A 72089-nucleotide genomic window follows, 5' to 3' on the forward strand; every position below is an offset into this window, starting at 1 on the left:
AAACTGTTTTTTAATAAAGATTGTGACAAAAATCCTGAAAAAGGAGTTATGATTCTGATGTAGGTTTAAAAACAGTTGGAGTTAAGGTTAGATTTGATTAATGATGGGTGAAGAGTCGGGTAAACATTTATAATAATATTTTTATTTTGTAGATTTGAATGTATAATATTTGATCAAAGGGAGGATTGATAGAGGAAATTATAGTTGAAATGATTAATTATGTATACATTATTGATTAGAACCATTTATTCTAATATTATTATGTTATGGTATGAAAAGTATGGGTTCTTGGTTCTTGGCTGTTACTGAAAATGTAAGCAGAACGAATTAATTGTCTGTGCCTCTCGGGCGGTTTAAGTGGGAGAGATGCTATAGCTTTTCAGACAGATAAGAAATGTTTGGGTGGTGTTCCATTAGTGGAGAAAAGTATATCTTTTAGACAGTTTGGAATGTAGTTTTATGGGGGGAGTAGTAGGAGAGTCCAGACCTAAGAACAATGGGCTCTTGTGAGAATCGGAGAGAGGGTGGGAAACTGATGATGTCATGTTCAGTTTATAACCTGTGGAAAAATGTGTATGCAGGGAGTACTCTCTGGAATTAAACGCTCTTACCTGACTTTTAAGACTGGTCTCGATCTACTTCATGCATAATTAATGAACTTACACCTCATTAATGAATTAGAAACGAGTGCGAATTTGGTTTTGGCAACAAAATACATAGGAATCTAGAATTCCTCTATCACTCTGCAACTGGATCATGGACTTCCTGATGGGCCACCCCCAGGTGGTGAGGGTAGGTAGCAACATATCTGCCACGCTGATCCTCAACACTGGAGCTCCCCAGGCGTGTGTGCTCAGTCCACTCCTGTACTCCCTGTTCACCCACGACTGCATGACTAGGCATGACTCCAACACCATCATTAAGTTTGCAGACAACACAACAGTGGTAGGCCTGATCACCAACAACGACGAGACAGCCGCTAGGGAGGAGGTCAGAGACCTGGCCGGGTGGTGCCAGAATAACAACCTATCTCTCAACGTAACCAAGACTAAGGAGATGATTGTGGACTACAGGAAAAGGAGGACCGAGCACGTCCCCATTCTCATCGATGGGGCTGTAGTGGAGCATGTTGAGAGCTTCAAGTTCCTTGGTGTCCACATCAACAACAAACTAGAATGATCCAAACACACCAAGACAGTCGTGAAGAAGGCACGACAAAGATTTGGCATGGGTCCTGAGATCCTCAAAAGATTCTACAGCTGCAACATCGAGAGCATCACTGCCTGGAACGGCAATTGCTCGGCCTCTGACCGCAAGGCACTACAGAGGGTAGTGCGTACGGCCCACTGCATCACTGGGGCTAAGCTGCCTGCCATCCAAGACCTCACACCAAGCGGTGTCAGAGGAAGGTCCTAAAAAATGTCAAAGACCCCAGCCACCCCAGTCATAGACTGTTCTCTCTACTACCGCATGGCAAGCGGTACCGGAGTGGCAAGTCAAGGACAAAAAGGCCTAGACATCAGTTTTTACCCTCAAGCCATAAGACTATTTGCATTGTGTGCCCCCCCAACCCTTCTTTTTACGCTGCTGCTACTCTCTGTCTATCATATATAAATAGTCACTTTAACTATACATTCATGTACATACTACCTCAATTGGGCCGACCAACCAGTGCTCCCGCACATTGGCTAACCGGGCTATCTGCATTGTGTCCCACCACCCACCACCCCCTCTTTTACGCTACTGCTACTCTCTTTTCATCATATATGCATAGTCACTTTAACCATATCTACATGTACATACTACCTCAATCAGACCGACTAACCGGTGTCTGTATGTAACCTCGCTACTTTTACAGCCTCGCTACTGTATATAGCCTGTCTTTTTACTGTGGATTTATTTATTTACTTACCTATTGTTCACCTAATACCTTTTTTTGCACTATTGATTAGAGCCTGTAAGTAAGCATTTCACTGTAAGGTCTACTACACCTGTTGTATTCGGCGCACATGATAAACTTTGATTTGATTTGATTTCAAGACATATTTATTTTTTCATTGGACAGTGAACAATCTGTGTCCAGTTGTTTTAGGCCTGCCCAACTGGAATGTTCCCATTCCCTCCCCCACTCTGTGTACCCCATACATCTGCTTCTCTGGAGGTTCTGCCTTCACAGTGGGGGAAACAAGAGTCCCCCTCCTCCTTGTCTTTTTTAACTCAAGCATTCCACAGTTTCCCATTATCTGCATCTCCACCTTAAGGACCAACCGGAGTGTTGTTTGTGTCATGGTACTTGGTTGACTCAGAGGGAAGTCAACCCAATGTCACGCTCGTTGAAAAGAGTGGACCAAGGCACAGCGTGTGTATAGTTCTACATATTTATTTCGGTGAAACTTTTTTTTAAAGAAACCAACAACGAAACGTGAAAGTAGTGGTGCACATGCACAAACACAAAACAATATCCCACAAACACAGGTATGAAAAATTTGATCCCTAAATATGATCTAAATATGAACCTAAATATGATCCCCAATCAGAGGCAACGATCACCAGCTGCCTCTAATTGGGAATCATACAAAACACCAACATAGAAATATAGAACTAGAACACCCCCTAGTCACGCCCTGACCTACTACACCATAGAGAACCAAGGGCTCTCTATGGTCAGGGCGTGACAGTACCCCCCCCCCAAAGTTGTGGACTCCGGGCGCAAAAACTGAAACAAAATGGGGGGGTTAGGGGGGTGACTAGTGTCGGTGGCGGCTCCGGTGCGGGACGTAGCCCCCCCCCAGACTCCGGATCCGACCATGGCGCCGGGCTGAACGCCATGCCTGGACTGGGTACCGGCGCAGAGGAGGACTTCGGCCCTGGACCTGGGTTGGATGCCGTGCCTGGACTGGGCACCGACGCAGAGGAAGGCTCCGGCCATGGCGCCGGGCTGAACGCCGTGCCTGGACTGGGCACCGGCGCAGAGGAAGGCTCCGGCCTTGGAGCTGGGCTGGCCGCCATGCCTGGACTGGGCACTGGCGCAGAGGAAGGCTCCTGCCCTGGAGTGGGAATGGACACCGTGCCTGGACTGGGCACCGGGGCAGAGGAAGACTCCGGCCTTGGAGCTGGCACCGGAACTACCGGGCTGGAGAGACGCACTGGAGGCCTGGTGCGTGGAGCCGGCACAGGTGGCACCGGACTGGTGACACGCAATTCAGGGCTAGTGCGGGGAGCTGGCACAGGACGTACCGGACTGGGGAGGCGCACTGGAGGCCAGGTGCGTGGAGCCGGCACAGGTGGCACTGGACTGGTAACACGCACTTCAGGAAGGGTGCGGAGAGCTGACACAGAACTCAACCGGCCTGCTGACAGGCTCTTCAGGTCGGATGCCGTGTGGAACACACCTACATGACATTTCTCTCATCTCTCTCCCTCTCCCAACTTCTACATCGCCTCCCTGACGGTCTCTTGCTCTTCAGGGTGAGTACGGAGAGCTGGCACAGATGGCACCGGACTGATGACCCGCTCTTCCACTCTCCGCTGCTCCGCCGACCACTCCTCGTGCCACCCCCAAAAAAATCTTGGGGTTTCTGTGGCTGTGGTCCCCGGTGTCGTCACTGTCCTTCCACCTTCCTTGGTGTCTCCTTCCAAGGAATGATCTCACAACCTCCCATAATTCCTTCGCAGGTCCAAAACTCCTGCACCTCCGTCACACGCTGCTTGGTCCTTGCTTGGTGGGATATTCTGTCACGCTCGTTGAAATGAGTGGACCAAGGCGCAGCGTGTGTAGAGTTCCACATCTTTATTTCGGTGAAACTTCAAAACAAAAACAATAAACCAACAACGAAACGTGAAAGTAGTGGTGCACATGCACAAACACAAAACAATATCCCACAATCACAGGTGGGAAAATGGCTACCTAAATATGATCCCCAATCAGAGGCAACGATTCCCTAATTGGGAACCATACAAAACACCAACATAGAAATATAGAACTAGAACACCCCATAGTCACGCCCTGACCTACTACACCATAGAGAACCAAGGGCTCTCCTTGGTCAGGGCGTGACACCCAATGGGCCTGGTAAACAAAGAGAAGAAAAGGACTTGTTCCTTGTTCAGATAACCTAGTCTTCCCTTTGTCTGCTCAGTCGACTGGAATGTTTGCCTTGGCTTTGAGTTCTACTGTTTTTTTTTTGTTGTAACAGTTGGGATAGCCATTGAGATGGAAATGAAGTCAGAGGAGCATTGGGACGGATGAGGGTACTAGGGTAGGATTCAGGTCTCATGGTGCCAGTGAAGGTCAGGGCAGGTCAGGTCAGGTCAGCCCTCATAACAGACATAACACTTGATATAGTAGTAAGTTATGGGCTATCCTTATGCCACACAGCTAGTGGAGTTTTGGCAGCACTTTTACATGAAGGTGCCCTTACACCACACCTTTGTGACGTTTCTGTTGAAATGGATTTAGCTGAGAACAATAGCAATGCAAAGTTTGATCTTAGGGGATACTTTCACATAAGTAACAAGCATTGTAACAACCAGATTTGATATAGGTTAAAGATCCGTACTGTGGTCTTTTAGTTGAGTATGGCTGATATATTGTATCACCATATGTGAATGTATACAGTATCCGGTTTACATTTCATATTTATCTCATCTCTTTTTTTTTCAGGATGTGAGGATTGTGAGAGCTCTGATCCTGGGCCGGAGCGTGGCCAGAACCAATACCAGGTGCTGTGCTTCATCTCACGGCTCAATCACCACCAGATCACCCCCACTGAGTCCATGGCCCGCCTCAGACAGGTGAGCTGCTGTAACAAACCACCACCTTCCCTCATAATCTGGGCCATCATTCCCATATAGGGTATAGGAGGTAACAAGGGACAGGTTTTGGATGTGGAGAAACAGTACCAATGGTGTTATTATAAGAGACATTGTGTCACAATAACATGTTATACAGATGTCAGATCTTAACTTGATCCTTCTTTTGTCGCAGACAATTTCCCTGCTGCATCAGGAAATTGGAATGCACCTCGTGAGTCTTTGAGATCAGGGCAAATAATTGTCTCTCTTGTTTGCTCAAACGCTAGGCCTAAGTCCTATTACTGCAACATTCAAATGTACAAAAATGTATCTGAAATGCAGCCATACACATCAAAAACTGTTGTTTTATATAGCTTAATAACACAAGATCGATATTAGCAATACTAGGCTATGACATGCAAGTGTCCAGTGTATCCTAAGGTAAACATGTTGTTCAATTGTGGTCTAGTGGTTAGGGCCGCTGCCTTCAGAGCACACATATAGGCCTTCCGTATCGCTGTTGATTGGATTCTGGCCCACAACCTTCTGGCAAAAATAACTCAATCCCCCCGATTGACTTGATTTAGTTACACATTTCAAATATCTTGATAATAAATGACCATACTAGACACTTTTGAATGACATACATAGGAAACAAATAAAATAATAACAGTAGGCTACACCAATATTAGTTTCCATTCATACAAAGTGTCAGGTAATTGCCATAGAGTTGCCTTGTTAAACAATGTTCACGTTTTATAGTTAGGCTATGTATAATTTGTCAATATAGTTCTGGTCTTTGGAGTGGATTGAAAGCTTGTATAATGTGTCTTTAATATTTCATTTCGTAAAGTTGTCAAGATGTTTATGCATTTGAGCCTATCCATAGACAATCTCGTTGAGCTCAGATACTTTTCTTTGATGTGTAAATGATCAGAATATTAATTTTACTTCTTGAAAACATTGAAATAAATGCAACTAACTTGTGGAGCCGCAGTGTGCTGCTTAGACAAGCACTGAGAACACTAGGAAGAATACTGATGATGCATAGGCGAGTCGTTTTAATTATTTTCCTCAAACCATAGCCCTAACCTTAACCAATCGGAATTAACGCCTAAACTTTGAGTTGTTTCGGTTTTAACCTTGTAACCACATGGAATTAGCCGTGTAACCATGTGGAATGAATGTGTCGAAAATAAACATCCATGAGTCAAAGTGCAGTGGGCCGGATTCAAACTCATGACGACTCTGACATATGTGTGGCGGGGTCAGTGGCTGCAAACACTGGACCACATAGGCACTGAGGAAACCAATCATTTATTTTGCCTAGTGCTTGCCTTCAACAAATTATAAAACAATTGATAAAAATAAAAAAAATCCAGAATTAAAAATACAAATATGTAAATGTATAATAATCCAGATAAGAATTAATATGAGACGTGTTATAGCCTTCATAAGGTATAAAGTAGGTATGGTGTGTGTAACAATATAACTTTAATCCGCTCTGCACACATCAACAGTCACCCTCGAAGCATCGTTACCCATCGCTCCACACGTGTGCAGAGCGTCCCTGGTTTGCAGAGCAAGGGGAACCACTACTTCAAGGTCTCAGAGCAAGGGACGTCACCGATTGAAACGCCACTAGTGCGCACCACCGCTAACTAGCTAGCCATTTCACATCGGCTACATGTGCATTGTATACAAACACCGCTTCCAGTTGCCCCTTGGCGCCGAATCTAAATATTTCTTCATATATATAAATCCTATATTCAAATCCTCCTGCTGCGGGACTATTTTCCTCCTGCGACGAAAGGGGTCAAATTAAGATCTGACATCTGTTGGGTTAGTTTCCCTGACACAGATTAAGCCTCATCCTGGACTTTCAATAAAGTATCTTCGTTGAGCATGTTTCTTCGTTGAGGACTACCAACCCATCATGTAAAAATGTAATTGTAGTAGGCCATTCAAATGTTCCTTATTGCACAATGTTATCTGAATTGTACATGTTTCTTTCTTTCTTTTTTACATTTACCACCAATCTGTTTGAACCCTAACATAAAGGTCGTGGAGCTTACTTCCATTGGTCAATGTATTACACTATCACTACTAGTCCTTATTTATAATATGGAGCTGTTCTGTGTTGGGATTCTACAGAGGAACCCCAACTTGGTCCGCAGGGCTGAGGAGAGGTGTGGGGTGGAACAACTCCACATGGACATGGTGGTGAACATGAGTCGTGCAGGGCACCTCAACACACTCATCCACAACGTGTGTAAGGAGGCACACGAGGGGTTTTATACCCAGACAGTCGACACCAAGCATTGGCTGGATAAAGGTACGTTTGGCTTCCATTCAGATGCTCTATAAGTATTTGGGTGTTTAAAGAAAGGAACCTCTTCATTTTATCTATCATAGCTTTCATTTCCATTGTGTTGCATAAGGTTCCCTATGCTTTTGGATGTATGTCTGCACAGCCATAGAGTTCATTGCAATACATTTCAACAGACATTCCTTTATGGAAAGTCACAATTTAAAATATCTCTCTCTCTCCGGGAATAGAGGCCATTGAATTTGAGGCCCTGCCCCAAACAGCAGACGCCCCTGGTCTGCAGTGATGCCCCTCCACTCTGGATCTGTGACAGCCCTGTGTCTGCAGTTATTGCCTGTGTCTGGAGTGGCTCCCCTGCCTGCTCAAATACTGCCGCAGCCGGTTGGACGTGGCTGGAAGGTTCAACCCCTATAAGTGTGGCATCAGGAGCTGCAGCAAGGGCTACCACTTCGACTACTACGTCCCCCATAGAAAGCTCTGCCCATGGAACGAGGAGACCTAAAGCAGCCTGTTTGGCTCCTGTTTCTTTCTAGAAGGCGTTGGATTGAGGTCATGGCTTTGTGAAGGCCACTCCAATACCTTGACTTTGTTGTCCTTAAGCAATTTTGCCACAACTTTAGAAGTATGCTTGGGGTCATTGTCCATTTGGAAGACCCTTTTGCGACCAAGCTTTAACTTCCTGACTGATGTCTTGAGATGTTGCTTCAATATATTAACATAATTGTCCTACCTCATGAAGCCATCTATTTTGTGAAGTGCACCAGTCCCTCCTGTAGCAAAGAACCCCCACAACATGATGCTGCCACCCCCGTGCTTCACAGTTGGGATGGTGTTCCTCGGCTTGCAAGCCTCCCCATTTTTCCTCTAAACATAACGACGGTCATTATGGCCAAGCAGTTCTATTTTTTTTCCATCATACCAGAGGACATTTCTCCAAAAAGTACAATCTTTGTCCCCATGTGCAGTTGCAAACCGTTGCCTGGCTTTTTTATGGCGATTTTGGAGCATTGGCTTCTTCCTTGCTGAGCGACCTTTCAGGTTATGTCGATATAGGACTCATTTTGCTGTGGATATGCAGTAGATACTTGTACCTGTTTCCTCCAGCATCTTCACAAGGTCCTTTGCTGTTGTTCTGGGATTGATTCGCACTTTTCGCACCAAAGTACGTTTCATCTGTAGGAGACAGAACACGGTATGACGGCAGCGTGGTCCCATGGTGTTTATACTGGCGTACTATTGTTTGTACAGATGACCGTGGTACCTCCAGGTGTTTGGAAATTGCTCCCAAGGATGAACCAGACTTGTGGAGGTCTACAATTCTTAGATAATATCTTTTGATTTTCCCATGATGTCAATCAAAGAGGCACTGAGTTTGAAGGCAGGCCTTGAAATACATCCACAGATACACCTCCAATTGACTCAAATGATGTCCATAAGCTTATCAGAAGCTTCTAAAGCCATGACATCATTTTGGGAATTTTCCAAGCTGTTTAAAGGCACAGTCAACTTAGTGTATGTAAACCTCTGACCCACTGGAATTGTGATACAGTGAGTTATAAGTGAAATAATCTGTCTGTAAACAATTGTTGGAAAAATAACTTGTGTCATGCACAAAGTAGATGTCCTAAACGACTTGCCAAAACTATAATTTGTTTACAAGAAATTTGTGGAGCGGTTTAAAAACTAGTTTTAATGACTCCAAACGTAGTGTATGTAATCTTCCAACTTCAACTCTATGTGGCCTTAGAGTGAAGGAACAGACCTGCCTATTGCCGACATAAGTCTAACCGTGGAGTTAGACATTTTTCATTTACACAATTTCTTGTTGTGGGACAGAGGAGTGTCTCTTGACCTACCACCAAGGTGTTTGGATTCAACCAGACAGTAGAGCATGTACTTTAATCGTACAGCTATACAGGAGCCCAACCTAGAAGAAAGTGCCAATGCTAGCATGGATGAATGTTTTGACCTAAGATGGTGGATAAATTAATATGTCTTACTGAGGCAGTTTACCGTTGGAAAACAATGGTCACGGTTCCTGTCTGTGTAAGTGTGTGTTCCCTCTCTCACGTGAGCATGCTTTCCTGCGTGAAGCCAGTGGTTCTGGTCTACTTGTTGTCCTCTCCCCGCTCTCCCCAACCGCCCGACCAGAACATTTTTGCCAGTGAGATGTCTCTCCTCTGGGGCACCCCCCCTGCGGGTCAGGGGCAATAAGTAGAGTAGCCCCACCCGACCCGAAAAAAATGAGGGAGTGGGGTGTCTCGTTTTCTCTACTGTCTCTGTTTTGACTTGGTGCCATCTGTTAAAGTGCTGTTCAGTGCCACCTAAGGGTGAGACTGTGAATGGTGGATCTGCTTAGAGAAAACAGACACTCTTTTTATATAACACTTTGTTTTTACTTAACTGATGCAGTTTTAATTTAATTTAGGGATATTCTGTTAAAAAAACTAGGATATTGAAACAATCCAGTGTGTAACCAATATCCACTCATTCTTACCTTGAACTATACTCTCTTCGACTGTCCCCATAGCAGAACACCTTTTAGTTCCAGGTAGAACCCTTTTGGGTTGTGTGTAGAACCCTCTGTAGAAAGGGTTCTACATGGAACTCCAAAAGGTTTCTATTTGGAACAGAAAAGGGTTCTTCAAAAGGTACTGCTATGGGGACAGCCAAATAACTATTTTAGGTTCTAGATAGCACCTTTTTTTCTGAGTGGAATATTTGTCTGGCTGGGAGGCTTTTGCCATTGCTGTCAAATGCATCAGCATGTAGCCTAATCTCTGCCTTGCAACTTCAAATGCAGAAACTGACTTCAGTCGGGTTTATATTATAGGTATAAGGAATAAAGTAGAGTTCACAGATTAACTGTGAGTACTGTTCTCTCATATTCGTGGTGGTATGAGATATTCATCAGGCAGCTTACATTTTAATTTTTTATTTTACTAGGCAAGTCAGTTAAGAACAAATTCTTATTTTCAATGACGGCCTAGGAACAGTGGGTTAACTGCCTGTTCAGGGGCAGAACGACAGATTTGTACCTTGTCAGCTCGGGGATTTGAACTTGCAACCTTCCGGCTACTAGTCCAACGCTCTAACCACTACCCTGCTGCCACATGTGGGAACCTTTCACATCCAGTTCTTTTTAAGACTTTTTTTTTTATCCCTCTTTGATCAACAATATTTTCTCAGGTTTACCATCTTGTTGTGATAGACTGAAGAAAGAAACTAGTGGACTATCGTCCTTATATGTCCAAAGTGCCAGTGATTAAGCTTGTGCTGGATATTGCTGTTCCACATGTTATTATTACATTATGCTAATTATAGTCCATCTATCTCTGAGGGATTAGATTTTACAAACAAAAGTTACCTAATGCATACACACAGTAGCAAAACATGAAACTTTATTTTTGAAATATGTAAACCATTGGATGTAAGTGCCTTAACTTTTCACTGTGTTATTTGATTTTAAAGTAATTCTATGGTTTAAAATGTTTTATGAAAAAAAGAATGCATTGAAGCTGTTCTGGTGGCTCATGGTGGCCCAACACCCTATTGAGACATTTTATTTTGGCTTTTCCTTTATTTTGGCAGTTACCTGTATGTTCCATCCATATAATGCACAAACATCCATTGTGGAGTTTGACTGCCCTCTGGTGATGACTGGACTGAAGGTTGCCTGACTAAATAAATTTCGGAGAGTTTAACAGCTGTATAATAGCTTTAGCCTGTAGCTCAGTTAAATATAAATTATGCTGTTAAACTGTCTTAAACAAACATTTAATATCTAGCAGTTTGATTAAAAACACCATTTGACCAGATTTGCCGACAACCACATTTCGTGGTCCACATATAGAAGTAATTTTGTGGGGGGAAACTAATTCTGATTGGCTGGGTCTGGCTCCCCAGTGGGTGGGTCGGGCTCCCAAGTGCACTCCCAGGCCCACCCATGGCTGCGCCAGTGGTGTAAAAATACTTAGGTCATTTTTGGGGGTACATGTACTTTACTTTACTATTATTATATTTGACTACCTTTAACTTTACCTTGAAAATATTGTACTTTTTACTCCGTACATTGTCCATGACACCCAAAAGTACTCGTTATATTTTGAATGCTAAGCAGGACATGAAAATTTTAGTTATTGTAGGCTCAGGCTGGTCACTGGAGCCAAAGCGCGCTGCTTAGACAAGCACTGAGAAAACTAGGAAGAATACTGATGATACATATTGTAAGCAAGTCGTTTTGTATTATTTTCCCCAAACTATAGCCCTAACCTTAACCACTTGTAATTAATGCCTAAACTGTAAACCTTTGAGTTGTTTCTGTTTTAGCCCTATAACCACATAAAATTAATGCATCAAAAATAGACATCTGTGAGTCAAAGGGCAGTGGGCTGAATTCAAACCCATGTCGACTCTGACCTATGTGTGGCAGGGTCAGTGGCTGTAAAAACTGGACCACATAGGCACTGAGGAAACCAATCATTTATTCTGCCTAGTGCTTGCCTCCAAGACTTCAACATCCAGCTTCATCACGTGCGGGATCGTCTGCTACCAGCCACCCGGACAGCTAATGAAAAGCACCATTTGACCAGATTTACATTTTGTGGTGCACATATAGAAAAACACATTTCTTCCCCTCCCCAGTGGGTGGGCCTATGCTCTCCCAGGCCCACCCATGGCAGTGCCCCTTCCCAGTCATGTGAAATCCATAGATTAGGGCCTAATGAATTTATTTAAATTGACTGATTTCCTTATATCAACTGTAACTCGTTAAAATCGCTGAAATTGTTGCATGTTGCGTACTGTCTACCTGTGCCCTAAAAACTTACTTCCTGTTTCCTAACAATATTGTTGTTTGATCAGTGTCTATGAACTTGATGTGGACAACAATAATATATTAGTCTAAATAATACATTTTGCATCACTTGTCTTTCTATCATTGACTCACGGTTTTACTTTTCAATCGTAATTGGGTGTGCCGAAATAGGCTTTTATTTATTTATTTTATTTGGGAATTTACCATATATGGTAAATTCACCTATGGTATGTGCATACGCATGTGTGTGTTTGTCTTTCTGTAGGAACAAAGTGTGAAGGAGCGTATCCAATGGCATGAAAGACAGTTGAAGATGCTGTTTCAACAAGCCAACCAAAGAGAGGAGTAATCAGCTGTTTACTCAGTCATCTGTGCCATTCTCCCTCTGGACATAAATCTTATCTTTATGTGTCTTAAGTTTGATCAACTTCATTTGCATAAAGGTCTTTGTGTCCCATGCCTTCTTTTCTTTATGCTTAGATGTCATTCAGGCAGACTATGTCATTCAGGCAGACTATGTCATTCAGGCAGACTATGTCATTCAGGCAGACTATGTCATTCAGGCAGACTAAACCAGTATCTAAACTTTGGTTGTTGAATCATCTTTTCTTTATGTTTTGATGTCATTCAGGCAGACAGACCTGAGGTTGTTGCATCTCAAAACATGCTAGCACAATATAGAAACAGATGAGAATACACTTGAACCAAACCTGTCATCATGGTTTATACATTAATAAAATGTTATACATGCCTATGAATTGTAACGCTTGTAAATGCACATGTTTATAAATATTTACAAATAATGAAATATAAATGTATTTATTATTTAATAAAGCTGATTCATGAAAGGTACTATAATGTATTGTCCCCATTTTGGCGGTCTGCCCATTTTGTCTGCCCAATGGTAGATTTCAATCTTGTTCCACAGTAACAAATAACTATGATGTAAAGCTTATTATTCTCTCCACAAATTGTCCTGATTTGATGCTAAGTTATTATCGCAACATGCTGTCCGCTTATTCATCTCTTTATACAAACACATACACTGAAAAGCAACTTTTCTAAGTTCGCAGTCAACCCATTGTTGTTTTATGCAAAAATAAAACGAGACTGGATAGGACACACCGAGAGACTTATGCAAATGACTCTCTATCTGCCTGTGTGGGGTACTGAAAAAGGTGCATTTTCCTCCACTAACCCACTTAGGTAAATGCAGATGACCACTAGTAGATATTATACATTTCCATCCCAATACCAGCATCTTTTTAGAGACAAAAGAGACATATTCACATAGTGCTATCTAAACCAGTGAGTGGAACAATTGTTAAATCCAGGTAAGTAATTTATATATTTTTTTTTAAATAAAACATTTAGAAATTACCTGTTCACATTTTAAATTCTTATATTCAATGTAATATAAAGTAAAAAATGTCAAGCCATTTCACCATGCTTTGTGAGTGTCTGTTGACTTGATCCATTTGGTTTTGACTGAGTTCAGATAGGGAGGAGAGCTGGAGCAACTGTGCTGAATACTGAATGGGGATACCCTCCAACTTATGAATATTATAACAGCAATCACATGTGGGAGAAAATTTGAAAGTACGCCGCATTAGAATAACCTCAATATCATTTTACTGGTAGAGCTGAGTGCTGCATTGTCCCAGCGAAGTTACAGTCCTTTAGGAAAATCAGCAGTATTTATCATTTACAGATATTAAGATGAGCACAGACGGAGTGGAACACTCAGAGGCTCACCATGAACAAGCAGGTAAGGATGTTTCACCTTTCAATATCTACTTTTAATTTCTCAGTTTGTCGTTATCTCTTGTCAGGCATATCAGAAAAAAATTATGATGACATATATCTTGGGAAATTATGTTTACTTTTCTCCTCCTTCGCACCGCTAAATGTATTTCTTGGTGATAGTGGTGTTAAAAACAAAATAAACTTACAGAAAGACATTTCTGCTTATTCTTATGTTAAGATTACCCTACAAACATTTAATTTCAACATTTCTTTATTTGATAGCTTTCAGTAGCACAATATGTTTTTGTTATTATTTATTACTTTTTCATTACATAATATCTCTGAGGAATCATTGTGTGCTTAGTATCCCTGGATCTGTGGTACATACTTACATACAGATTTGTACTGAAAAATAAGCTAATTTTGCTTTTTTAATTGAAATGATTAATTGAAACGAACACATTTACTGAAACAGAACACCCCCAATAACATTGAATATTATACACTAATTGTTGACAGTAAATGTTTTAGTGTGTGCGATTTTCTTACTCAAATGTTGTCATGGATTTTGGATGCAAGAGTATGTGTAGCCTCCAGGCTGAGAATGAAAGTTTTACATTGCTATGGCTGTTTATTATTTTGGAAAACCTTATTTCGGAAGTTATGGTGTGTCTGGACATTTGTTTTGATAGCTATAGGCTGTGTTTATCAATAACAGTGTAAATGTGTCTCAACATTTCTTGTACAGTCCGTTGCTGATAAGTGGACCATTAGGGTGTGTTGATTACCTAAGTGTGAATAGTGAATTACTATTTCTCTGTATAATCTTTCTGATTGAAAGTACCTTATCAACAGCCAACATCTCCCCCCAACAACAACTGGAGTAAGTGTTTCTAAAATTGGATGTGTTGATTCTGTTGGTTGGCGGCTCTACCAGGATGTAATGTGTGTACCTCAAGCAGTTTGCAGAGAAGTTGTCACAGCCCCAGGCGACATGGACGAGGTGGTAAAATACAGAACAAACTAAATGAAAATGTGGAACTTGGATTCAGATAGAGCAGCATAGTGTATGGAAGTTTTTTAAACATTTTTTTTACAAAATCTGACAAAATAGGCTTTTAAAGTTCCATCATGCATTTTCCTCAGCTATCATTCAAGCAAATCACTGTAACACATACAACTTGGAAAAAGTCCAAATACGTTACATGTCCAAGTTGGCTGGACTTAAAATTGGGAGAATTTGAAAACATTCTGAATAAAACCTTTGGCGGCAGGGTAGCCTAGTGGTTAGAGTGTTGGACTAGTAACTGGAAGGTTGCAAGTTCAAATCCCCGAGCTGACAAGGTACAGATCTGTCTTTCTGCCCCAGAACAGGCAGTTAACCCACTGTTCCTAGGCCGTCATTGAAAATAAGAATTTGTTCTTAACTGACTTGCCTAGTTAAATAAAGGTTTTTAAAAAATGTAGGAATTAATGTTAGTGGAACTTTCTTGCCCCAGAGTTGAGTAAACTTGAAGTCATTGCAGCAGCAGCTGGGTGTCTTAACCTTTTATGTTGAATCAACTTCACCTCAAAGGATCCTACTAACGATCACACCAGATATGATTTCATATAATCTAACACTAATGGCCACAACACTATACAAGACCCTCAGGTCAGAGAGGATATTATTACAATAATTTTACCCTGATTGCAATGATATCATGCATCTTTTCACACAGCTTGCAGTTCATTGTTTTATTGTGTTATTCTTCAACACCATTTAACCAAAATTAAACTAACAACTAGACTCCCTAATTGAAAAGTAAATGAAAGGTCTGCATGAAATATAGGTCAGAAAGAGAGTTCTGTATATGTTCCCAAGTGGCACAGCGGTCTAAGTCACTGCATCTCAGTGCTAGGTCACATCTGACCGTGATTGGGAGTCCCATTGGGCGGTACACAATTGGCCCAGTGTCGTCCAGGTTTAGCTGTGGTAGGCCGTCATTGTAAATAAGAATTTGTTCTTAACTGACTTGCCTAGGTAAATTAAGGTTAAATAAAAAAATGTCCCTTTGAGAAGCTAATTGATATTGTATGATATATTACAACCTTTATATTTTGATGACATTCTTTCCCGAAACTGAATTAAGAGTCTATTTGCTGAGTTATCAATATATTTCTATTGTATAATTACAATGATTAATTGCAGAAAGTGGCTTTTCAGATAACGCTCTCAGAGGTGCATTTGATTTCCATAGCAGTGTATCCTGGATGGAAGGTGTTGACACGACTCAGAAACTGGCAGTCCCATGGCATGATCCGTTCAGTTTAGACTGAAAACCTGTCTGAGTAGTCATCAAGAGCATGCAACCAGACAGACTATTCTGAGTGTCAACTCCTTCCATTATCTAGAATATGCTGCTGTGCAAATCAAATGCACTTTTGAAAGCACTATCCAGAGAGCCACTAAAGGTTTATGGTCTCTTCGGGATAAAGGTTAGAATAATGCAGGCAGTGGCCTGGACTGGTCTAAGGGTCTAAAGGGCCTTACACACTTTATACAAATAGAGCGATGGAGCGCCATGTACGGTCCGTAAAAAAAATATATCCACACAAAAGTACATAGAACTAGATGAAATAAAAAAAAACCTAGCCTGTCTCCCGACCCTTTATACCAACGTGACAGAATAATCGACCATTAAGGAAAACAGCGTCTGACGACGCTGCTACTGGTCTGTCCGGCGCCGCCGCAACTTCGGCAGCTGCAACTGGGCCGTCCGACGTTGCCACAACGGGTCCGTTCGATGACGCAACTTCAGCAGCTGCAACTGGCCCGTCCGACGCCGCCACAACCGGTCCATCTGACGCCACTGCTACTGGTCCATCCGACGATCCCAAAACGTCGGCAGCTTCATCAGGTCCTGAACGACCCGCACTGCATTCCTGTGATCATCCTCGAGGCCTGTGTCATTGCGCTGCCAGTGCAGCGCGTCAGCGGGGGTACTGTCACGGATCCCTCCTAAACTTTCATTACGCACACCTGACCACTATTCCCAGTGATTAATAATTGTACAAGTGTGTCCTTGGTTTACCATTGTCCTGTCGATTATTGTTACAATGTCTGTTGGTTATTTATTCGAGGTACTCCTTGCGCTTTTGTTTGGGTTTCAACCCTGTGTTTTGTATAGTGTTTGTTTGGTCTTCGTCCCCGTGCCTTTACGTGACACGCAGTAATTTGGGTAAATAAAAAACCCTATTACGCATTCCTGCGTCTGTCTCCCGATCCTTCATACCGACGTCTTACTTGGCCTAATTTGTTTAGAAGTGAATCATTATCAACCATGGTACTGTATATTACGGGAAACAAAATCAGAAGACACTTTTTATCAAAGCTTTTAGAATCACAAGGGAATTAATTGTTGCGAAGTTGCGAAGGGACCGAATGCAGAACGTGATCAACTCCAGCCTTCCGATGTTAAAATGAGATTGAACTGACATAAGGGGACTTGGATGCTGCCAGACAATTCTGTATAATACGATAGTACAATAATAATAATACAGTATACATAGTGTTCAAAGTTTTGTTCTATCCTGTGTTGCCAATGCTATCCCAGTTCCATTATAGTTCTGGGTTTAGAGTTAGTAAACGTGTGTAGTGCACCTGGGGGTCTGTAAACATTACAATGGAAAGGCCTGAAAAGGTTGTCAAGGCTACGCAGCTGATTTGCATGGCACCATAATTTCCATACTGGAAGTTTGGCCTGGGGGTGGGGGGGGGGGGGGGGGGAGATTTCCATACTGTGGGTCGAGCAGGCACATCACTCGCCGCAAACTCCCAGAGGTCCTATTTGAAATTCAAATGAGGGAAGATTACCTGACACAGCAGACCTTTGAACTCTGTCTCGTATGGCATCGTTGTGTTGTAGGGAGGGTGCCAGTATCTTAAAAGGGTTAATGTGATCATAACCTTTGTAATCATTCACTCCATATGGTGATGAATCATCCATATGGCTGTGTTGGATTTTTTTACACTATAGCCCTGATGAGGATATATATGGTCAGTGCCAAGAAACTGTTGAAATAAACTACATCTTGTGTATTTTTATCCTACAAATTGAGGACACACTTGTGAGGCACAAGGGCTTCTCAGTTTCAGTGGGCATGGCGTCTCGATATGTGGTTTTCCTGTAACACTTTATAACACTTTTGTGAAATAAAATGCATAAACTATTTATAAACTATTATATAATTTGTAAACATGTATTAACAATTAAAAGTATTATGAGCATTACAATTTATAATAATTTATCAAATGTATGGTAATTTAGCAACTATTTATATATATTTACAAGCATTTATACCTTATTCATGAAAGTTATTATAAAGTGTTAGCAATTTGCCTATTATTGAATTTTGTATCTTAATTATCAAAAATCATCCATAATGTTATCCAGAGCGCTACTTCAGGTGTAGGCCTATTCTAATAAACAGAAAACCACAATGTGGCCATAATATTCTTGGGGTTAGGTATGACATTGTAATTTATGACGGTTTAATAATTAATATTTACTTTCTCCTGCAGACAATGAACAAAATGGAATTGACTTCACCAGACAAGTGAGTATAGAAAACACATCATTTTAACTTCAGATGATCATAAGTGGGAATGAATTGAACTGTGAGCAACTTTATATAAAAAAAGTAATCTTTATTTAATTAGGCAAGTCAGTTAAGAACAAATTCTTAGAGAGTACATAGTAGGACATTACAGGAAAACTATGTTTATCATTTATTTTATATTTAAAAATATATATTTTTACTTCATACCACATGGGCTCCCTTGTGGCACAGCGGTCTAAAGTGCTGCATCGCAGTGCTAGAGGCGTCCCTACAGACCCTGGTTCGATTGCAGGATGTGTCACAACCGGCCGTGATTGGGAGTCCCATAGGGCGGGACACAATTGGCCCGGTGACGTCCGGTTTAGGGTATGGCCGGGGGTAGGCCGTCATTGTAAATAAGATCGGTCTTGTAGATGTAACAGAAATATTGATTGTGATTGTCAATACTGAAGGTAATGTACTCTAGTCTGTGGAAATCATGTAATAAGAGCATCTAGTGTCATATTACATGAACTCAATACCACTTATTGTAAGTGTGCTGGACAGTTCCACTAAGATCATGACATTTTTTCACACCACTCTTTATATACCTCAAAATGTCCACCTCTTATTAAAACCTATTATCTTAGTTGAGTTATTCCTAAACTATGTCTATCCATTTGGCAATGGGAGATTGTTAAAGGGAGGTTTATTGTTTTAGTCCTGGGGGTTATTTGCATACTACACTGCCTGAGGGGAGGGTGTTTACCAGAGTTTGTATCTTGTTTAACAAGTCCTGCAGCCTAACCCAACCGGTCAAGGAGCACACATATACACACACACACACACACGCACACACACAGTTTCCCAACTTCAGTCCTCAAGTACCCCTAACAGTATGCATTTTTATTGTAGCGCCTGATTAAACTTGTCAACTAATCATCAAACCCTCAATTAATTAAATCTGGTGTGTTTGTCCGGGGCTACAACAAAAATGTGTGCTGTTGGAGGGACTGGAGGACTGGAGTTGGGCTGTTGAAGGGACTGGAGGACTGGAGTTGGGCTGTTGAAGGGACTGGAGGACTGGAGTTGGGCTGTTGAAGGGACTGGAGGACTGGAGTTGGGCTGTTGAAGGGACTGGAGGACTGGAGTTGGGCTGTTGAAGGGACTGGAGGACTGGAGTTGGGCTGTTGGAGGGACTGGAGGACTGGAGTTGGGCTGTTGGGGATACTGGAGGACTGGAGTTTGCTGTTGGGGTTAATGGAGGACTGGAGTTGGGCTGTAGGGGGTACTGGAGGACTGGAGATGGGCTGTTGGGGGTACTGGAGGACTGGAGTTGGGCTGTTGGGGGTACTGGAGGACTGGAGTTGGGCTGTTGGGGGTACTGGAGGACTGGAGTTGGGCTGTTGGGGGTACTGGAGGACTGGAGTTGGGCTGTAGGGGGTACTGGAGGACTGGAGTTGGGCTGTTGGGGGTACTGGAGGACTGGAGTTGGGCTGTTGGGGTTAATGGAGGACTGGAGTTGGGCTGTTGGGGGTACTGGAGGACTGGAGATGGGCTGTTGGGGGTACTGGAGGACTGGAGTTGGGCTGTTGGGGGTACTGGAGGACTGGAGTTGGGCTGTTGGGGGTACTGGAGGACTGGAGTTGGGCTGTTGGGGGTACTGGAGGATCGGAGTTGGAATAACATTGATACTGTTGATGACAAGATAGAACAACCAGGCGGACATTTGTTCTAGGTCAATTGGTCACACAATTGATATCCACATTTCCAGTGAAAATGACAAGACTGTGTTTATGTACTGTTATTCTTCTAAAGACAATTGCAACATCAAAAAGTAGGAATAGAAAAGTGAGAAATATTGTGATGTGATTGGTTTCCAGATCAAGACAGAGGTCCTCAATGACTCTCCCCATTCTGTCTTATCACACAAGACATGTCACCTGACACAAGGAGCCCCAATATCTGGTGGCCAGCTATCAGGGGTAGGTTACTCATCTTCTGTCTCAATATATCAGAGGCTTTTAAGTTCATAATTAATACGATTATATGAATGGGGGGGACCTGATCCTAGATCAGCACTCCTACCCTAATATGTTTGATATGGACAGCCCTTGGCCCCATGTTTAATGTCATGTCAAGCTATAATTATTTATCATTTAATGGGAGAAAACTGTCATTCTGTAATGAGGGCATTTGGATTGTTGTTTTTTGGTTTAGATCCAGGTCTCTCCTGCAAAAGAGATTTATCTCAACAATTCACCTGGATAAATAAAGGTTCAATAAATGAAAAATCTAAGATTGTGTTTCTGTTGTTTCAACAGGAAGTCTCCTCCTCACACACCATGCAGCAGTTGGTGCTTATGCCCGGCTCTCACCACCTCTCACCCCCCTCCTCCTTCCTCCTCTCACAGACACAACACACGGGGCACCAAGGTACACATGGACAATCAAATGAAAGGGTTGCAATATACTGGAAACTTTCCCAAAAGTCACAGGATTTTTAGCTACACCAGTTTGAGGACTCACAAAATCAGTAGAGAATAAGCAGGGAGAGAATCCTCCAACTGGAAATCGTTCAAACAGGATTTCTGAAAAATGTGGGAAGTGTGAAAGTTAAAATATCTATTATACTTCTCTAAACAAATTGTGTTAATTAGTCTTTTTTCCCCCCCGTGTAGCACTTCTGCAGCAGAACCTCCTCAGCTTTCCCACCCAGAGCCAGTCAGGCCTCCTCCAGCACCAGCCTGGGTTAGCATTGACACCTCAGGTAAAAATCCCACTTCTTACACCAGTTGACATGATTAGCTATATGGATGAGGCAGAGAAATGTAAGTAAAGTTATCATGTTTACTGAGAAGACAATAGGGCAACACTTCAGGTCATGCATCCAGGTCCTTGAACTTGATAACAAAATTAACTCTTTACAGGACAGACCACGAGAGGGATAAGTATTCATCATAGAACTTTCAATGACATCAGTCAAATATATTAATATGAGGAATTATGAAGAGAGAAATTTGCATAAGACACAAACATTTTCCATTTTTGCATGAAAAAGGTTTCTAACACTGCTATAATTTTCACATGGCTAAACATATCCACAATTACTTTCGTCACCCATTTAACAGTATTCCTCCTCACCACTGTGTTCCCTAAAGGCCATGAGTCGGTCGGGCCTGACGTCGTCGTCCATGGAAGGCCACCTGGACATGTCCCACCTGCAGGTCCCCAAACACATGGGGCCCCCCCAGCAGGACGAGGCCAGTGACCTGGAGGAGTTGGAACAGTTTGCCAAGGCCTTCAAACAGAGACGAATCAAACTGGGCTTCACCCAGGTACAGAGGGCCACTGGCTCAAAATACAATACAACTTTATCTTTTTGCCGTTTTATGTTTTTTCCCAACCCCCCAGACACCACAAATACTGATAACAAAAGTGTCTAGATGCCACAGAACAGCGCCCCTTGAACGGGTTAGGGGTTAAATGTCTTGCACAAGGGCACAATGGCAATATGTGGCACCTAATATAGTGATTCTCAATCCCACCAGATATTTTCCTGTCAGTCCTGGGATTTGAAATGGCAACCCTTCAGTTACTGGCACGCCTCTCTAACCTTGAAGCTACCGCCACTGGCTCTGATTACTGATATGCCACCTAACTTCTGTACTTGGTGTATTTGCTCATTCTGATATCATTTAACTGTTGAAACACACATAGCGCAAAGGCAGGAGTGAAGTGACTTAACATTTTTGTAGTCAACACACTTGAAGGAGACTAATAATGTAATACAGGTATTGAATTCATGACGTAGATTGAAACGAGATTATAATTTGAAGGTTTGCCATAATCAGATTCAAATATATTCACTGTGTGTGTGTGTGTATCAGGGTGATGTAGGCCTGGCTATGGGGAAGCTGTACGGGAATGACTTCAGCCAGACCACCATCTCCCGCTTCGAGGCCCTCAACCTAAGCTTCAAGAACATGTGCAAGCTGAAGCCTCTACTTGAGAAATGGCTGAGTGACGCAGGTACTATACAGTATAACAATACACTGAGTGTACCAAACATTAGGAACACCTTCCTAATATTGAGTTGCACCCCCGCTTTTGCCCTCAGAACAGCCTCAATTCGTCGGGGCATGGACTGTACAAGGCGTCGAAAGCATTTCACAGGGATGCTGGCCCATGTTGACTCCAATGCTTCCCACAGTTGTGTCAGTTGGCTGGATGTCCTTTGGGTGGTGGACCATTCTTGATACGCATGGGAAACTGTTGATCATGAAAAACCCAGCAGCGATGCAGTTCTTGACACACTCAAACCTGTGTGCCTGACACCTACTACCATACCCCATTCAAAGGCACTTTAATCTTTTGTCTTACCCATTCACCCTCTGAAAGGCATGCATACATAATCCATGTCTCAATTGTCTCAAAGCTTAAAAAACATTATTTAACCTCTCTCATCTCATTCATCTGCACTGATTGAAGTGGATTTAACTGTAACGCTCATTGTCGTAAGGAAGAGTGGACCAAAGCGCAGCATGGAAAGTGTTCATGATCTTTATTGCCAAGAATCACTCAAACAAAAATAACGAATACAAAAACGAAAGGGAGCAGTTCCATCAGGCACAGATACTAAACGGAAAACAACACCCCACAATACCCAAACGGAAAATGACAACATATATATGATCCCCAATCAGAGACAATGATAGACAGCTGCCTCTGATTGGGAACCACACTAGGCAAAAACAACAAAGAAATAGACAACATAGAATGCCCACCTCAAATCACACCTGACCTAACCAAATAGAGAAATAAAACGGCTCTCTAGGGTCAGGGCGTGACAGTACCCCCCCCCCCAAAGGTGCGGACTCCCGGCCGCAAACCTGAACCTATAGGGGAGGGGGGGGGGGTACTCTATCCTTGGTGGCGGCTCCGGTACGGGACGTAGCCCCCGCTCCCTACGCTGATCCCTCTACTTCTGTGGAACTGGACCGTGGATCGTCGCCAGAGACTCCGGACCGTGAATCGTTGCCGGAGGAACCGGACCGTGGATCATCGCCGGAGGCTCTGAACTGGGAACCCCGCTGGAGGCTCCGGACTTTAGCACCCCGCTGGAGGCTCCGGACTGTGGACCGTCGCTGGAGGCTCCGGACTGTGGACCGTCGCTGGAGGCTCCGGACTGTGGACCGTCGCTGGAGGCTCCGGACTGGGAACCCTTGCTGAAGGCTCCGGGCTCATCACTGGAGGCTTTGTGTCACTGGATTATCACGGGAGGCTCCGGGCCATGGATTATCACTGGAGGTTTCGTGCCATGGGTCATCACTGGAGGATTTGTGTCATGGATTATCACTAGAAGCTCCTGGCCATGGATTATCACTGGAGGCTTCATGCCACGGATCATCACTACAGGCTCCGGGCCATGGATCATCACTGGAGGCTACGGACCATGGATCATCACTGGAGGCTTCGTACGTGGAGCCTGAACAGGTCTCACCGGACTGAGGAGACGTACTGGAAGCCTGGTGCAGGGAGCTGCCACAACACGTCCTGGCTGGATACCCACTCCAGCTCGGTGAGTGTGGAGAGCTGGCACGGGAAGCACTGGGCTATGAAGGTGCACTGGAGGCATAGTGCGTAGAGCCGGCGTAGGATATGCTGGGCCGTGGAGGCGCACTGGAGAGCTGGAGCGCAGAGCTGGCACAACGCGTCCTGGCTGATTCTCCCCTGTAGCACAGCAAGTTCGGGGAACTGGAACAGGCCGAATTGGGCTGTCCTGGCGAACTGGAGATACCGTGCGTAGAGCTGGCGCAGGATATCCTGGACCGAAGAGACACACCTGAGGCCAGGAGCTCTGAGCCGGCACAATCCGTCCTGGCTGAATGCCCACTCTAGCACGGCAACTGCTGGGAGCTGGAACAGAGCGCACCGGGCTATGAATGCGTACTGGAGACATTGTGCGCATCACTGCATAACACAGTGCCTGACCAGTCACACGCTCCCCACGGTAAGCACGGGGAGTTGGCTCAGGCCTAAACCCTACCTCCGCCAATCTCCCCGTGTGACCCCCAAATTCTTTTGGGGGGGGCTGCCTCTCATGCTTCCGTCGTTGCCTTGACTCCTCGTATCGTCGCCGTTCCTCTTTTGCTGCCTCCACCTGCTTCCATGGCAGGGTCTTGTCCCCTGCCATTACCTCCTCCCAGGTCCAGGATGTCCTCCACTCTCTTTTCTCCCGGGCCCAGGATCCCTGCTCCTCCTGGCCACGCTGATTGGTCCTTTTTTGGTGGGGTGTTCTGTAACGGCTGTCGTCGGAATGAGACCAAAGCGCAGCGTGGAAAGTGTCCATGATCTTTATTGTCAAGAATCACTCAAACAAATATAACGAATACAAAAGCGAAAGCGAACAGTTCCGTCAGGCACAGACACTAAACGGAAAACAACACGCCACAAAACCCAAACAGAAAATGACAACTTATATATGATCCCCAATCACAGACAACGATAGACAACTGCCTCTGATTGGGAACCACAACAAAGAAATAGACAACATAGAATGCCCACCCCAAACCACACCCTGACCTAACCAAATAGAGAAATAAAACAGATCTCTAAGGGCAGGGAGTGATATTAACAGGTGAAATCAATAAGGGATCATAGCTTTCACCTGGATTAACTTGGTCGGTCAGTCGATGTCATGGAAAGAGCAGTTCCTAATGTTTTATAAACTCAGTGTATATTTTGTAGATGGTTTGGTATTTCTCAGTCATTTACATCATGTGCCATTGCATGTCTTTACACACTATTTCTATGTCAAGAGGATATTTATTTTGCTATATTGGCTGGAAATGTATTTTAGAGGAAACGTTGGTAAATCATGTTCATGCTCTTTCCAAATCAGAGAATTGCCCCTCTGACTCTATGAGCAATGCTGTTTCTCTACCCCCCCTGATGGAAGGCTATGGAAGGAAAAGAAAAAAGAGGACAAGCATCGAAACCAACATAAAGCTCACCCTGGAGAAACGCTTCCTTGACGTGAGTTAACTCTGTCTGTCCTCTAATATTGTCCCCTGCATTTCCAATCATAAATGCAAAAAAGAATTTAGGAACTGTTGATATAAGTTGTATTTAAATGCACTTTTCCATGCTTTCCAGGGAGCAAAACAATCCACCATAATGCACATTGCTGTGACACTTGAGTGACTACATAGCAGCCGTTTGAGTTAGTTGCAATGCTGACCAATATGATATGGCTCATTTTAAAGACATTATAAAGGCTCATTCATGCTTATAACAAGTAATACGCATTATGTCTGCAGGCTTTACAGTGTTAGCTACCAACGTTTCTTTTTAGAACCCCAAGCCCAACTCAGAAGAGATCACACTGATTTCAGAGCAGCTTCATATCATATGCCTTATTACAAGACATTATAAAGCATCATGCATGCTTATAGAACCTAATACCAATATTTCTATTCAGAACCCCAAGCCTAACTCGGAGGAGATCATGCTGATCTCAGAGCAGCTGTCTATGGAGAAGGAGGTGGTGCGGGTGTGGTTCTGTAACCGCAGACAGAAGCAGAAGAGGATCTACTGCCCCGTGTCCACCTCACCAATGAAATCACACAACTTCAACTCCAGAATGGTTAGCCTTAAATCTCTCAGTTATAACGTTTTGGGTTAAATTAGGCATGTTTCTTCCTGATGGTGAAATGGCCAGCTCTGAATACATACAGTAGCTCTCTATTTTCAAGTCAGTTTGAAAGTATATTTTCAAATAATGTTCATTGTTATGATAAGAGTTGTATAATGAAAGAGTAGTGTGATAGGAATGTATAGTTATGCTACAACACATTTTTAGTACATTGTCTTGTGTTTTGTCTCACCAGCCATCATGTAACTGTTGTTTCAGGCATCCACGTCCAGATCATACAGCCCTCCTGCTTCAGGAGGCAAGTGTAACCATATGTACTTGATATAATTTGTATTTAAGACTACTCCACATAGTCTGTAGTACTTAAAACCTGTATTTAAGGCTACTCCACATAGTCTGTAGTACTTAAAACCTGTATTTAAGACTACTCCACATAGTCTGTAGTACTTAAAACCTGTATTTAAGACTACTCCACATACAGTGGGGCAAAAAAGTATTTAGTCAGCCACCAATTGTGCAAGTTCTCCCACTTAAAAAGATGCGAGAGGCCTGTAATTTTCATCATAGGTACACTTCAACTATGACAAAATCCAGAAAATCGCATTGTAGGATTTTTAATTAATTAATTTGCAAATGATGGTGGAAAATAAGTATTTGGTCACCTACAAACAAGCAAGATTTCTGGCTCTCACAGACCTGTAACTTCTTCTTTAAGAGGCTCCTCTGTCCTCCACTCGTTACCTGTATCAATTGGTGGCTGACTAAATACTTTTTTGCCCCACTGTAGTCTGTAGTACTTAAGACCTGTATTTAAGACTACTTCATATAGTCTGTAGTACTAAAGACCTGTATTTAAGAAAAAGTAAATGGGATTGACATTTTATGTGAAATCGACACAGTGTGAGAAATAACCTATAAAACCTTCCTCCATATGAAACTCACTGTATGAAGTTTCAAGCTTTCTTCAGTGTGCATGTTAAATTGAGTGTATTCCTCTGTGCTCTAGTGTCATCAAGTTCCTCTCCCAATAGTCCTAGTCGTGGGCCTTCGCCCGGAACACTCCGGGCTGGCTCCGCTGCTCTGACCTCTCAGGTCAACCAGTCCTTCAGCTCACCAGGGTAGGGGACACTTGCTCACCACAGCCAAGGACATGTGAACAGTGTCTATATCCCAAATGGCACCCCATTACCTATATAGTGCACTACTTTTCACACGAGCCCTATGGGTCCTGGACAAAAGTAGTGCACTACATGTGGAATAGGGAGCCATTTGGGAGATACACAGAATTAGTCTAACACTGTATTTGGCAACATGGTATTGTACAGATGAGAGATGAACCTGTTATCTTTGCGTTACAGGTCGTGGTATCGCACATGGAACCCTACATCCTATCACCACTGAGAAAGCCTGCCTGTTGTGGAAGAGAACTAAAACTATTGATGTCAATGAATGGAAACAGAAATAGATACAAACCAGCAGAAACACGTGAAGACCTTTTAAAATTCTATTGAGAAACTCTATGCATTTGGAATTAAATGTGAAATGTCATAATCAATATTTCTAGCATCAGTTTAGGGCACCTCTGAGGTCATATGAGGCACAAACTGAATTTGAGCCTACATTATCTATAAGAGTAAAACTATTGGAAGCAACAAAAAAAGAATAGGAACATCAGAGTCAGGGACGGATTCTGTTAAACCTGCCGTTAGAATATGTTGACGCAGCAACTGTTAAACTACTGCCCACGCACCTGTGGCTTATTCAGACAACTGGATCAATATGACCTCAACAGGGTCTACCTGGCATTTTACAGTACTGTACTCTAAAGTTTTGACTTTATAGTCCAAATCACTGCAATTTAATTTGACCACCGGAAAATAAGATACAGTATGTCTGTATGCCACTATGTAGCCTATGCAGCTGTATGATTTGGATTGAATATAACTGCCCATGAATGTTTACAGTGCGGTTAATTTGCCCATTTCCTTTGATATTCATCAGGAGTTCAGGTGTGAGAATAAATGTGCGAAGGTGTATATATTAAAATGCCAGACAGCAATCTAAATAATGATGTTGCCTACTGTTTGTATTTTTATACAGTTGAAGTCAGAAGTTTACATACACCTTAGCCAAATACATTTCAACTCAGATTTTCACAATTCCTGACATTTAATCCTAGTAAAAATTCCCTGTTTTAGGTCAGTTAGGATCACCACTTTATTTAAGAATGTGAAATGTCAGAATAATATTGGAGAGAATGATTTATTTCAGCTTTAATTTCTTTCATCACATTCCCAGTGGGTCAAAGGTTTACATACACTCAGTTAGTATTTGGAATCATTGCCTTTAATAAATTGTTTAACTTGGGTCAAACATTTTGGGGAGCCTTCCACAAGCTTCCCACAGTAAGTTGGGTGAATTTTGGCCCATTCCTCCTGACAGAGCTGGTGTAACGGAGTCAGGCACACGCTTTTTCAGTTCTGCCCACACATTTTCTATAGGATTGAGGTCAGGGCTTGGTGATGGCCACTCCAATATCTTGACTTTGTTGTCCTTAAGCCATTTTGCCACAACTTTGGAAGTATGCTTGGGGTCATTGTTCATTTGGAAGACCCATTTGCAACCAAGCTTTAATTTCCTGACTGCTGTCTTGAGATGTTGCTTCAATATATCCACATAATTGTCCTCCCTCATGAAGCCATCTATTTTGTGCACCAGTCCCAGTCCCTCTATTAAGTGCACCAGTCCCTCCTGCAGCAAATCACCCTCACAACATGATGCTGCCACCCTCGTGCTTCACGGTTGGGATGGTGTTCTTCAGCTTGCAAGCCTCCCCCTTTTTCCTCCAAACATAACGATGGTCATTATGGCCAAACAGTTCTATTTTTGTTTCATCAGACCAGAGGACATTCCTCCAAAAAGTACGATATTTGTCCCCATGTGCAGTTGCAAACCGTAGTCTGGCTTTTTTTATGGCGGTTTTGGAGCAGTAGCTTCTTCCTTGCTGAGCGGCCTTTCAGGTTATGTCGATATAGGACTCGTTTTACTGTGGATATGGATACTTTGTACCTGTTTCCTCCAGCATCTTCACAAGGTCCTTTGCTGTTGTTCTGGGATTGATTTGCACTTTTCTCACCAAAGTACGTTCATCTCTAGGAGACAGAACACGGTATGACGGCTGCGTGGTCCCATGGTGTTTATAGATGACAGTGGCACCTTCAGGCATTTGGAAATTGCTCCCAAGGATGAACCAGACTTGCCAGGGTCTACAATTTTTTTGAGGTCTTGGCAATTTTAATTGATTTTCCCATGATGTCAAGCAAAGAGTTTGAAGGTAGGCCTGGAAATACATCCACAGGTACACTTCCAATTGACTCAAATGATGTCAATTAGCCTATCAGAAGCTTATAAAGCCGTAACATCATTTTCTGGAATTTTCCAAGCTGTTTAAAGGCACAGTCAACTAAGTGTATGTAAACTTCTGACCCACTGGAACTGTGATACAGTGAATTGTAAGTGAAATAATCTGTCTGTAAACAATTGTTGGAAAAATTACTTGTGTCATGCACAAAGTAGATGTCCTAACAGACTTGCCAAAACTATAGTGTATGTAAACTTCCGACTTCAACTGTATATCATGTTTGCTTAAATATATTTAGGTTGTGAAATGAGTCGAAATGATAGAGGGAAAAGAGCTTTGGAAAAAGAATAAAGATTTTAAAATCAGCACTAGTATTTTTTAAGGAATATTTCAGAAGTGTATCACGTTTTGCAATCTGCAATGTGTTTCAGTGTGATCTATCAATGGTCCAATGCATACATTGTTACATGTAGTTATTTTCATTAAACACACTTTGTTACATTGTAACAAGTTTTATTGTAGTCTCTAGGGCATGGATGTATCGATATGGGATATGCATGTTTTTTAAATATTTTATCTAGCAGATGGAGTAATTGTCATTACCACTGTTGAGATGATAGCATGAAGACAAAGATGTAAGATGTCATTCACCTCAAATGACCTGGAGTACTTTGGGGCAATACCCAGAGACAACCTAGTCCTGACTGTCCTGCCAGTCAGATTATGGTTAATCTGGATGCGGGATAAAGCTGCCTGTCTGCTTCTGTCTGCTTCACACACAGCTCTAAGTGTCATTAACTAACAGTCCCGAGGGAAAATGTGGTAGCCGGTCTATCGTCATGCCATTGAGCATGTAGTAGCCTAATCATACATGGAAACACCAGTTCCTTAGAATGTGTTATGATGCTGGTAGATCCTGCACACATGTGTCTCACTTTTAATTCCCATGCTTGTAATGCCTGTCACCTAGAAATCCAGACTGAGTTCAGCTCTGTTGCTAGTTTGTTACGCTCCACTAATGAAACATAGCGTGATTCAGTCTAGATTTTGAGGCTACCTGTCTTCCTAGGCTAGTCTATATTCACTACAATGTCCTATATTTCACTACATTCTCATATCATCAACGTTTCAGTCATAGACACTGTTGCATGTAGTCTGTTGAGGAGACCGTAAATGTAGGACTGCATATCTCTTGCATGTTCTACAGCCAGGGTAGCTGGAGGGAATCGACTAATCCCATAAGAGGCTAAAGCTGCTTGAGAACCAGGGGCAAGGGATCTAGACTAGCTAGGGGACTAATTTATTGTAGTAGGCTTGCTTGACGTTTTTATTGTAGTGAAAAAGTTAACATGCACTCCGTTTCAAATGTGCCAGGCCTTTTTGGAATGACTTTCGAGCCAGATCTGAAAGGTCATAGCAACACCAATGGAGGCTGAAGATGGTGGACATTTGTTGGAGTTGATATTTCAGACATGAATGCCAGGTTAGGATGCATCTGGAGAGTAGAAGATAAAGGTATGTAGGCTATAGTTGTATGCTAGCATTTCGGCTATGATCTTCTTGATTGTTACTAGCCTATTATTATGGCTACAAGTATTACATTGTTTTGTTGTTTGACCATATTCTTAAGAAAGCCTAGGTTTTGGAGCAAAAAAGTGTGACATATGGTACATGTTTTGAAATGACATAGCGTAAGCATTGAACTAATAAGCCTGTTCTCTGACTACAATTGACACCTTGTAGCCCTAGTTATTTAACAAAATGTAACAATGACTGTAAAACATGAACACTAAATATTTTAATTATGTGATATGAATATTATGTAGCTTAGGCTATTGGGGGATAAAACTAAATCGGAGATTATACTAGTGTATGCCTAGATATGACATTGCCTCTGTTTGACATAGTAATGTCAAGTTGACTCTGGTTTCCCCTGTACAGCAACAACAATGATACTTTTGGAGGTGTGCTGCTGCCTGATTGGCTGGATTTCACTCTACTTTGCATTCTGTTACCTGAATGGCCAGCGGGGCAAGGAGTGGAACTGCAGGCTGGTGACACTGACACATGGGATCCTCATAGTATGTCTTACTGCATACATTAGCTTCATCGATGGGCCCTGGCCTTTAACACATGCAGGTGAGGTTTGGATGTGTGTTACTGCAAAGCATGCAGGTGTATTAAGTTTCAATTTATTTCAGTATACATGGCAACTATTTGAATTGCAGCATGAGATTGACCTTGACTAACTGACCTTGTCCCGTTTGTGACCTCAGGTACAGAGAACACCCCGCTCCAGATCCTGGCCCTGGTGGTTAGTCTGGGCTACTTCCTATTCGACTTTGGCTGGTGCATCTGCGTCCGTACCGAGGGCCCTGTCATGCTGGCCCACCACACCATGAGCATCGCAGGCATCCTGTTGGCGCTGGGCCTGGGCAAGTCGGCAGTGGAGACATGTGCCGTGATTTTCGGCAGCGAGATCACCAACCCCTTGCTGCAGGCCCGCTGGTTCCTCCGGCAGGTTGGCCGCTACGACAGCCTGTGGGGGGACGCGGTGGACCTGCTCTTTATCCTGCTCTTTGCCCTGGTGCGTGTAGGCGTGGGTGGCATGATGCTCTACTGTGAGCTCACCTCTCCCCGGCCCAGCCTCATCATGAAGGTAGGGGGCCTGGCCATGTACACACTGGCCTGGGTCTTCATGGTGGACATTGCCAAGTTTGCCTACAAGAAAAGCAGGACAAAGTACAAGAGGTGGCATGAGATGTGCAAGTTGGGAGAGGTGAATGGACACACAGGGAAGACTGAGTGAAGAGTGAGGTGACTGGGGTGGAGGTATTTCATCTGAGACACATTGGGCGACCGTCAGCTGCAGTCCCGACATTGTGTTCCAGGGATCACCTACTGGGTGGTTGTGAGCGGTGGGCATCTAACCAGGTTCAACATGTAAAATCTGGGATGGAGGTCTGAGATAGTTTCACACCCCTGAGCCAATCAGATCCTTAGGGCTCTTTCCCCACACAAAAAAAAGACGTGAAATGCAAATAAACTGCTGGAGCCTGGGCAGTGTGTTCCAATGCATATTTAACTACAAAATGTTTTTCAAATATTTTGGCAGTCAGTAGCAGTCTCCCTGGTGTATATCAGCTTTTACCCTTGGTGGCTGAACTACAGTACAAGTAGGATGCTGCTCTGCGATATTGCGTCCATCCACTTGCTGATGGTGAACTGATGAGTTTGATGTCTGATGAACAATTGATCAACATTTGTACAAATGCAGCTCTACCTCATTTAGACTTTAATTGTGGAACTCCCTCACAGGGAGTGTTTGACATCAGTGTTTGATGTCGGTGGCACTGAAGAGGTTTAAATACAAACTCTAGCACACATATTTTATTGTAATCTCATAGGAATGCTAAAAGGATGGAACATTTTGTCTACCTCAGTGAAGTTAGTTAATACCTTGTCAATGTGTTTTAGTTTTGACAAATTAAATATTTCACATTTCAAACTATTTCTAATTTAAACTGACGAACAAATCATGCTATTATCAGACTTGGTATTCAATATGGTTTACTGGACCATGTTGTTTGTGTGTGCTGCTTAAAGTTAAAAAGTTGATCCGTGCATCACAGTTTACATGGAATGTTACTGATTGTTCAGTAACCTTGATCAGTAACCAAAACTAAGCTGTACTTCGATCATATGCTGGTATGGTCAATATTGTACAATATTTAAAGTGTGACTGCCAAGGCAAGTCTCACTAATATACTGCTATTGCAACTATTTTTTAATTGGTTTTGCAATACATTATATGTCCTCTGGGTGACAGTATATGCTAATGTTATGTTTCCAAGAGCGTCATGAGGAAGTGTGCCCCCAAGATTGAAATTGCACTGATGGAAGTTCCTCTACACTCCACCTTGGTTATTTTATGACTAAATAATGAATGAGACTGTAACAACCAATAACTAATCCTGATTGATTTTAATTTGTGATGAGATCATTTATGTTATTATAGTATGTTATGCAGCCAGATAAAGTGCTTTATTAAGCAGGTAGGCCTAGGCTATACAGTGACTAATTACCAAGTGCTTAGATTGTCCATGCTATGGGCTAAAGATGTGGAAAGTCTGATACATTACCAGACATAAAATCCTCTGCTCATGGATAAGGGAGACAAAGGAGGGAATACCATTAGTTATTTTCAGTGTATAGAATACACCACAAAACAGACTGTCATGTAGAATATATGATGCTATAAATGATTAACAAAGGATTTTGTGCTCAAATTATGCCTATAGCCTAAAGCGCTTCAGACTTGAGTCATTTAGGCCTAATACTTGTATAACCTACGGTATCTATCTATATATACACACAATTGAAGTTGGAAGTTTACATACACCTTAGCCAAATACATTTCAACTCAGATTTGCACAATTCCTGACATTTAATCCTAGTAAAAATTCCCTGTCTTAGGTCAGGTAGGATCACCACTTTATTTTAAGAATGTGAAATGTCAGAAAAATAGTAGAGAGTATGATTTATTTCAGCTTTTCTTTCTTTCATCACATTCCCAGTGGGTCAGAAGTTCACATACACTCAACTAGTATTTGGTAGCATTGCCTTTAAATTGTTTAACTTTTGAGGTCAGGGCTTGGTGATGGCCACTCCAATACCTTGACTTTGTTGTCCTTAAGCCATTTTGCCACAGCTTTGGAAGTATGCTTGGGGTCATTGTCCATTTGGAAGACCCATTTGCAACCAAGCTTTAACTTCCTGACTGATGACTTGAGATGTTGCTTCAATATATCCACATAATTGTCCTGCCTCATGATGCCATCTATTTTTTGTGACGTGCACCAGCCCCTCCTGCAGCAAAGCACCCTCACAACATAATGCTGCCACCCCCGTGCTTCACGGTTGGGATGGTGTTCTTTGGCTTGCTAGCCTCCCCCTTTTTCCTCCAAACATAACGGTGGTCATTATGGCCAAACAGTTCTATTTTTGTTTCATCAGACCAGAGGACATTCCTCAAAAAAGTACGGTATTTGTCCCCATGTGCAGTTGCAAACCGTAGTCTGGCTTTTTTAGGGCGGTTTTGGAGCAGTAGCTTCTTCCTTGCTGAGCGGCCTTTCAGGTTATGTCGATACAGGACTCGTTTTACTGTGGATATAGATACTTTGTACCTGTTTCCTCCAGCATCTTCACAAGGTCCTTTGCTGTTGTTCTGGGATTGATTTGCACTTTCCGCACCAAAGTACGTTCATCTCTAGGAGACAGAACACGGTATGACGGCTGCGTGGTCCCATGGTGTTTATACTGGCGTACTATTGTTTGTATGACTGTGGTACCTCCAGGCCTTTGGAAATTGCTCCCAAAGATGAACCAGACTTGCCCGGGTCTAAAAATTTTCTGAGGTCTTGGCTAATTTCTTTTGATTTCCCCATGATGTCAAGCAAAGAGGCACTGAGTTTGAAGGTAGGCCTTGAAATACATCCACAGGTACACCTCCAATTGACTCAAATGATGTCAATTAGCCTATCAGAATCTTCTAAAGCCATGATATCATATTCTGGAATTTTCCAAACTGTTTAAAGGCACAGTCAACTTCTGACTCACTGGGATTGTGATACAGTGAATTATAAGTGAAATAAAAAGTCTAAACAATTGTTGTAAAAATTACTTTAAACGGTGTGCTCTGATGAGTAATCCTGAAAAACCTCAAAATTAATAGCTGAATAAACATTTATTTAAGTTATCCGTTGGATAAATTATGTGCAATACATTGGCCATCTACTGGTCTGTATTTGAGCATTTTCTTTAGAATCATGACGATCCCATTTGCTGGCCAGCCAAACTAGCTGCTGACAGCGTTTTGAAAGTTCTATTCCGAAAATGTACTCTTTCGTTTGGGTTTCAATGCATGTAATTCCATTAAAAGTAGTCAAATAGGAAATAACGTTAGGCTACTGAAAACGGAATTTGTCGAGATCCGTGTGTTGCTTTCAAAAGTTGCTGTTACGAATGCTGTGTGCGGACAAGAGGAAAGGAGCTTTTTTTCCCCTTTTGGGGGGTGTGGGTGGGAAAGCGTTTCCTTTTTCCATCCGCACTACAGTACAGTAAAGAACGAGAGGCCTGTTCGAAAGTGAAGATCACTCATGTAAATTAACTGGGGATTCGGAAAACCTTTAGAACGCGGCGAGGATCACTTTCATTGTTGTCAGAGTTTAGGAAATTATTCGTGGCATGAAAGACCAATTTCGTCTGGGATAACATTAGGGGCGAATTGGGAATGTTACCATGAAAACATTTCGGAAGGAAAAATAAGGGACACTCGAAAGAAGCCAAGCTTCATTTGAGATAACTTAATTAAAGGAAAACTATGACCAGGAGTCTTCTCGACGATCAAGGACGAGTCTTGTCAAGATATTGTTCAAAGGAGTAACTTTGTGGAGTGGTATTTCTCATGGAAACAAATAGGTTGCCAGTCTGCTAATATTTTCCCGGTGGTCCATTGACAAAGACTTGCTGACAGCGGCAGGCGATGCCCAGGCTACAATGTGTTCGCATTTAATGTTTCTCCTGAAGATATTGAGAGGTTAACTTTTTTTTTCTCGGAACATTTCACCATATTCAGTGTTATCAATGTAACTGCGTTATTTCATGCACGCCCCTGTAATGGTTTTAAAGAAGAACATGTTTATACTTACCTCTATCTCTCTTTGGCCACATTTTTTACATCAATAGCTGGAATAAACAAAATAAGCCAACGAATTCAAGTCTACATTGTGGAATAGCCCATGTATATTTTCTTATTTTAATGGATTAAAATATTTTTTATCGTTGTGGAACGCTCTTGGACGGACATTGAAAAGGTCAAGACGTAGTCATTCTCCAAAATACAGAGGTTGTCGTTTTGGTAAAAATGCTAGTTGGATAAAAAAAAGCCTACGTCGGGGAAAAACACATAACGGAAGCCCAATGAGCGGCATACAGTCAACACTCCCTGAAAGGTAAATCATATCTAAAAACCACGATGTAGCTCAACTCCTATACGGGCGTCGCAATCAATGTCATTTCACTTGTGCAGTTGTATTTGTCCCTCCCTTCGCAAGGTTATGTATTGGTATTTTGTGGCCAGCAGTATATTGTCATGTAGACTAGCTATGCACAAAATGTGATCTGGCCATGTCATGTTTTCAGGCCAGAGGTGTACTACAAAGCAGGATCAACGAGTGAGCCAGCTAACTTTGATAAATAAAATAATATTGATTTGCTGGTTAATTAAGAAAGCTAAACCTAGATAAATGTTTTTGGTTGTTGAATCAATTAGACCATGTCCATTTAATGCTCATCTTAAACAATACATAGTTATTTCAGAATGTTCTGGAAAGCTAGCTGGCTAAGTCATAGCCCATTCAAAGATGCGAACTACCTTATGTGTTAAAACTGGTTAAATTAGTGTACAGTAAGTTTATATTTTGCATTTGTGAAATTAATGTTGATGTGATATAAAAGTATAGGGCATTTTTTAAATGTTTCTAGAACCCTACCGACATTGAGAATTGATTCACGTTTAGATGGCTGTTTTGGTTGTGAGAGACAATTCGCCTTTTAACAGAGCATGTAAGGTCCTTGGACTACAAGGAGTGACGTTAGTCTCCTTTAGTCCATTATTGGGCTAGCTAAATCATTGATCTCGCTTTGTAGTATACCCCTCGGGACCAAATAATTTGTTGTTTGTTATCGAACCCCTCTTTTCCCCCTTTCTATTGTGATTAGATTAGTCTGATTTGCTCCATAAGTAATACGATATGCTCCGTGTGGGGCATCTCCTATTCAATTATTGCTGCCTTAGTACCAGGAACATTATTGCATGTTGCTAATCCTAGAAATGTCATATACCAAATATGATATGGGTATTCTATTATGGGTATTCTATGTGCTGTCCTCTAATGAAAGTGGATAGCAAAGCACAGGGATTTGAGTGGTGACAGTAGCCTGTGCACTTCTTATTTTACTGAACTAGGCAAGTCAGTTAAGAACAAATTCTTATTTTCAATGACTGCCTAGGAACAGTTGGTTAACTGCCTTGTTCAGGGGCAGAAAAACATTTTTACCTTTTCAGCTTGGGTGTTTGATCTTGCAAACTTCCGGTTACTAGTCCAATGCGCTAACCACTAGGCTACCTGCTGCCCTGTGGATGAAGAGGACTTCCTTTGGATAACCTGATAACCTGGAATCTGTGCCCAACTCAGTTTGGTGTGGGTGTGTAAAGATTCATGTTGAGTCTTGTACTGGAGTTTATTCAACTTTCAGTCATCTGTTTATTGATAAGGGAAGGGGAGAGGACATTAACAGGTGCTACTGTGTCAAGAGCTCAAAACCAAACCAGAAAACTAAAAAAATATATTTTTATTTTATTGTCACATATAGGTGCAATGAAATGTGTTATTTTACAGGGTCAGCCATTGTAGTATGGCGCCCTTGGAGCAAATTAGGGTTAAGTGCTTTGGTCAAGGGCTCATTGACAGATTTTTCACCATGTCGACTCGGGTACTCAAACAAACAACCTTTCGGTTACTGACCCAATTCACTAACTGCTAGGCTACCTGACCCAATGCTCCCAACTGCTAGGCTACCTGACCCAATGCTCCCAACTGCTAGGCGACCTGACCCAATGCTCCCAACTGTTAGGCGACCTGACCCAATGCTCCCAACTGCTAGGCTACCTGACCCAATGCTCCCAACTGCTAGGCTACCTGACCCAATGCTCCCAACTGCTAGGCTACCTGACCCAATGCTCCCAACTGCTGGGCTACATGACCCAATGCTCCAACTGCTAGGCTACCTGACCCAATGCTCCAACTGCTAGGCTACCTGACCCAATGCTCCCAACTGCTAGGCTACCTAACCCAATGCTCCAACTGCTAGGCTACCAATACAATACAGAAACTACAATACAGTTAAATGATTAACAAAGGATTTTGTGCTCAAATTATGCCTATAGCCTAAAGCGCTTCAGACTTGAGTCACTTAGGCCTAATACTTGTATAACCTACGGTATCTATCTATATATATATACACAGTTGAAGTCGGAAGTTTACATACACCTTAGCCAAATACATTTCAACTCAGATTTGCACAATACCTGACATTTAATCTTAGTAAAAATTCCCTGTCTTAGGTCAGGTAGGATCACCACTTTATTTTAAGAATGTGAAATGTCAGAAAAATAGAGAGAATGATTTATTTCAGCTTTTCTTTCTTTCATCACATTCCCAGTGGGTCAGAAGTTCACATACACTCAACTAGTATTTGGTAGCATTGCCTTTAAATTGTTTAACTTTTGAGGTCAGGGCTTGGTGATGGCCACTCCAATACCTTGACTTTGTTGTCCTTAAGCCATTTTGCCACAGCTTTGGAAGTATGCTTGGGGTCATTGTCCATTTGAAAGACCCATTTGCAACCAAGCTTTAACTTCCTGACTGATGTCTTGAGATGTTGCTTCAATATATCCACATAATTGTCCTGCCTCATGATGCCATCTATTGCCACCCCCGTGCTCCACGGTTGGGATGGTGTTCTTTGGCTTGCTAGCCTCCCCCTTTTTCCTCCAAACATAACGGTGGTCATTATGGCCAAACAATTCCATTTTTGTTTCATCAGACCAGAGGACATTCCTCAAAAAAGTACGGTATTTGTCCCCATGTGCAGTTGCAAACCGTAGTCTGGCTTTTTTAGGGCGGTTTTGGAGCAGTAGCTTCTTCCTTGCTGAGCGGCCTTTCAGGTTCTGTCGATACAGGACTGGTTTTACTGTGGATATAGATACTTTGTACCTGTTTCCTCCAGCATCTTCACAAGGTCCTTTGCTGTTGTTCTGGGATTGATTTGCACTTTCCGCACCAAAGTACGTTCATCTCTAGGAGACAGAACACGGTATGACGGCTGCGTGGTCCCATGGTGTTTATACTGGCGTTCTATTGTTTGTACAGATGACTGTGGTACCTCCAGGCCTTTGGAAATTGCTCCCAAGGATGAACCAGACTTACCCGGGTCTACATTTTTTCTGAGGTCTTGGCTAATTTCTTTTGATTTCCCCATGATGTCAAGCAAAGAGGCACTGAGTTTGAAGGTATGCCTTGAAATACATCCACAGGTACACCTCCAATTGACTCAAATGATGTCAATTAGCCTATCAGAATCTTCTAAAGCGATGATATCATATTCTGGAATTTTCCAAACTGTTTAAAGGCTATGAAACATGAATAGTCTGCCCCATCGAATAAACCCACCAAGATATCTGGACAACAACAAAACATGCTATAGGAGAGTAGACAGCCATGCCTCCTTTGCTCTTGACATTGTATTTGTGTCGTGACAAGGAATTTTGGAATGCATTTGGATTTTTCAGAACTGTTGTACATTTTTTTTTTTTTCCATTGGTGCCAGTCTCGAATGCTTCGGCTGGCCTTCCTTTCATTGCACTTTCCTAGCCTAAATGTCAGGGAATGGAAAATACATTTATTTCAGCAGTTTTGTTTCCAGCACATTCACAGTACTTCATTTATTGGTACCATCTTGACACTCCACTCTCTCTACACTCTTCTAAGGAAAGACAAAAGCTAGAGGCACTCATGATTGGCCTCAAAAGTCAAATAGTGTTTTGATGTCTTTAACCTCTATAATCTGTATACAGATAACAGGATTAAGCTATTATCTTTTTGCACAGTTGTTGTGCAACCACTGCCTCCTTCACATTGTTTTACTCGCATCTGATGTTTTTGTATCACCAAGCCAATCACATTTTTATTTCCAGGACTGTAGCTTCTGGTTTCATGATCATATCATGCGGCTTTCCAGAGGTCAAGGTACTCAGGCTTGCAAAACTTCCGGAATATTCAGTAATTTAGGTAATTAATGCTGAAATCCTCATATTAAACACCAATGGTATTCCTTAAGTTTAAGGTTTATATTTAGGATCATGTTCTACAGCTTTGATATTCTACTTTTTATAGAATTACATGTGATATATATATATATATATATATATATATATATATATATATATATATATATTACATGTGATAATGCCATGTCCCAGGCCCCAAGAACCTTCTTCAAGCTGATTTGCTAAAAAAAAGGGCTATTTTGTGGGAAAGTCACCAGAGCATGAAAATCTTAAATTTACAATACTACATTTGAGAAACATTTCAGATGATAACAAATGTTTTATGATACTGTATATTTTGTTCAAGAAATCTTTAAGATTTGAATGTCTATTTCAGACTGTGACATCCATAACAGAGGTTGTAACATCCATAACAGTAGTTTTTCCTCCCTAAAGTATTAATGGAAATGACAGTATTTTCTAAATTATTGTTTGTGTGCAGCCAAGCCTTCCTTCGATATGGCTTACCATGTTTTGACCTAAGACAAACTCAGACTTATGCTAATATGTTCATTCTTCTCAAAAAGCTTGTCCATTTCATGTAACATCCATAGCACCTCTTATTTGCTATATTTCTTCAACATGCTAATATTTATAAGTCCGCTTTTTGGGATATACACTCCCCCCAAGGTGTACTATAGACACACACATCAACAGTTTCATTTATATTTTGTTTGTCCATTTTACGAGACAAGTTGCGATTTTGCATGCAAATGTAACATCTATAACGCTGGAATCGCCAAAATGCATTGACCTTTACTAGAGGAATATTATCAACATTCTAAACGATCCAACCATGCTGTGGGTTATGCACATTTTCAGTGGTTTGCCTATAGCCAAAAGCCCTTTGTGTTGGCAGTGGCGCCGGTATATCCTACCTCTGGTGCCCACCTGTATAAAGGCATGCTAGTGGGTGGAGTTCCTTCATGGTGCCCAGGCAGATGAGTTCCTCCACCTCCCAGCACAACCCTGCATTAAACGGACTCTTGCAGGCTCCCAGGAAAACATACACTACCCAGGGCCGGATACAGCCATGAGCTGATAGGCCAAGCCAGGAAGCAGGGTCATCATGATCATCATCTCCTCTGTATGCTTAGCCCATCGCCTCTGCTTAAGGAGAGAGCACCAGCACAGTGGAGCAGCACTGCTCCGGCTTTGTTGGAGTCCCTGCCTATTATTGTGAAGTGTTTACTACTTTGGGCCCCTTTTGGTTGTCCTCCTAGACTGCTATTTCTCCAGAGGGTCCACAACAGAAGAGCATGAGTGTTCTATTTCCATTTCATTTTGGTTGAAAGCAGCAAATCAAACATGTAGGTTAGTAAAGATTCAAATATGGTTTTGGACAGCACGTAAGTGATACAGCAATTCAACTGAATTTCCCACACCCTGCATGCAACGCACTAAGTCTTATTTTAGGTCTAGAGATCCTCACTGATCTTTTAATTAAGATATTAATTACACTAACACAGACCAAATGGATTGCCCTTTGTCAGTTGAATATCGGAGCACTATTGACATGTATAGTTTGTTTCTTTGCCAGAAAACCTCTTATGGTTGTATGTCTATGACTGACTGCCAGGGTGTTCAGAGCCTGTTGGAAGTATCATGCTTGAATAACTGATGAAGGCTGGGACATGCGACTGGCTCTCTTTGCTCTTTGTCACTGAGTTTAGCTGATCTGGGTATTTTCACCCCCCACCCACCCTCACGGGAAGTGGTGACATCACTGATAAACAATGTCTGTCAGCCCGGCCAGGCCACCAGCCCTTCTTGACAGAGCCGCTGGCCATTCTACGCCCTTGACAAATTACAGCATCAAGGGCCCTGTTTGTTTGAGCAGAGGTTCTGTTACAATGTTTTGACTATGTTAGAACATGTTTGGTTCTGTTACATTGTTTTGCTATGTTAGAACATGTTCGGTTCTGTGACAGTGTTATGACTATGTTAGAACATGTTTGTTCTGAATGTAGTTTAGTCATGTCTAGTGGTCGACCGATTAATCGGAATGGCCAATTAATTAGGGCCGATTTCAAGTTTTCATAACAATCGGAAATGGGTATTTTTGGACACTGATTTGGCTGATTTTTTTTTTTTTACACCTTTATTTCATCTTTATTTAACTAGGCAAGTCAGTTAACACATTCTTATTTTCAATGACGGCCTAGGAACGGTGGGTTAACTGCCTCGTTCAGGGGCAGAACGACAGATTTTCACCTTGTCAACTTGGGGGATCCAATCTTGCAAACTTACAGTTAACTAGTCCAAAGCTATAACCACCTGCCTCTCGTTGCAGTCCACAAGGAGACTGCCTGTTACGCGAATGCAGTACGCCAAGGTAAGTTGCTAGCTAGCATTAAACTTATCTTATAAAAAACAATCAATCATAATCACTAGTTAACTACACATGGTTGATGATATTACTAGTTTATCTAGCGTGTCCTGCGTTGCATATAATCTGACTGAGCATACAAGTATCTGTCTGAGCGGTGGTAGGCAGCAGCAGGCTCGCAAGCATTAATTCAAACAGCACTTTAGTGCGTTTTGCCAGCAGCTCTTCGTTGTGCGTCAAGCATTGCGCTGTTTATGACTTCAAGCCTATCAACTCCCGAGATTAGGCTGGTGTCACCGATGTGAAATGGCTAGCTAGTTAGTGGGGTGCGCGCTAATAGTGTTTCAAATGTCACTCGCTCTGAGACTTGGAGTGGTTGATCCCCTTGCTCTGCATGGGTAACGCTGCTTCAAGGGTGGCTGTTGTGTTCCTGGTTCAAGCCCAGGGAGGGGCGAGGAGAGGGACGGAAGCTATACTGTTACACTGGCAATACTAAAGTGCCTATAAGAACATCCAATAGTCAAAGGTTAATGAAATATAAATGGTATAGAGGGAAATAGTCCTATAATTCCAATAATAACTACAACCTAAAACTTCTTACCTGGGAATATTGAAGACTCATGTTAAAAGGAACCACCAGCTTTCATATGTTCTCGTGTTCTGAGCAAGGAACTTAAACGTTAGCTTTCTTACATGGCACATATTGCACTTTTACTTTCTTCTCCAACACTTTGTTTTTGCATTATATAAACCAAATTGAACATGTTTCATTATTTATTTGAGGCTAAATTGATTTTATTTATGCGTTATATTAAGTTAAAATAAGTGTTTGTTCAGTATTTATTACAAATACATTTTAAAGAAATCGGCAGATTAATCGCTATCAGCTTTTTTTGGTCCTCCAAAAATCGGTATAGGTACCGGCGTTGAAAAATCGTAATCGGTCGACCTCTAGTCATGTCTACTTTTCTTTAATCATGCAAAGTTGCTACTGAGTTAAGTTGAATTGACCAGTTATGTTTATCTCACTCTTATGAGTAATGATCAGTTTTTAGGTCATATGAATGACTGTCTAGGGATACCAATATCTTAACATCTGTAGTATATTCCTACACATGGAGGAAGTCAGACAGATGTAGACAGACTTGCCTAGTTAAATAAAAAATGAAAAATAGTGGTTGCACAAGTTGAAATATATCAACACAGTGACCAATAATATCCCACAATTAAGTGGTAGCTTTATGTTTTAGCTGATTATAGGAAAATCATATACAGTAGCAGTGAGTGGGTAAAATCACTGGGACCCCCCCAACCTATATGTTGTGATAATTGCGTGGTTTGCTCTATAACCTGTTAACTCATATGCCTTGCGACTGTGATATATAGGCCTAAAGGCAGAGACAAGAAGAAGACTGTGGCAGAATAAATTCAACCACACCTTTGTTTTTATCAGAAACCCAGATTGCAACCTCTGTCCAGTGAAGTCCACAAAGCATATTGCATATAACAAACAGTTACATGACCTACAGCATGGTCAAGCAAGGTAATGTTTCCAACATTTTCGGACCACTAAACAACTATTGATTTAGAACCACAGAGTTACTACAAGTCGCAAAGAAAACACGAGCTGCCTTCACTTTTCCAGCACCATTTCAACTTCAATATTTCAACATCAAATCACCTCTGCTTAGTCTAATACAGTGACAACTAAATGATACCAAAAACAATTTAGGACAATCCATGTAAACTAAATATGATGTGGCTGTCCATTGTTCTGATTTCTGTGTGTGTGTGTGTGTGCGCGTGTACGTTCGTGCAAGTAGAAAAATGTTGACTCACTGTACTTGTAGAGAAACGGCAATGCCTTCCTCCTCTCTATTATGCTGACGATCACTCTGTCATACAGTACACACTTTTATATTTTTGTTGTCATAGGCTACTTGACTAAAATTCTTGTTCGCTAGCCTAACTTCCATTCATGTGTAACATTAGCTCGTTAGCATTAGCCTTCTATATCTAGCTACATGTTGAACTTCCATCCTCTCAGGCCAGAGGCACAACAGTGTATGAATTTATGGTTGGATCAGAATCACCGTTATAATCATAGGTCAGTACAGAGAATGAACTAAAACCACAAGTCCAAATCCATATTTCCATTCATTGCTAATTTAGGAAAGGGATCATTTTAGCAAGCTAGCCACTGGAGGACAACAACACAACGATATGCAACAATTCAAGTTTTACTGTCAATGACGTATGCTCTCAATGGGATTTGATAGGAGTGACACCAAATCAAAGCTGGCTACACTTTACACATTCACTGGACCATTCACTGTTGAGCTCACTCAGTTTAGCTCATCTCTGATTGGCAAATTCTATATACTTTTTTTTTCAAGGGAGGCCAGATGCTCGCTGGTTTCCCTTGCCTCAATGCTACGGGCGGCAACAATGTCATACTCGTTTAGACCAGACCGTTTCAGATAGATGGCCTACACGTAGAGACAGAGGGGCACTGTTTCCCTCGCTCGGATGCTTTCTCCTCTGATATATTCAGTCTCTTGCGAATTGGAAGGAAAATTAATGAAACACAGAGAGACAAAAAATACATTATTTAATCATAAATAAATAAATAAAATATTGGTCAATGTTTTGAGGAAGCCTGGCTTCCCTTGGCATCCATGAATACAAACCACTCATCAAATAAGTGATACAGGAAGTTTGCTACAAATGGGCATCTAAAATGTAACCTATCACACACACAATGTTTTGCCAGTGGTGGCTTATTTAATAACCCTTTTTTTTTCATTTCTTGACGCCAGGATGGCGAAAGCCTTTGTCATTTTAACACATGTCTGAAATGGAATGGGGGTAAATGTTTTATTTTATTTTTATGTCTCAAACAAAAGCTTGGGTGTCTGGTGCCATGATGGTGGACCCTCCATGTGCTGAGATGATTATCAGCAGATAAGACTGTGCACAGGTGTGTATTGTCATCCTCAGTGGAGACCTAAGATTAACTTGCTGGCCATAGGAGCTAGGCCAAGGAACAACTTAAAAATAAAATCACCCCTGTAAGTCTTTTGGGTTTTGGAGTGAAGATACTATGAGTTACTGTTAAACATTGTTACTCATTGGAATGAGTGGTTTGGGATGGATTACCATCTCTTGGAAGGAAAACTTTTTCACTTATATTGTAATTAATAATAGGTGATACAGTGGCTTCCGAAAGTATTCACCCCCATGGCATTTTTCCTATTTTGTTGCCTTACAACCTGGAATTAAAATGAATTTTTGGGGGGGTTGTATCATTTGATTTACACAACATGTCAACTACCACTTTGAAGATACAAAATATGTTTTATTGTGAAACAATCAAGGAATAAGACGGAAGAAACATAACTTGAGTGTGAATAACTATTCACCCCCCCAAAGTCAATCGTTTGTAGAGACACCATTTGCAGCAATTACAGCTGCAAGTCTCTTGGGCTATGTCTTTATAAGCTTGGCACATCTAGCCACTGGGAGTTTTGCCCATTCTTCAAGGCAAAACTTCTCCAGCTCATTCAAGTTCGATGGGTTCCGCTGGTGTACAGCAATCTTTAAATCATACCACAGATTCTCAATTGGATTGAGTTCTGGGCTTTGACTAGGCCATTCCAAGACATTTAAATGTTTCCACTCGAGTGTTGCTTTAGCAGTATGCATTCAAATCAAATGTATTTATATAGCCATTCGTACATCAGCTGATATCTCAAAGTGCTGTACAGAAACCCAGCCTAAAACCCCAAACAGCAAGCAATGCAGGTGTAGAAGCACGGTGGCTAGGAAAAACTCCCTAGAAAGGCCAAAACCTAGGAAGAAACCTAGAGAGGAACCAGGCTATGTGGGGTGGCCAGTCCTCTTCTGGCTGTGCCTGGTGGAGATTATAACAGAACATGGCCAAGATGTTCAAATGTTCATAAATGACCAAGCATTTCGCTACACTCGCATTAACATCTGCTAACCATGTGTATGTGACAAATAAAATTTGATTTGATTTGACCAGCATGGTCAAATAATAATAAGGCAGAACAGTTGAAACTGGAGCAGCAGCATGGCCAGGTGGACTGGGGACAGCAATGAGTCATCATGTCAGGTAGTCCTGGGGCATGGTCCTAGGGCTCAGGTCCTCCGAGAGAGAGAAAGAAAGAAGGAGAGAATTAGAGAACGCACACTTAGATTCACACAGGACACCGAATAGGACAGGAGAAGTACTCCAGATATAACAAACTGACCCTAGCCCCCGACACAAACTACTGCAGCATAAATACTGGAGGCTGAGACAGGAGGGGTCAGGAGACACTGTGGCCCCATCCGAGGACACCCCCGGACAGGGCCAAACAGGAAGGATATAACCCCACCCACTTTGCCAAAGCACAGCCCCCACACCACTAGAGGGATATCTTCAACCACCAACTTACCATCCTGAGACAAGGCCGAGTATAGCCCACAAAGATCTCCGCCACGGCACAACCCACTCAGGTGACGCACCCCCTGCAGGGACGGCATGAGAGAGCCCCAGTAAGCCAGTGACTCAGCCCCTGTAATAGGGTTAGAGGCAGAGAATCCCAGTGGAAAGAGGGGAACCGGCCAGGCAGAGACAGCAAGGGCGGTTCGTTGCTCCAGAGCCTTTCCGTTCACCTTCCCACTCCTGGGCCAGACTACACTCAATCATAGGACCTACTGAAGAGATGACTCTTCAGTAAAGACTTAAAGGTTGAGACCGAGTTTGCGTCTCTGACATGGGTAGGCAGTCCATTCCATAAAAATGGAGCTCTATAGGAGAAAGCCCTGCCTCCAGCTGTTTGCTTAGAAATTCTAGGGAAAATTAGGAGGCCTGCGTCTTGTGACCGTAGCGTACGTGTAGGTATGTACGGCAGGACCAAATCAGAGAGATAGGTAGGAGCAAGCCCATGTAATGCTTTGTAGGTTAGCAGTAAAACCTTGAAATCAGCCCTTGCTTTGACAGGAAGCCAGTGTAGAGAGGCTAGCACTGGAGTAATATGATCAAATTTTTTGGTTCTAGTCAGGATTCTAGCAGCCGTATTTAGCACTAACTGAAGTTTATTTAGTGCTTTATTCGGGTAGCCGGAAAGTAGAGCATTGCAGTAGTCTAACCTAGAAGTGACAAAAGCATGGATTAATTTTTCTGCATCATTTTTGGACAGAAAGTTTCTGATTTTTGCAATATTACGTAGATGGAAAAAAGCTGTCCTTGAAATGGTCTTGATATGTTCTTCAAAAGAGAGATCAGGGTCCAGAGTAACGCCAAGGTCCTTCACAGTTTTATTTGAGACGACTGTACAACCATTAAGATTAATTGCATTGTCCTGCTGGAAGGTGAACCTCCATCCTAGTCTCTATTGTCTGTAAGACCAGGAAAGGTTTCCCTCAAGAATTTCTCTGTATTTAGCGCCATCCATCATTCCTTCAATTTTGACCAGTTTCCCAGTCCCTGCCGATGAAAAGCATCGGTGTTCTCGGGATGATGAGAGGTGTTGGATTTGCGCCAGACATAGCTTTAGTCTCATTTTAGTCTCATCTGACCAGAGTACCTTCTTCCATATATTTGGAGAGTCTCCCACTTGCCTTTTGGTGAACACCAAACGTGTTTGCTTATTTTGTTCTTTAAGCACAGCTTTTTCTTCTGGCCACTCTTCCATAATGCCCAGCTCTGTGGAGTGTACAGTTTAAAGTGTTCCTATGGACACAGTTTAAAGTGTTCCTACTCCAATCTCCACTGTGGAGTTTTGCTGCTCCTTCAAGGTTATCTTTGGTCTCTTTGTTGCCTCTCTGATTAATGCCCTTCTTGCCTGTTCCATGAGTTTTGGTGGGCGACCCTCTCTTGGCAGGTTTGTTGTGGTGCCATTTTTTAACAATGGATTTAATGGTGCTCCGTGGGATGTTCAAAGTTTCGGATATTTTTTTATAACCCAACCCTGATCTGTACTTCTCCACAACTTTGTCTTAAACCTGTTTGGAGAGCTCCTTGGTCTTCATGGTGGTGCTTGCTTGATGGTGCCCTTTGCTTAGTGGTGTTGCAGACTCCAGGGCCTTTTAGAACAGGTGTATATATACTGAGATCATGTGACAGATCATGTGACACTTAGATTGCACACAGGTGGACTTTACTTAACTAATTATGTGACTTCTGAATGTAATTGGTTGCACCAGATCTTATTTAGGGGCTTCATAGTAAAGGGGGTGAATACATATGCACGCACCAATTTTCTTAATATTATTTTTAAAAATAAATAAATTGTTAAACAAGTTATTTTTTTTCCACTTCACCAACTTGGACTATTTTGTGTTTGTCCATTACATGAAATCCAAATGAAAATCTATTTAAATTACAAGTTGTAATGCAACAAAATAGGAAAAATGCCATGGGGGATGAATGCTTTTGCAAGGCACTGTATATCATATAAATCTTCAAACACTGGACAGTTACTCTAAGAAAGTCAAAGGCTATTAAGCTAATAAGAAGAGGAGTTCAATCCAGTCATTTGGTTGATGTGGCCATTTGTCAATGCTTCTACAGCACCAAAATATTAAGTAGATCTCACAAAACCTTGCATGCCTTGTCAGGTAGTGATCACCCTCAGCAGGGTCGGGGAAACCGGAAGCATCTGGTTTTCAGGGGAAATGGAAAGAGAGCCTGTGACACGACTACCGCTTTTGGATGTTAACAAGGCGACACTCCATCTTAACTCCTCCTCCACATTTACTAGATTGGTTGAACAGTGCAGAAGAGAAACCCCCCCCCCTACATTTTTAACATATTTTTCTCGTCAGGACCAGAAAGAAAGAAACGCCGCTCAGGCTACGTTAGGTTAGGCTGTTAATAAAGGGGATCCCTTTTCCAACCAAGGGTTACAGTCTATTTTACTCTGAGGCGATAGTCAGTAATTGCTTCATTTTAAGCTTTGCATGATTACTAGCGCTAAACTTTTCAACTGCCACTTTGTTACATCATTAAGGTCCTTAAAGATAGCAGGGGTGTGCTGGCTGAGTGAAGCTCTTCAACACTGGCTTTTACTCTGTTCGGTCAGCTGACGATCACCAGCTTTAGTCTGCATGTTTCAGTGTGCTTATTGGCAGAGGTTTAGTGGGTGAACCCACAGAAAAAGCACTGATAGCCTACATCTCACCACTACAATCACTGCTTTGCTGTATGGACCCTTCTTATTAATGAAATCAATTAATTGCCTGTTTAGTGTGTGTCTGTATGGATCACAAAGGCTGTGTTTACACAGCCACCCTAAAAACCCAAATCTGTTTTTCTTTGTCCACACTCAGTTTTACATGTGACCCATATCAGATTTGCACATTCACATTGATGTAGCCTCTGAAGTAGCACACAGATGCCATGCTCAATTCCTGTCACTGTTTTTTTTTCTTCAATTTTGGGCTGTCATGTTAACAGCAGGTCATGTGCAAGAAAATCAGAGCATCCAGACAGAGGTCACATAGGATCAGGTTTGTATCAGGATTCAGATCCACATATTGAGGTGGTCTAAATCTGATATCAAAAGATCAGATTCTATGTGTTTTTTTGCTGTTTACACATTAGGGAAAATATCCGTTGGATATCAGATTATCGGCAAAATATCTGAATTGGGCTTCCTGTGTAAATGCAGCCTTAGACCTGTCAACTTTGACTGACATACAGACTTGCCTTGCTGGACTACACCTATTAGGCTAGCACTTACGCTGGCACACTAGCTATTTTCATTAGTGTTTGTTTGATTGTACCGAATGATTCTTGAAGAACTTGGAAATGCCTCGTGCTTATTTCAGTTGTCGTACCCCATCAAAACCCAAAATATAAGTTGTTTCACTCCAATGTTTGTAAACAAAGTAAATGTAAACAAACACTATATAGCCTCAAAACATGGCGAAACTACAATTTCTATATCAAGGATGGTCAGTCCTTGCATCCATAGCTCTATCTATGAATTTGAGAGTGGTTACATTTCTCCAGCCCTATCCCTCAGCTTTTTACCGAAAAAAGTGTAGACACTTGTTTTTTCAAGTGTCTACACGAACAGCTACAACCTGAAGTAATTATGTCCTTCGGTTATTGTTTGCCCTCTGTGTATCGTGATCAGCTGTCTCTTTCCCTCTCTTTCTCCCTCTCTCTCTTTTCACCCTTCACTTTCCTTTACTTTCAGCATGTCTTGGCTTGAACTACAGACAGCTTTTTCTAGATGAGAACCACACCCAATGGAGTCAGGGATTGAATAACCAGGTAGTCCATTTGGACTGATAGGCACTGCAAAGGTCTTTTCCACATAACTCAAGCAGTATTATGCAGAGATAGACAGTCCTCAACTTCATGGAGCTGGATGCTTTACGTCAAGCAGAGCTAGTCAAACATGACTTTCATCGACATTGTTTCTTAATTTTATTTATGTCTGTTTACATTGCTGCAGTTGCTTGTCCAGTTTCCGTGTGCCTCAGATTTCCCTGACTGCAGCTGAATTTGTCCTCAAGCCAAAGGCCAGGCTTTATCCTGCCAGAGTCTAGGAAAAAATGTAAATATCTAGTTGCTATGGGACTAAGAAACGTTGGCTCCACGTAACAGAGAGTGACAAGATGTCATGGTTTTCTGAACAGTGTCAACTCAGGGATTGTTGGGGTCTGTGCTGATACCTTGGCAGTGGCACAGGCCCTTCTCGACATGCCTTCCAACTGCTCTAAATCCCTACCAAGCAATCTCTCTCTCATGCACACACACACACACACACACTTTTGTCTCATACAACTCTGCCCAGCTGTTTCTACACTCTGCTGTCCAGTTGCCACATGTGATGAAGCAGCAAGTCACATGGCTCTCAGAGAACATTATACTTCTGTTCTTACTTTTCATCATGTCTGTGGTATTTTGTGACGACAGTCACTAGCCTAGTGGTTAGAGCGTTGGAATTGTAACCGGAAGGTTGCAAGTTCAAATCCCCGAGCTGACAAGGTCTGTCGTTCTGCCCCTGAACAGGCAGTTAACCCACTGTTCCTAGGCCATCGTTGAACATAAGAATTTGTTCTTAACTGACTTGCCTAGTTAAATAAAGGTAAAATTGATGCCTTTGGTTATTGCCACTGCCTCAGAATTCAGTACATTAGCTTATTAAAGTAGAAGGGACTTGGCCACAAAGTATCAACTGGTTATGCTACATGTGAAAGAAAGTATAATTGCTTCCACTTCCTATACTTGATTTTAGTTCCTTTTCCGTGGAGCCTCCTGAAACAATAGCGAAATAACCATTATCTGTTTACACAATAAAATGCTTAGAAGCAGTTTGCCACCTTAGTGAAAGTAGCTAATAACGGAGCTAAAATCTAGCTACTAAAATCTAGCTAAAGTATGTGAACCCTTTAGAAATACCTGGATTTTTGAATAAATTGGTCATAAAATTTGATCTGATCTTCATCAAGGTCACAACAATAGACAGACACATTCTGCTTAAACTAATAACACACAAACAATTATACGTGTTCATGTCTTTATTGAACACACCGTGTAAAAATACACAGTGCAGGGTGGAAAAAGTATGTGAAACCTTGGATGTAATAACTGGTTGAACCGCCTTTGGCAGCAATAACCTCAACCAAACTTTTTCTGTAGCTGTGGATCAGACCTGCAACACAGGTCAGGAGGAATTTTTTACCATTCCACTTTACAAAACTGTTTCAGTTCAGCAATATTCTTGAGATGTCTGGTGTGAACTGCTCTCTTGAGGTCATGCCACAGCATCTCAATCAGGTTGAGGTCAGGACTCTGACTGGACCACTCCAGAAGGCGTATTGTCTTCTGTTGTTGATTTGTTGATTTACTTCTGAGTTTTGAGTCGTTGGCCTGTTGCTTCAACCAACGTCTGTTGAGGTTCAATTGGTGGACAGAGGTTCAATTGGTAACATTCTCCTGCAAAATGTCTTGATAAACTTTGGAATTCATTTTTCCGTCGATGATAACAAGCTGCCCAGGCCCTGAGGCAGCAAAGCAGCCCCACACCATGATGCTCCCTCCACCATACTTTACAGTTGGGATGAGGTTTTGATGTTGGTGTGCTGTGCATTTTTTCCCCACACATCATGTTGTGTGTTCCTTCCAAACAACTCAACTGTAGTTTCATCTGCCCACAGAATATTTTGCCAGTAGCGCTGTGGAACATCCAGGTGCACTTTTGCAAACTTCAGATGTGCAGCAATGTTTTTTTTGGACCACAGTGGGTTCTTCCGTGGTGTCCTCCCATAAACAGCATTCTTGTTTAGTGTTTTACGTATCGTAGACTCGTCAACAGAGATGTTAGCATGTTCCAGAGTTTTCTGTAAGTCTTTAGCTGACACTCTAGGATTCTTCTTAACCTCATCGTGCATTCTGCACTGTGCTCTTGCAGCCATCTTTGCAGGACAGCCACACCTACCACTTTTAGGGAGAGTAGCAACATTGCTGAACTTTCTCCATTTATAGACAATTTGTCTTACCGTGGACGGATGAACATCAAGGCTTTTAGAGATACTTTTGTTTTGTAACCCTTTCCAGCTATATGCAAGTCAACAATTCTTAATCTTAGGTCTTCTGAGATATTCGAGGCAATCTTAGGTCTTCTCTTTTGTTAGAGGCATGGTTCACATCAGACAATGCTTCTTGTGATAGCAAAGTCAAATTTTGTGAGTGTTTTTTATAGGGCAAGGCAGCTCTAACCAACATCTCCAATCTCGTCTTGTGGATTGGACTCCAGGTTAGCGGACTCCTGACCCCAATTAGCTTTTGGAGAAGTCATTAGCCTTGGGGTTCACATACTTTTTCCCAACCTACACTGAGAATGTTTAAATTATGTATTCAATATAGACAAGAAAAATACAATAATTTGTGTGTTATTAGTTTAAGCACACTTTGTTTTTCTATTGTTGTGACTTAGATGAAGATCATGTCTAATTTGATCGCCGATTTATGCAGAAATCCCAGTGTTACTTGATGTAATAGGAGATAGAAACTTTGTGGACCAACAACATGCGAAAAGTCTCCAGTATTTGTGGCCAGTGGGAGCCATGGAGCTGTGTTGTGTGCGTGTGTGTGTGGGGCCCGCTTGGTGCTCAGTTCCCACAGGAAGTAGCAGAGAGAGAGAGAGGGAGAAAAAGAGAAAGACCCCTCTTGAAAAGGGAGGAACAGGCTCCTCTCTCTCTCTATCTGTCTGTCCTCTCGCTTGGTGTGTGTGTGTGTGTGTGTGTGTGTGTGTGTGTGTGTGTGTGTGTGTGTGTGTGTGTGTGTGTGTGTGTGTGTGTGTGTGTGTGTGTGTGTGTGTGTGTGTGTGTGTGTGTGTGTGTGTGTGTGTGTGTGTGTGTGTGTGTGTGTGTGTGTGTGTGTGTGTGTGTGTGTGCGTGTGTGTGTGTGCGCGTGTGTGTGTGTACGCTTGTATTAGTGTGTGTGCGAGGAGCAGTGCAGTCCAAGCACAGATCCTCGTGCCCCACACACGTGACGGAGCGCTCAACTTTCCCAGCTGCATCAGTCACCATGGAAACTAACAGTAATATTCGGCAGCTTTCCCATCCTCCCCCTCCCCCCTCTTCACTCCCTCCCTCTGCCAACAGTGAAGAGGGAGGAAAATGACTTCCTCAGGATAGCCTGACTGGCGACTCTCACAGTGACCCCCACCAGCCGACACTTATTGAGAATGCTCGCTATATCACTTCACAGGCCACTCATATCTAACTGACTGTTTTCTCACCACCGACTTCATTCACATATCTTTTACCTTGATCTTGTTGTCTGTGGGTCCAGTAGTTTCCTCTTGCAGAAAGTTGTCCCATTCTGTTATCTAGCCCTTAATTTAGCACAGGCTAGGTCCATTAGGTGCTTTAAGCAAACTGTAGAACTTCGGTCCAATTTTTAACGGACTACAACTTTTGACGCGAAATTAATTCTTCATAAACTCCATAAAGGCTTATATACAGTGGGGCAAAAAAGTATTTAGTTAGCCACCAATTGTGCAAGTTCTCCCACTTAAAAAGATGAGAGAGGCCTGTAATTTTCATCATAGGTACACTTCATCTATGACAGACAAAATGAAAAGAAAAATCCAGAAAATCACATTGTATGATTTTTAATGAATTAATTTGCAAATTATGGTGGAAAATAAGTATTTTTCTAAAACCCTAATCTTCATAGCCCTAGCCATACGATTACCTTCAACTGGTTTCACATTGAGCAATTGGTCATTTGAAAAAAGTGGTATTTTTCTTGAAGCATAACCAAACATATGCATTGTATCCATCACTAGCAACACAGCACTCTGTCCTTTGATATTGTTGTCTTCAATAGCTTGATTTCATAGCAGCTACAACAGAAATGCTGATGATCGTTTTCCTCAGAATTCTCCAGTAATTGGGTAAGACGTCAAGCACATCATGTTGCTGGGGAAAAACGATTACCTGAATGTTACAGTCCAGGATGGCTCTTATGTTGCCCAATATTGTGTTGGCCTGAAGTGAGTTGGATTGATTGCAGCCCACCTCAGAGACAGCTGTGCTCTGAAGTGATGCCAGGGTCAGTGTGTCTGGAGAGAGAAAGTGAGAGAGATGTGCCAATCTAAACATTCCAGAGAAGTGTTATGGCCGCTGAATTCTCATGGATTTATGTATAGTGTTAAACATGAGGTGTGTTCTCGATGAGAAGGTCAGCGTTGAGAAAAAAATAGATGTGTTGGAAAACTGTGACTGCAAAGAAATCTGCACAAGTTGGGTATATTTCATCTAGTTTTCATGTTCAATAAGCCGCACATTTTCTTTTGCTTTTCAAAACTAGCCATCATTCACGAGTCGGTGACTTATGCCATTAATTTCATCTAGCATTTTTTTTTTTAATCACTTGATTAGAGCTTCAAATCCATTTAACCCCGAAGCCACAATTAAGCTACTTTATTTATGTAACATAGGAATTGCATGAGTAAGCGAAGGTGAGTTGGCTTGGCATACATGTGGCGCACCAGGTAGGGAGAGAAAGATAGTCGGGGTGGGGACCGCTGCTGCTACTGCAGTCACCCATGTAGTCTTGCTTTAAGTAGTGCACCTGGACCTGCAGGCCTCTAGTTCCTGTTCCGGGCTCCCCCACATGCCTTGCTTTCTCAAGCCCACTGGAGCGAGTCTCAACAGGAGGCAGAGTCGTGGCCACCCCGCCACTATAGTCACACACACTCACATGCACAATGCACACACCTACACACAAGATTCATACACAATCCGATTCATACACACAAACACTCATTACATACACACACACTCAAACACGTTATGCACACGAAGACATAACCCATGCGAGCCCACCCTGCCAGGCTCTGGATGACCCCAGCTGGCAACATCTGGCCTGGCTGCAGATAAGAGGTGGGGTCGCTAGATACGCCCCTTCACGCCTTTATCACTGCCATCAAATCACAGTAGGCCAACTTCCTGCGCTAACGGACCATTACCAAATCACCAGAGCTGCCTGTGTGTGTGTGCGTGTGAGAGAGAGGTTAGTTAGTGGGTGTGTGTGTGGAAGAGAGGGGGAGGGTTGGTGTTTGTGGAAGTGTGATCACATGCAACTGTCTGCACAGACTGTTTGACAAGTTGACAGGTTGGTCAGGTGCAGGTAGATAGAGTAGGTCTCCTAGTCAGGAGTGGTGCCTACTTCACAGCCTGGGTGAAATGGATGCACTTTTTGTTAGTATATGTTGCAAGAAAAGTCTTGTCTACATCAGCAATGCATCATTGTCAGCAGCAGTAGCTTGGGGATAAGTGTGCCTGAATGCAAAGCAATGTACCTTTTGACCCTTGCAGCTGACTGAAAAAACAGTTGCAAAACAGCCGTGCAACTTTTCATGTTCTCTAGACTTTTGAAGTGCAAAATTTAAATAACTTTTTTTGCTGAACAGTTATCACAGGTTTGATATTGTCATTCAATTAAAACAATGTAAATGTAGAGTTTTTCATTCTAAATATTTTGCTTAGTGAGTCACTCATACACTCACAAACCCCACCTGATATTCTGTCAGTATCAAAGATAATTTTAGTCTGACAAAGAACGGTATCCTGTCTTTTCCTTTAGTTAAAGGCAGGATACCTTTCAGCAAAGCTCCTCTGTGTTCATGCGTTTGAGGTGCTGTTTGTTGGCCTAGGTGTGGTATTCTCCCACACATGCATAGACAGCAGCTGTGTGGAGGACCATTGAAATGTTTGCACACTGTTCTCACTCACTCTTAGTTACCCTCCCACAAAGACAACTGCTGAGCAAAGGGATTTTCGTTTTGTTCTCCCTAAACAAAGTAGGAAAAAATGTAGAGCCCAACTAGTTATAGTGAGACTGTTTGTGTCTAGTAGAGGAGATGTCTTTGTCAGGCCAAGAAACCACTTGAAATTCTACAGCTGTTAGATGTGAAAGGGAGTTGTTTGTACAATGGAGAACTCTTCCTACCTCTCAGTTCTTAAACAGGTGTGAAGTCCAGACATGAACTTCTGTGACAATGAGAAACAAGCTCAGGTTCTGCTGATCTTCTGTGAACTAACATGCCATGTTGATAAATGATTTAGACTTAGTTTTGCAGGGAGAACATGAGTCACCTGGGGGAAAAAGGGCTGCGATGACTGGAACCTGGGCCTCTTGCTATCTCCAGCCCTCTGTGTAGTTCAGCATGTACTCTGTTGTGATCATCCCAGAGGAATTGTCTGGTATTTTTGGTATCTGAGACATGACTATTGTTGTAAAAAAAAAATGGCCCTCTTGATAACTGTATGGTTATAAATAGCCCAGAGAGGAGACACTCCCTGAACACTGATGAAGGGGTAGGCAGGCAGGCAGATTTTAGGTATGACTCTAATCGTAGTCATACAGTGGTTGAGCTAGCTCAGTCGGTTTTATGTTGTTGTGGAACGGACTCGCCTGACCTTTTTTGTTACATATCCTAGTTGCAGTGGTGGAAAAAGTACCCACATTTTTATTTCATTTAACTAGGCAGTCAGTTAAGAACAAATTCTTATTTTCAATGACGGCCTAGGAACAGTGGGTTAACTGCCTTGTTCAGGGGCAGAATGACATATACATTTTTACCTTGTCAGCTCAGGGATTCGCACTTTCAACCTTTCGGTTACTAGTCTAACCACTAGGCTACCTGCTGTATTTGTCAGATGTGCCAAATACAACAGTTATAGAAAGATCTTACAGTGAAATGCTTACTTACACTCCCTTAACCAACAGTTTTAAGAAAATACCTCAAAAAAACGTAAGAGATAAGAATAACAAATATTTAAAGAGCCGCAGTAAATAACAATAGCAGAACTATATACATGGGATACCGGTACAGAGTCAATGTGCGGGGCACTGGTGTCGAGGTAATTGAGGTAATATGTACATGTAGGTAGAGTTATTAAAGTGACTATGCATAGATAATACCAGAGAGTAGCAGCAGCGTAGAAGGGGGGGGTGGGACAATGCAAATAGTTTGGGTAGTCATTTGATTAGATGTTCAGGAGTCTTATGGCTTGAGGTTGAAGCTGTTTAGAATAGAGGTCGATTATTAGAGGACCAAAAAAGCCGATACCGATTAATCGGACGGTTTTTATAGATATTATTTGTAATAATGACAATTACAACAATACTGAATGAACAATGAACACTTTAAATGTTATATAATAAATAAATAAAATCTATTTAGTCTCAAATAAATAATGAAACATGTTCAATTTGGTTTAAATAATGCAAAAACACAGTGTTATGTGCAGTATGTAAAAAAGCTAACATTTAAGTTCCTTGCTTAGAACATGAGAACATATGAAAGCTGGTAGTTCAATATTCCCAGTTCTACAATATTCCCAGTTAAGAAGTTTTAGGTTGTAGTTATTATAGGAATTATGACACGTCAACTATTTCTCTCTGTACCATTTGTATTTTATATACCTTTGAGTATTGGATGTTCTTATAGGCACTTCAGTATTGCCAGCCTAATCTCGGGAGTTGATAGGCTTGAAGTCATAAACAGTGCTGTGCTTCAAGCATGGCTAAAAGCTGCTGGCAAACACAGTAAAGTGCTGTTTGAACGAATGCTTACGAGCCTGCTGCTGCATACCACCGCTCAGTCAGACTGCTCTATCAAATATCAAATCATAAACTTACTTATAATATAATAAACACAGAAATAAGAGCCTTTGGTCAATAACATGGTCAAATCCAGAAACTATCATTTTGTAAACAAAACTTTTATTATTTTCAGTGAAATATGGAACCATTCTGTATTTTATCGAATGGGTGGCAACCCTAAGTCTAAATATTGCTGTTACATTGCACAACCTTCAATGTTATGTCATAATTATGTACAATTCTGGCAAATTAATTACGGTCTTTGTTAGGCAGAAACGGTCTTCACACAGTTCGCAACAAGCCAGGCGGCCCAAACTGTTGTATATACCCTGACTCTGCTTGCACTGAACGCAAGAGAAGTAACACAATTTCCCTAGTTAATATTGCCTGCTAACATTCATTTCTTTTAACTAAAGATGCATGTTTAATAAAATATACTTCTGTGAAAGGCATTGATATTTATGGTTCGGTACATTTGTGCAACGATTGTGCTCTTTTTTGCGAATGCGTTTTTGTTATATCATCACCCGTTTGGCAAAGTTGAAGTAGGCTGTGATTCGATGATAAATTAACAGGCACCACATTGATTATATGCAACGCAGGACAAGCTAGATAAACTAGTAATATCATCAACCATGTCTAGTTACCTAGTGATTATGTGAAGATTGGTTGTTTTTTATAAGATAAGTTTAATGCTAGCTAGCAACTTCCCTTGTCTCCTTGCAGCCACAAGGTCCTTTTGACGCTGCACTCGCGTAACAGGTGGTCAGTCTGCCACGCAGTTTCCTCGTGGATTGCAAAGTAATCAGCCATAATCGGCGTCCAAAAAGGCAGATTACCGATTGTTATGAAAACTTGAAATCAACCCAAATTAACCTAGACTTGGCCCTCCGGTACCGCTTGCCATGTGGTAGCAGAGAGGACAGTCTAGGACTAGGGTGGCTGGAGTCTGACAATTTTTATGGTCTTCCTCTGACACCGCCTGGTATAGAGGTCCTGGATGGCAGGAAGCTTGACCCCGGGGATGTACTGGGCCGTACGTACTACCCTCTGTAATGCCTTGCGGTCGGAGGCCCGAGCAGTTGCCATACCAGTCAGTGACGCAGCCATGCTCTCGATGGTGCAGCTGTAGAACGTTTTGAGGATCTGAAGACCATGCCAAATCTTTTCAGTCTCCTGAGGGGGAACAGGTTTTGTCGTGCCCTCTTCACGACTGTCTTGGTGAGATTGGACTATGTTAGTTTGTTGGTGATGTGGATTGCACAGAACCTGAAGCTCTCAACCTGTTCCACTACAGCCCCGTCAATGAGAATTGGAGCGTGCTCGGTCCTTCCTTTCCTGAAGTCCACAATCATCTCCTTTGTCTTGTTCACATTGAGGGAGAGGCTGTTGTCCTTGAACCACGCAGTCAGGTCTCTGACTTCCTCCCTATAGGCTGTCTCATCGTTGTCGGTGATCAGGCCTACCACTGTTGTGTCATCTGCAAACTTAATGATGGTGTTGGAGTCGTGCCTAGCCGTGCAGTCATGTGTGAACAGGGAGTACAGGAGGGGACTGAGCACGTACCCCTGAGGAGCCCCTGTGTTGAGGATCAGCATGGCGGATGTGTTGTTACCTACCCTCACCACCTGGGGGCGGCCCGTCAGGAAGTCCAGGATCCAGTTGCGGAGTGAGGTGTTTTAGTCCCAGGGGCCTTAGCTTAGTGATGAGCTTTGAGTGCAGTATGGTGTTGAACACTGAGGTGTAGCCAATGAATACCATTCTCATATAGGTCTTCCTTTTGTGCAGGTGTGAAAGGGCAGTGTGGAGTGCAATAGAGATTGTCATACGTGAGTAAAAGTAAAGATATCTTAATAGAAAATGACTCAAGTAAAAGTGAAAGTCACCCAGTAAAATACTACTTGAGTAAAATTCTAAAAGTATTCGGTTTTATATGTACTTAAGAATCAAAAGTAATTGTAATTGCTAAAATATACTTAAGTATCAAAAGTTAAAGTATAAATTGTTTAAAATTCCTCATTTTAAGCAAACCAGAGAACACCATTTTCTTTAAAAAAAAATGTTTTTACAGATAGCCAGGGGCACACTCCAACACAACAGCCAGATCAGGGGCATTAGGGATGACCGGGGATTTTTCTTGATAAGTGCATGAATTGGATGTCCTGCTAAGCATTAAAAATGTAATGACTACTTTTGGGTGTCAGGGAAATGTATGGAGTAAAAAGTACATTATTTTCTTTAGGAATATAGTGAAGTAAAACTTACCCTCCAAAAACAACTTAAGTAGCACTTTAAAGTATTTTTACTTAAGTGTTTTACACCGCTGCTTATTTGGTAGGAAACTCAACCTTATATAACCTTAGCAAGGTTCATGTACTTAGGATACAATAGTTACAAGGGTTTTTGTGGGACACTCGAGAGACTACAATAGGATGAAATGCAGCTAGCAATAGATGTAAACAAAGTTTAGTTTGAATTTACCCACAAGTTGAATTTGTGGGCATTAGTCCTGTATCATGTGAATACAACCAATAATGCGGCACTGTCTAACTTTATTTCAGACTGAGGCAGAAGTGTCTAAGGCCCGTTGATGCCCTATTGTCAGTCATGAAATCTTGGCTAAGTCAGTGACCAATTAAATTGTTTTGATGTTATAAGGGTCAAAGTAGGAGAACCCATTAAAGCGATACTGCGTTATTCTGGCAATTAAGCCTTTTTTTCTATTTACCCAGAGTCAGTGCAATGACTCGAAATCTACAGGTACAGAAGCATATGCTAGCGTACCCGTAGACTTCCAGTCATTGTGCTAGACCAGGATAGCATTGGCTCGCAAAACTACCTCTAAAGGCGTCTGCATGCTTCAGTTCGACTGGCGCCTAGCTGAACTCGGCTAGCCAAACCGAAAGTGTGCTCACATAGTCCCTTAAAAAGACCTTTGCTTGAAAACTAGAAAAAAGTGGCAATAGGCCATTTTGAGATGCCATAGCCAGTATACATGTCCTCAAAATAGTCTGAATTAATCTAAAATTACTCTGATTACGTGATGTTTGGTGCAGTATTTCTCAATGAAAAATGTACATGAAAACGAGTCATCTCTCATTGAATGACAAAAAATACTTTATTGAAGAATCCCTACAGTTGACCAATCACTGACGAAGGGCATAGACTTCGGCTTGCCTCTATAAAATATGTTGTTTGCTCTAACAGCCGAAAAAACCCTCACCGACGTGAAAAACAAACAAAAACGTCACAAAATCTTCAGAACTGTTTCAAATCAAATCAAATGTATTTATATAGCCTTTCTTACATCAGCTGATATCTCAAAGTGCTGTACAGAAACCCAGCCTAAAACCCCAAATAGCAAGCAATGCAGGTGTAGAAGCACGCTGGCTAGGAAAAACTCCCTAGAAATGCCAAAACCTAGGAAGAAACCAAGAGAGGAATCAGGCTATGAGGGGTGGCCAGTCCTCTTCTGGCTGTGCCGGGTGAAGATTATAACATGGCCAAGATGTACGGCTGCTTTTTGTTATATTGCTATATCTGTATGCTACGTCTTGCTTGTCCTATGTTGCTATTGTCTATCTTGTAATTGTTTTTAATAACCTGCCCAGGGACTGTGGTTGAAAATTAGCCGGCTGGCTAAAAACAGCACTTTCACTGAAATGTTCAATAATGTGCACTGTCCCTGTAAAAATAAACTCAAACTCAAGATGTTCAAATGTTCATTTTGGTCAAATAAGTACAAACAAGTAATCACAGTGAACAAGTCAGGGTTCCATAGCCGCAGGCAGAACAGTTGAAACTGGAGCAGCAGCACGGCCAGGTGGACTGGGGACAACAAGGAGTTATCATGCCAGGTAGTCCTGAGGCAAGGTCCTAGGGCTCAGGTCCTCCAAGAGAGAGAAAGAAAGAGAGAATGAGAGAGCATACTTAAATTCACACAGGACACCGGATAGGACAGGAGAAATACTCCAGAAATAACACTGACCCTAGACCCCAACACAAACTACTGCAGCACAAATACTGGAGGTTGAGACAGGAGGGGTCAGGAGACACTGTGGCCCCATCCGATGATACCCCCGGACAGGGCCAAACAGGCAGGATATAACCCCACCCACTGTGCCAAAGCACATCCCCCACACCACTAGAGGGATATCTTCAACCACCAATTTACCAATCTGAGACAAGGCTGAGTATAGCCCACAAAGTTCTCCGCCACAGCACAACCCAAGGTGTGGGGCGCCAACCCAGACAGGAATACCACGTCAGTGACTCAACCCACTCAAGTGACTCACCCCTCCTAGTGACGGCAAAGAAGAGCACCATTAAGCTAGTGACTCAGTAATAGGGTTAGAGGCAGAGAATCCCAGTGGAGAGAGGGGAACCGGCCAGGCAGAGACAGCAAGGGCAGTTCATTGCTCCTGTGCCTTTCCATTCACCTTCACACTCCTGGGCCAGACTACACTCAATCATAGGACCTACTAAAGAGATGAGTCTTCAGTAAAGACTTAAAGATTGAGACAGAGTCTGCGTCTCTCACATGGGTAGGCAGTCCATTCCATAAAAATGGAGCTTTATAGGAGAAAGCCCTACCTCCAGCTGTTTGCTTAGAAATACGAGGGACAATTAGGAGGCCTGCGTCTTGTGACCGTAGCGTACGTGTAGGTATGTACGGCAGGACCAAATCGGAAAGATAGGTAGGAGCAAGCCCATGTAATGCTTTGTAGGTTAGCAGTAAAACCTTGAAATCAGCCCTTGCTTTGACAGGAAGCCAGTGTAGAGAGGCTAGCACTGGAGTAATATGATCAAATTTTTTGGTTCTAGTCTGGATTCTAGCAGCCGTATTTAGCACTAACTGAAGTTTATTTAGTGCTTTCTCTGGGTAGCTGGAAAGTAGAGCATTGCAGTAGTCTAACCTAGAAATAACAAAAGCATGGATACATTTTTCTGCATCATTTTTGGACAGAAAATGTCGGATTTTTGCAATGTTACGTAAATGGAAAAAAGCTGTCCTTGAAACAGTCTTGATATGTTCGTCAAAAGAGAGATCAGGGTCCAGAGTAAAGCTGAGGTCCTTCAGTTTTATTTGAGACGACTGTACAACCATCAAGATTAAATGTCAGATTCAGCAGAATATCTCTTTGTTTCTTGGGACCTAGAACAAGCATCTCTGTTTTGTCTGAGTTTAAAAGTAGAAAGTCCACTTCCTTATGTCTGAAACACAGGCTTCCAGCGAGGGCAATTTTGGGGCTTCACCATGTTTCATTGAAATGTACAGCTGTGTGTCATCCGCATAGCAGTGAAAGTTAACATTATGTTTTCGAATTACATACCCAAGAGGTAAAATACATAGTGAAAACAATAGTGGTCCTAAGACGGAACCTTGAGGAACACTGAAATTTACAGTTGGTTTGTCAGAGGACAAACCATTCACAGAGACAAACTGATATATTTCCGACAGATAAGATCTAAACCAGGCCAGATCTTGTCCGTGTAGACCAATTAGGGTTTCTAATTTCTCCAAAAGAATGTGGTGATTGATGGTATCAAAAGCAGCACTAAGGTCTAGGAGCACAAGGACAGATGCAGAGCTGACGGTCTGACGCCATTAACCTCTCTAGGGTAGGTGAAACGCTAACGTCCCACCAGGCCAACATCCAGTGAAACTACAGAGAGCTAACATTTTAAATACACCATTCATTGAATTAAACATTCTTGTAAATACATGTATCTTACATCATTTAAAAGATGAACGTCTTATTAATCCAGTCGCTGTGTCAGATTTCAAAAAGGTTTACTGCAAAAGCAAACATGCGATTTTCTGTGAGATGGGGGGCGCCCCACACACACACACAAGTGTTACTAGCATTTTCCAACCAAGCATTAGCGTCACGAAAGTCAGAAATAACAATAAAATAAATCGCTTACCATTGAAGATCTTCCTCTGGTGGCAATGCCAAGTGACCTAACTACACAGTGAATGTTCGTTTTGTTTGATTAAATACATTTTTATAGCCTAACACAAAACATGTAAACCGGTTGCGTCGTGATTTCCCTTCTCATTCAATTTTTGACGAAGCGTTCGCGGTAATTACACACACTAAACAAATGTTTATCCAGTCATGGTTGGTTTCATTGCAATCCTCTGGTTGTTACTAACACAACCATACATGATGGTTCTTTTCCCGGGACGTATTGACCGAAACACACCGATTTGATGACACCAATGAATGACCTCATTGCACACCAATGGTAGGACTGGTCTATCATTGATTGACTGTATTTTTGTCCAATGACCACTGATCATCTAGAAATCTAGCAATATGTAATGGTTATACGTTCGAAGACCAGCCTTTGTCGTAAACTCTGGCGTAAAAGAGGTTCATTCGCCATTGCAAATCCTACTTGACGGAGCCACGAGTGTTACGAATAGCAGTACATATTCAATAGCATTTTCAACAAGTTTATATATTTAAATTATGGCAAATAAATCAGGAAAAGCTAAAACAAAGTCTAGGTATACAGATTTAACCCAAATTATAGAGGAAATTGATCGAGACAGCGAGACCAAGTTTCTTCGGGAAGATGAATATTTCAGCGAAGCTAGTTTTGCTAGTTTTGACTCCCAGGCGGAAGACATGTTTCTGCACGGCGAGGATGCCATGCTGGATTGGTAAATTCTAATGCTAATGTCATTGTACCCCAAAGAAGTTAAAAGGTCATTTACCACCTTCACAAGTGCAGTCTCAGTGCTATGATGGGGTCTAAAACCAGACTGAAGCATTTAGTATACATAGTTTGTCTTCAGGAAGGCAGTGAGTTGCTGCACAACAGCTTTTTCTAAAAAATTTAGAGGATTGGGAGATTCGATATAGGCCGATAGTTTTTTATATTTTATGGGTCAAGGTTGGGCTTTTTCAAGAGATGCTTTATTACTGCTACTTTTAGTGAGTTTGGTACACATCCGGTGGATAGAGAGCCGTTTACTATGTTCAACATAGGAGGACCAAGCACAGGAAGCAGCTCTTTCAGTAGTGTAGTTGGAATAGGGTCCAGTATGCAGCTTGAAGGTTTAGAGGCCATTATTATTTTCATTATTGTGTCAAGAGGTATACTACTAAAACACTTGAGTGTCTCTCTGGATCCTAGGTCCTGGCAGAGTTGTGCAGACTCAGGACAACTGAGCTTTGGAGGAATACGCAGATTTAAAGAGGAGTCCGTAATTTTCTTTCTAATGATCATGATCTCAAAGAAGTTCATGAATTTTTTTACTGCTGAAGTGAAACCCATCCTCTCTTGGGGAATGCTGCTTTTTAGTTAGCTTTGCGACAGTATCAAAAATTAATTTGAGATTGTTCTTATTCTCCTCATTTAGGTTGGAAAAATCTGGAAGCTTGCTTCAGCGCTCGGGTATTTTCTGTATACCAGGGAGCTAGTTTCTTACGCCAAATGTTTTTAGGGGTGCAACTGCATCTAGGGTATTGCGCAAGGTTAAATTTAGTTCCTCAGATGGTTAACTGATTTTTGTCCTCTGATGTCCTTGGGTAGACAGAGGGAGTCTGGAAGGGCATCAAGGAATCTTTGTGTTGTCTGAGAATTTATAGCACGACTTTTGATGCTCCTTGGTTGGGGTCTGAGCAGATTATTTGTTGCGATTGCAAACGTAATTAAATGGTAGCCCAGGATTATGAGGAAAAACATTAAGATCCACAACATTTATTCCATGGGACAAAACTAGGTCCAGAGTATGACTGGGGCAGTGAGTTGGTCCGGAGACATGTTGGACAAAACCCACTGAGTCAATGATGGCTCCGAAAGCCTTTTGGCTTTTTCATTGTGAATATTAAAGTCACAAAAATTTGAATATTATCTGCCATCACTACAAGGTAGGAATTCAGGGAACTCAGTGAGGAACGATGTATATGGCCCAGGAGGCCTGTAAACAGTAGCTATAAAAGGTGATTGAGTAGGCTGCATAGATTTCATGACTAGAAGCTCAAAAGATGAAAACGTAGTTTTTTTTGTAAATTTAAATTTGCTTTCGTAAATGTTAGCAACACCTCCACCTTTGCGGGATGCGCGGGGGATATGGTCACTAGTTTAAGAGCGAGGCTTCATGTAGCACAGTAAATTCATCCGGCTTAAGCCATGTTTCAGTCAGGCCAATCACATGTTTCGGCTGTAAAAGCATGCGGACGCCTTAACTTCCTTCATACTGCAAACAGAGACATAGAAATGGTATCCATGACTTCATCTGACTCTGGGTAAGTAGGAAAAGTCCCAGAATCTCACAGTATCCCTTTAACTCTTTAACCCTGTTCTCGCTGTAGCCTTGGTATGTATTTTCTCAATGGCAGGCAGTCTTCTATTGAAGACACTTCCAAAAACATGTCCTGGCCTTCGCTGCTCAGCCACCACAGAGGTTCTGTAGACAATAACGACCCGGTGTTTTGCGTTTGCTAAGAGCTCTCAGGAGCATTTCCCAGTGCTGTTTATAATAAATCTGCAATTAACTGGGCTCGAAGTACCACTGAGCAGAGTTACTGTTTCAAGAGTTTTGTACTTCACTGCACCCTCCAGTAGTATGGCAGGCAAGACATGACACACACACTGACCGTGAAATGGCTTTGTTATGGGCCATAGGCGCTATCAAATTGAAGTTGTGTATTGTTCCTCAGCTTTTTGGAATATGCACAGGCACAGCGAAGGCCTACTAATGCAAACACATACCAGAGTTTTACTGAACCCCTCTGGGTTTAGTTGAACCTATCAAAGTTTGTTTTCTTGTGTATTCTTCACGGAAGACTAGTCAATTTGGTTCAAACTGCCATATTGGGTCGGCGGAGACTGAAATAATTAAACCGATGTAATTGGAGCATGTCAGGGGTATTGATTTGTGTAGCGACGTGGAGAATTGTCTCCTCAGCTGCCAAATCTGTGACACTGACTCCACTATTGTCATTAGGCTACCACAGCCAGGGAGCGAGGACATGGCTTGCCACCTCTCATTCTAGTTATGACACGAGGGGCCGGCGCTATTGATCTCTCTCTAACGGCATTGACTTGGATATGAGCGCTGATTTGGATTGATTTGATTGTTCTTGCCATTCTCTCCGCCACCTGATGTGGTTGTATGCCTGCTCAAATTGATTTTGGCACATTTAACTCAATGTTCCATTATAAGTGCAATTTGATCTATATCACGGATGGCTAACTTTGATGGGGGTGGGGGTCGCAAAAAATCTAAACTCATCATGAGGGGCCGCATTTGCTTGTGGTCTGCAGGAACTACTCACATCCATAACACATTGCAAGCAAAACATTTTAGTGGCCCCCTTCTTGACAGCGGAGACAATAAAATCAAATGTTTTTGTTAATTTCAAGCAATTCTACAGATTTTGCCATGGAGTGGAGAGGAAAATTTGATGTTTTACAACAAATGTCCTGCAATTTTCCACATTCCACAGATAAATGTTTGTAGTTTTATTATATCTGAGTGAGTCTAACTAACAAAATCAATGGGGGCTCCCCAGCTAGTAATTCGACCATGATAGCAAGTTTAGATAGCTAGCCACTGAAATAATTTATCAATCTAAAAAATGTTAGCTGACATGGGCTAATTGACTGGCTATCAGTGGCTAACATAAAAAGAGAAAAACTTTGTGTATTATGCTATTCATTTTTTGCGATCTAGTTATCAACTGCTCCCCAATGACATATCGTGTTTCAGAACAAAGAGTGGATCGTTTTTTCAATACAGACAACTAGAGGTTGCAAATGACTCTTTATAGTAGACTATCAAATCAAATTTGACACATGCTTCGTGAAACAACAGGTGTAGACTAACAGTGAAATGCTTACTTACAGGCCCTTTCCAACAATGCAGAGAGAACAAGAGAGAAATAATAGAAAAATAATAACACAAGGAATAAATACACAGTGAGTAACGATAACTTGACTATATACACGGGATACCAGTACTGAGTCGATGTGCAGGGGTATATGTACATATAGGTAGGGATAAAGTGACTAGGCAACAGGATAGATAATAAACAGTAACAGCATTATATGTGATGATTCAAAAGAGTTAGTGCAAAATGAGGCAATGCAGATAATTAAGTAGTTAACCAATAGCTACCCGGACAAACTATTTAGCAGTCTTATGGCTTGGGGTTAGAAGCTGTTCAGGGTCCTCTTGGTTCCAGACTTGGTGCATTTGTATCACTTGCCATGCGGTAGCAGAAAGAACAGTCTATGACTTGGGTGGCTGGAGTCTTTGATCATTTTTAGGGCCTTCCTCTAACACCGCCTGCTATAGAGGTCCTAGATGGCAGGGAGTTCGGCCCTAGTGATGTACAGGGCCTTATGCACTAATCTCTGTACCACCTTGCGGTCAGATGCAAAGCAGTTGCCATACCAAGCAGTGATTGCAGCAAGTCAAGATGCTGTAGAACTGTTTGAGGATCTGATGGCCCATGCTGAATCTTTTCAGCCTTCTGAGGGGGAAGAAACGTTATGGTGCCCTTGACTGTGTTGGTGTGTGTGGACCATGATAATTCCTTAGTGCTCCACTACAACCTGCTTCACTACAACTAGCTATGTTTCTAATGGTAATGAAAAAAAGTTAGAAAAACACACTCAACCCTCTTGTGCTGTGCTTAATTCACACTCCGGGCTAATGAACTATTAAAGAGCTAAGTTATTCTCACTGAGCTGCCCTAAGCTTGGAGGTTAATCCAAGGTTATTGTATTACAAACCTCAATTTAATCACTGGAATCTGAGGCTTGTGTGTCATTCCCTCCACCTTGTGCGAGTGTAGAGGTGTGCCTGTGTGTACGTGTGTGCTTGTGTGTCTCTTTGTGTCTTGTCTCTGTGCTGTATGTGTACTCTACACAGACTGGAGTACACTGTATTCTGTTTGGGTGGACAGGCCCATATACAGTATGTGGTGCCACCATGGTCGACCAATGGAATCAGACCTGTGGCAGGTTGAACAGCAGCCTGGTCTATGGCAGACAACGCAGGGACTGTCCACACTATAGGGGCATGTACAAGCTTAGCTCACCACCATTCTGGTGTTAAAGACACACACACAAAGAGTTGCTGGCAGACAACACACACATACATACACTGGCAGACAACACACACTACACACACACACACACACACACACACACACACACACACACACACACACACACACACACACACACACACACACACACACACACACACACACACACACACACACACACACACACACACACAGAGTGTAGTTGGCAGACAGAGGCGGTGTTGTGTCAGCTCAGCTGCTGGTGAATCATCTGTTTGCCCAAGCCTCCCTCCCTGCTCCCCTGACTGCAGCATGTCTCCATCCAGCCCCACCCCTCACCTCCCCATGACCAGAGCACTGCTGCAGTGCAGCTAGTGTAGCCCTGACCTGACCCACACTCTCAAGTGTTGTCGGTCTCAATGCCATTTTGTTATTATGTTTGAGCAAAAGAACACAGCATTAGCCATGGCAACATGCATAGAAGTGCAGGAAAGTGGCTTAAAAAAGCAAAAATTTCACCACTAAGATGGGAGCCTCTTAAATTGTAACAAAATGATTGCTGCTCCGACACAGGCTTCCGTGCTTATTTATTGTAACGCCCCTTGCCAGGCCCCATGCCACGCCCATGCCACGCCCCATGCCACGCCCACCACCTAAGCCCCATTTGATCCAGAAAAAACCTTGTGATGTAGTGGTAAAAACAAATAGGTGGGGAAACCCAAATCACTGTTCGCTGTGAAAAAACTAAAGGCGTCAGTGTGCTCGCATACTTCCCTAATAGACCTTCGCTTGAAAAACAAGAAAAAAAGCGACAATAGTACTGTTTGTCCACTTTGAGACACTGTAGCCAGTATACACATCCTCAAAATAGTCCAAATGTATCTAAGATAAAATGTATGACAGATTGCTTCAGTTATGTTTTTACAGAGGAGGTCTTAGTCGCACAATTTTGCATCCGACGGGGATGTTTGGTGCAATATTTCTCACGAGAATAAATGTGCATGAGGACGTTAAATGACAACAGGGACTTCATTGAAGAATCCCTACTGTTGACCAGTCGCCAACAAGGAGGAATAGGCTTCAGTGACCGGCTTTGGCTTGCCGCGAGAAAAATGTAGTGTGCCCGAACAGCCGAAAAAACTCTTTGCCAAAGTCCGAAACTAAGAAAAACGTCACAAAATGTTGCCATAATATAGGCAAAAACTGTTCTGAACTGCTACCTATATTTTCCATTATTTTTTTGCGGTAGGTTGGTAAACGTTTGCACAAAAGGTAAAAAGGTGCATAAATGGCTCCACCATTGATTGTACAACAAGGAAATGTGTGCCAGTGTTTCGTATGTTTATTCTGTGGTTGCTGGGAGGCCATTAAAAGTGCTTGGCCAGTGGAGAGGGAGATTGAGTGAGAGACTCTGGCTGTGCCTCAGGGCCTGTGGTGGGTGGAGGAGAGGAGAGGTGAGGGCGAGGGGTAAAGTAGGTTCCTCTCTCCACTTTCTCCAGGCCCTGCATGATACAGATGGAAACGGACGTTGTCCCAACTGGCACTCTATTCCCAATAGGTGCACTACTTTTGACCAGATTGGGCCGTGGTTAACACTAGATAAGCCTTGCTTCTTTGGACCCCCCTTCAGGCCAATGAGGAGTCGTTTTGCCTCAACATTCTAACAGTCTAATAAATCCATTTCATATATGCTATCGGAAAAATAATACTTTGGTTGGGTTTATGAAGGTCTTGGGTAACATTTAAAGAACACAATAGCATTTTCATTAGTTTATGTTACTGTAGGCTATCTGTGGCTGCATGCTCACGTGTGGAGCACATGGAACGCTGGTTATTCTTGGAAAAAGGGATATTTTGAAATAGAGCTCATCTCTTAAATTTTGAAGGTTATGGGGGGAATGGTAAGTGCTTTGGAAACCTCAGAATCAGCTCTTTGTGACACTATATAGAAATCAAAACATCTTACCTGCATGTGACTCTGTTGAAGGATTGGAAATAGTCACTTTCTGGGGCTCTGGGGAAAGAAATGACATGTTCCCTTAAAGCTGCTTATAACACTTTCTGTTTGTGACGAAATTCTAACAATAAATAGACATATTTAGGAAATGTCCAGGTCGGAGGGGGGCATTACATAAGAAAGGGCAAAGATATTTCAATTTTAAATTCATATTGGATCAAAATGATCCCCTTGACCTGTCTTATGTTAAAAGTAGTATACTACAATAGAGTACCATTTGGGACACAAACAATTAGCACCTCACTGCAATGCATTTTCATTGTTTTAGTGTAAAGCCGGGAGAGCTACCCAGCTTGGAGTTGTGATT

At 42.2% G+C, this 72089-nt stretch overlaps 3 protein-coding genes, 1 long non-coding RNA gene and 1 pseudogene across 9 annotated transcripts in view; 4 read left to right on the plus strand and 1 right to left on the minus strand.

Moving 5' to 3' along the window:
• Positions 1 to 3007: 3007 nt before the first annotated feature.
• Positions 3008 to 7625, plus strand: LOC123990797 (annotated as a pseudogene).
• A 5505-nt stretch (positions 7626 to 13130) lies between these two features.
• LOC124012905 (POU domain, class 2, transcription factor 3-like) lies at positions 13131 to 28131 on the plus strand. Of its 3 annotated transcripts, XM_046326962.1 has the most exons (13): positions 13131 to 13273; positions 13651 to 13707; positions 18250 to 18284; positions 20150 to 20251; positions 20591 to 20702; positions 20948 to 21036; positions 21428 to 21604; positions 22157 to 22298; positions 25171 to 25304; positions 25750 to 25914; positions 26182 to 26221; positions 26930 to 27041; positions 27282 to 28131. In XM_046326962.1, the coding sequence occupies exons 2-13, from the start codon at positions 13659 to 13661 to the stop codon at positions 27322 to 27324; spliced, it is 1200 nt and encodes a 399-aa protein (XP_046182918.1). In that variant the 5' UTR covers positions 13131 to 13273; positions 13651 to 13658; the 3' UTR covers positions 27325 to 28131. The 3 variants fall into 3 exon arrangements, with proteins under 3 accessions (XP_046182918.1, XP_046182926.1, XP_046182909.1); XM_046326970.1 differs by lacking the exon at positions 13131 to 13273 and having other exon boundaries at positions 13473 to 13707; XM_046326953.1 differs by lacking the exons at positions 13131 to 13273; positions 13651 to 13707 and adding an exon at positions 16385 to 16667.
• Positions 28132 to 30468: 2337 nt separating this feature from the next.
• Positions 30469 to 36331, minus strand: LOC124012927. Its single transcript, XR_006834796.1, has 3 exons — positions 35995 to 36331; positions 31539 to 32005; positions 30469 to 31408 (listed from the first exon to the last, which is right to left on the minus strand). It is a non-coding gene; the product is annotated as an uncharacterized LOC124012927 (long non-coding RNA).
• On the plus strand, positions 30550 to 33732 carry tlcd5b (TLC domain containing 5b). The gene is made up of 3 exons (XM_046326980.1): positions 30550 to 30799; positions 31226 to 31423; positions 31561 to 33732. Exons 1-3 carry the CDS (start codon positions 30757 to 30759, stop codon positions 32091 to 32093), a joined length of 774 nt encoding a protein of 257 aa, XP_046182936.1. The 5' UTR covers positions 30550 to 30756; the 3' UTR covers positions 32094 to 33732.
• Positions 35183 to 72089, plus strand: part of arhgef12b (Rho guanine nucleotide exchange factor (GEF) 12b) — a 118587-nt gene continuing 81680 nt past the window's right edge. For 2 of the 4 annotated variants that reach the window (XM_046326913.1, XM_046326923.1), the window contains exon 1: positions 35183 to 36297. In XM_046326913.1, coding sequence (XP_046182869.1) covers positions 36266 to 36297 — 32 coding nt within the window. In that variant the 5' untranslated portion in view covers positions 35183 to 36265. The remainder of the gene's footprint in view (positions 36298 to 72089) is intronic. The other 2 variants (XM_046326932.1, XM_046326941.1) reach the window with 1 other exon arrangement.

The sequence above is a fragment of the Oncorhynchus gorbuscha genome, linkage group LG02 (assembly GCF_021184085.1).
Source record: "Oncorhynchus gorbuscha isolate QuinsamMale2020 ecotype Even-year linkage group LG02, OgorEven_v1.0, whole genome shotgun sequence".
Lineage (NCBI taxonomy): Eukaryota > Metazoa > Chordata > Actinopteri > Salmoniformes > Salmonidae > Oncorhynchus > Oncorhynchus gorbuscha.

Bases quoted from the DNA above. Each gene is read 5' to 3' on its own strand.
- LOC124012905 (XM_046326953.1), top strand. From the start codon at position 16,472: ATGACGCAACTTCAGCAGCTGCAACTGGCCCGTCCGACGCCGCCACAA. The intron at 22,299-25,170 runs GTACTATACAGT...TTTCCAAATCAG, and splicing joins GAAATGGCTGAGTGACGCAG to AGAATTGCCCCTCTGACTCT. The intron at 25,305-25,749 runs GTGAGTTAACTC...ATTTCTATTCAG, and splicing joins TGGAGAAACGCTTCCTTGAC to AACCCCAAGCCTAACTCGGA.
- tlcd5b (XM_046326980.1), top strand. From the start codon at position 30,757: ATGAATGCCAGGTTAGGATGCATCTGGAGAGTAGAAGATAAAG. The intron at 30,800-31,225 runs GTATGTAGGCTA...TCCCCTGTACAG, and splicing joins CTGGAGAGTAGAAGATAAAG to CAACAACAATGATACTTTTG. The intron at 31,424-31,560 runs GTGAGGTTTGGA...TTGTGACCTCAG, and splicing joins CTGGCCTTTAACACATGCAG to GTACAGAGAACACCCCGCTC.